At 36.7% G+C, this 72,089-nt stretch overlaps 1 long non-coding RNA gene across 1 annotated transcript; it reads left to right on the top strand.

Annotated features, from left to right (window-relative positions):
• The first annotated feature begins 38,117 nt into the window (after nt 1-38,117).
• Nucleotides 38,118-45,004, top strand: LOC145996557 (uncharacterized). The gene is made up of 4 exons (XR_014442803.1): nt 38,118-38,165; nt 38,951-39,047; nt 43,851-43,942; nt 44,883-45,004. It is a non-coding gene; the product is annotated as an uncharacterized LOC145996557 (long non-coding RNA).
• Nucleotides 45,005-72,089: the final 27,085 nt, after the last annotated feature.

Consider the following 72,089-nt stretch of genomic DNA (forward strand, 5'->3'; position numbering starts at 1 on the left):
TTGGAAGTTAAAACTTAGCTTTGTCTGTGTGTTTTCACGTGCATGTGTATGAGAAGAGTGGTGTGCACGTGTGTTCATGTTGTTCTGGGTATTATTTTCGTTCAAAGCATTAATATAATTACAAAATATGGAATTTACTGTAATGCAAGGAGTGAAAATATAAACCCAGTCTGCCAGCTTCGTTCCCAAACAACATTAAATAATGAGACGTAATGTGGAGAACACGACACATTACGATCAACAATCTTCATCTCATATTTCTCTTTGGCATCACTACTCATTTTACAAAGATGTATACCCGTGACTGGTATACAAGCTGCAGAATTTCAATGTTTATTGGGCTGTCCACTCACAAGGCGGTTGGTGGTCAGACATGAATGGCTTGCATCAGTGCTTCTTCAATAGGGTCGTTACAACCCAGAAGTGTCCGTGACTGTCCATATATATATATATTGTATGACCGATGTACCAATTACCTTTTATCATTACCATCGGTCTTTCTACGCACTTCCCGAAGATCTCATTTTTCTAGTGTCTGAGAAAAGGACAGCCATCTCAAACGAACCAGCATTCTTTCCCATGTAGCCCTGCATATATATTAGATCACCACACCTACTTCGAGAGAAAGATGCCAGTGTGTTCCCGCAATAAACTCTGATATGCATACAGTCCACATTCGGCTCATGTCACCATCAATTAACGTTCGGCTTGATGGTTGAAATTTAGAGAAGCAGGGGGCCAACGGTGACATGCAGCTAATCACGGAACTTCAGTCATTTTAAAATTTAAAACCCCCAACGAGACTCTCGCCCTCGTCCTGAACAACGATCCTCTGTTTTCGAGGCAGTAAGAAGCTGTCCAGACTCAGATTCAAAACAACAGTTCTGCACATAACAGACATAACTTCTGCGAGCGCGCCAACCAGTCTACAGTTTGAACATTTCCTTGTCAAAGTGATGGATATGAAAATTCGAACTACAACCCTGCCCAAAAATATATCTTCGCCTCAGTGAAGTTTAGACAGTGACAGAATGCATAACTTTAACGAACTGTCCGCATAAAGCAGCAAAAATTAATTAGAGCGAGATACCTTTCATCCTCCAAATCAACCGTGTTTCCGTGATACGCGATTATCCCTCTTCAGTGCAAACTTTAAGTCACTTGGGGGTGGAGCTATAGTAGACTGACCAATAACGAAGAAGGCATTCCACCCCGGTGAGAGCGTAGCCGAAGAATCAAGGGTGAAACCGCGATACATTGTTCGAACAGTTGCAATACATCGCTCCAACTCTCTGGGAGAGAAAACTTTGCTCGAACAGTTTTCGGTACATCGCTTGAACCCATAAGAAGCTTCGACACAAGACTCCAAAAGAGACTTTCCTCTTCACTTCAGTGCGAACAGTCGTGTGCTCTCTGATCTACAGTCAGTAGTGTAAAATACTATATTATAAACCCGAGAAAGTATGAGCCCCCTCAGCCAGATTTGGCTACACTTAAAACTAGCTCAAGATGTGCATATGAGCTTATTGCCCAAGTGTAGTACTCTGTCTAACCCAAGATTTTTGTAAAAATGCCCTCGGGAATTTCCCGTGAAAGTATGACCCCCCTCAGATTGATTTGCCTACACTTACAAAATCTGCATCTGTCAGATTGTTGTCCATAAGCTTGTTAAAAATATGGCCTTCTTGATATTGTTTTTGCTTTTAGTGTAATACCCTGTCAAGTGTAATCTTATTAGCTACATCTACACCCACGCACACCCACACCCACCCACACCCACACATATTTACTTCCGGTCCACTTCCGGTCCACTTGTGGCCTACTTCTTGTTTAATTCTATTGCATCATGTTGTGCAACAAATTATTAGGCAAGAGCTTTTGCTGAGAACCCTTGATGTATTAAGTGAGGCAGGTTTCAAGAATACAATTAAGGGCAGAACGGTGCACCTGAATGATGATTTCTGGGCAACAATAGGGTCTGTAAAATCAATTCTGCTTCCACACTTGAATCAAATAGAGGGATTTGTGTTCTATCACAATTCTGCCTGCCCTGTTGTATCATACTGCAAATTTCAGCAGAACATATTCAAATACAAAACCCAGTGGTACAAGAACAGGACACTGGCCGGAACACCTGTGTCAGCAACCAGGGAACATTGCAGCAGGTTTTTTGGAAAATATGACATGCATATTTTGAAGAATCCAGATGAAGATGTGAGGGATAAATTTGTGGAAGATTTACTGTTAAAATCTATAAGGGATTACATGGATGAGTACAACATAGATTCAAGCCAGGTCACAGCTTTGAAGGGCTACATGAGTACATTCTTCAAACTGCTCACTTGACCTGTAAAGAATCAGGAGAAGAGAATTCTAAAGCACTGGATTATTGCCCAGTTACAGAATCCATATATTGATTAACATATATATAACTCTGAGCACTTAGTTCCCTGAGCAGTTAATCACATATAAAACAATCAATAAATCCTAGATTTACAAAGGATTGCATGCCTTCTATAAGCAAGCAATCAAGCATTACATGCATTACAGAATCAATTAATTACATTGAAAGCATTGCCTGCCTTCTAGAATCAATTAATTACATTAAAAGCATTGCCTGCCTTCCATAAGCAATTAATTACATTGAGAGCATTGCATGTCCTTACAGAAGCAATTAATTACATTGCCTGTGTTATGTATGTATTGCATGGCCTTACAGAAGCAAAGTATGTTCTTTTCAGAGCAGTAATATTTATATGTCCATAAAATGCATTCCTTTCTGAAGCAATTACATTGTATGCCTTCTATAAGCACTTAATAAATCTATATGTTCTGAATCCTTGCATTTTCAGAGCAGTAACATTTATGTGTCCATAAGATACATTCCTTTCTAAAGCAAGTAATTATATAGAAAGCATACAATTATTTAGAGTTCTGGAACAATTGATTATATATATAATACAAGGCTGGAGCTGTGTTAGATTCACTCCTTCACAATTTTACCTACCAGGTGGCCGTGCTTTCTGAAAGCAGGTAAATATTGTATATACACCTAGCATGGAATATTACAAAGAGGAACAGCCTCCATCTGCACCTCCACCCTATAGGGAAGATAGGGTAGAGAGGGACTGCTGCTATTGCCCTGTTGATCCTGTAACAGGGGATTCTCAGTGCAGTCCTACAGTGCTGAAAATTATGCTGATATTCTTCTGTGTGCTGTCACTTATCCTGATTCTGGGCCAGTTGTATTTCTGGTGACTAGGCTTGCAGATTTGTGTATACCTATGGGTTGCCCACATGCTTTTAGACTGCTGCATGATTGTAAATATTGCTTATTTACAGCCTATTCTGTTTAAGCAGGCAGACCCTGTCAGAATGAACAGCAGTCATACCCAGAGTGAACACTATAAAATTTCACAGCCCTGTCAGGATATACAGCAGATAAACCTGTAGGGTGTAGAGCAACAGTCAAACCCTGTCATGATAGACAGCACAGAGTGAACACTATAAAATTGCACAGCCCTGTCAGGATAGATAGCAGTTAATACATACAAGTATTACATATGTTTTTTTGTAAATATTGCTTATCTACATCCTATTCTGTTTAAGCAGGCAGACCCTGTCAGGATGAAAGGCACAGAGTGAGCACTATAGAATTGCACAGCCCTGTCAGGATAGACAGCAGTAAAACAAACCATGTAATTGTACAGCACAGAGTGAATACTATATAATTGCACAGCCCTGTCAGGATAGACAGCAGTCAAACCTGTAGGGTGAGCAGATATGCATGTATTGAATTTTTACATACAAGTATTACATATGTTTTTTCTGTTTAACGGGTACATCAATCAACATATCTGGGAATATCAGCAGCTCCTGAGAACACACAGGGCATAGACATCAAGCCAGGTAATGTGAGAATTTATATGTTAGAATATATAACAATATTAACCTGTAAATATAATATGTATTGTGCTATCTATTAGGATTGCATGGCATCACCTGATTCAGGATTTTTTGAGAGAAGATGTATTTCAAAATATATAAAATCCAAGTCACTTGTTAATAATTTCAAGCTTAGATTTTCTGGCCTGTCTGAGTATGACCTGTTTGCTGTACAGAATGAAACTGAGATACAGTGGGTGCTTGTGAGTGACAGGATTTTCAAATATTTGTGCCTAAAGCTTCTCAGCAGGTATGAGAGGCTTGTTTACAACAGGTACAGAAGAATTGTTGGATTTTTTATTGGTTTTTACACAGACAGTTATTATTACTACTGCATGTTGAAATTGTTTGATAATCACTGGTTCAGCAATTGCTATGAATTGTTTGCAGAGTATAGGATGCACATAATTGCAGATCAGAGTTCAAATTGGAGACATTACAAATATTTAAATAAAATTATTCACAGGGAATCTATAGATAAGAAGATTGAATTTGTTACAACTAATGATGGGTATTTGTACAGTGGTGAAGATTTTAATCCAGATTCTGTCTGGTACTCCAAGTATACATATTTGAATGAGGTTATTATGTATTTCATAAGACAAAGATTTAGGGATTGCACTTATGATTGTATTGTTGAATCACTGGAGGAGAACAACCTGAATGACACATGCAACTGTGGGAAACAATTATCCAGCCTCTCAGTGTGATTTCATGTATTTCAGACACAAGAATCTGGCAGTGGGGGCATCAACCTGCAGCAGGCAGCCCTGATTATTTAAGCAGAAACAGCAATCAAGGTAATGTTCAAACAGAGCTCTGTAAATTTTTAAATATTAGCTGCAAACAATCCCAACCTAGGGCAGGCAAGCAGGGTGTGCACATGTATTCTGTTTTGTTCTATCTAGTGTTATATGCCTGGGTGGCAATTAGGATTGTATGGAATTACATGCTTCAGGATTTTTTGAGAGAAGATGCATTTCAAGATACATAAGATCCAAGTCCCTTGTTGATGATTTCAAGCTTAGGTTCTCTGGCCTGTCCGAGTATGACCTGTTTGCTGTGCAGAATGAGACTGAGATGCAGTGAGTGCTTATGAGTGACAGGATTTTTCAATACCTGTCCCTTAAGATGCTTAGCAAGTTTGAAAGGATTGTCTACAGGAGGTACAGGAGAATTGTTGGTATATTTGTTAATTTTTACAAAGACAAGTTTTATAATGATTATTGCATGTTGAGATTGTATGACAATTATTGGTTCAACAATTACTATGAATTTCCTACAGAATACAGGATGTACATGATTGCAGATCAGAGTTCAAACTGGAAGCATTACAAATATTTAAATAAAATTAGCAAGAAATTGATAGATGATAGTGTTGAATTTGTAACAACAGATGATGGGAACTTGTACAGTGGTGAAGATTTTAATCCAGATCTTGTCAGGTGCCCAGAGCATATACATATAAGTGAGATTATTCTGTATTTTCTGAGACAAAGATTCAGGGATTGTAATTATAGGTGTATTGTTGAATTGCTAGATGATAACAACTGCACATGCAACTGTGGGAAACAATTATACAATCTGCCTGTGTGATAATACATGCCAAATATGTTTTTTTTTTTTCAGATACATGAATCTGGGAATAGGCAGTGATCAATAGCCCTGAGTAACAGAGCTATGCATGCTAGAAACAATCTCAATTTAGGATAGACAGGGGTAGTGTTTATGGCATTACCTGATGCAGGATTTTTTGAGAGAAGATGTATTTCAAGATACATAAAATCCAAGTCTCTTGTTGATGATTTCAAGCTTAGGTTCTCTGGTTTGTCTGAATATGACCTGTTTGCTGTACAGAATGAAACAGAGTTACAGTGGGTGCTTGTTAGTGACAGGATTTTCCAATACCTGTACCTTAAGATTATTAGCAAGTTTGAAAGGATTATCTACAACAGATACAGGAGAATTGTTGGATTCTTTGTTAATTTTTATACAGACAGGTATAGGTATTATTGCATGTTGAGATTGTATGATAATCACTGGTTCAACAATTGCCATAAGTGGTGTTTTGAATACAGGATGCAATCATGTGCATCCTGTATTCAAAACACCACTTATGGCAATTGTTGAACCAGTGATTATCATACAATCTCAACATGCAATAATACCTATACCTGTCTGTATAAAAATTAACAAAGAATCCAACAATTCTCCTGTATCTGTTGTACACAAACCTCTCATACCTGCTAATCATCTTAAGGCATAGATATTGGAAAATCCTGTCACTGACAAGCACCCACTGCATTTCAGTCTCATTCTGTACAGCAAACAGGTCATACTCAGTCAGGCCAGAGAATCTAAGCTTGAAATCATCAACAAGGGACTTGGATTTTATATACTTTGAAACAGTGGCGGCCGGCGGCAACTATGATGGGTAGTGCCAACGTGATCAAGGAAATAGAAAAAAAAACTCAGCAATGCCCCCCGCCTCCTCCTTGAGGTTGCGCCACTAGCCAAGATGTTTGTCCTCGTTTGGTAATGTGGAAAACAACATGTGTTTAAGTAATAACGTACTAATCCGATTCATCTTCACTCACTAACCTATCTTTACACACTACAGGAAACTTCCCTAAAAATATAAAAATTACAAGAGGAAAGGAAAAACAAATCCTATCACCTTCTCCTCCCCATGCACGCGTATTCTAACTGGATGTCGAAAATATGTTTGTTATGAAAAGAAATTGTCGAAATGCCGAAGGAAACTCGCATCATCATAGGATATTTTTAAAAAAGTCTGGATGGCCCTCTTGGTGCATCTATCTATTATCAAAAATGTTCATTTAACTTTGGAAAAATATTAGGTTCGTTTCTCCAAAAGTAGGCAGAAATTACTTCCCCAACGGGTCTTACAAACCAGTCGTATTTAGCGACTTTTTTCTGAAGGTGGCAACTGTGTCGTGTCAACACTGCGAAAGTTCCCTCGCCAGGCCAGGCTAAGACTGGCACGGTTTCTTATGGGCTAACCCCGCCCCCTGCCACTTTGTTCTCGGCTCATGGTGGAAATGTTCCTCGCTGAGACTTCTTCAACCCTCTGCATGTGTGTCAACTTGGTTAGGTCCATGATTAGGCCAGCTCTTCCACGGCACGGACTCTTGCCTCGCGAGGGTAAGAACGAAACAGCTGGCGATGCAGTGAGGAGGTTGGGGCGGTCGTCACGTCAGCTTGAGCGATTGCAAAATTCGAATCTCCTTGTCTGTAAACTATCAATGTATTAATTTAACTTTACTTGGCGACGTACGAATTTCTTCTGAGGGTAGTGCCATGGCACGGCGGCTCTACCCCTTGAGCCGCCGCTGCTTTGAAATACATCTTCCCTCAAAAAAATCCTGCTACAGGTAATTCCATATAATCCAAAGCACAAGCACCCCTGCCTATCACAAGTTTAGATTATCTATAGATATAATTATATTTCAACAAAAATAATCTCAATTACCTTGCTTGATGTTTGTGTATCACAGGGCTGTTGCAGATTTATGTCCACTGCCTGTTGCAAGATTCTTGTATCTGAAATCACACAGGCAAAGTGGATAATTGTTTCCCACAGTTGCATGTATAATTGTTCCTATCTAGTGATTCAACAATACACTCATAATTGCAATCCCTAAATTTTTGTCTCAGAAAATACATAACAATCTCACTTATGTGTGGATACCTGACAAGATATGGATTAAAATCTTCACCACTGTACAAGTGCCCATCATCTGTTGTTACAAATTCAACACTCTTATCTATCAATGTCCTATTAATCCTATTTAAAAATTTATAATGCTTCCAGTTTAAACTCTGATCTGAAATCATGTACATACTGTGCTCTGCAGCAGGCAATTCATTGCAATTGTTGAACCATTGATTGTCAAACAATTTCAACACACAGTAATAATAAGCCTTGTCTGTATAAAAATTAACAAAGAATCCAACAATTCTCCTGTATCTGTTGTAGATAATCCTTTCAAACTTGCTAATAATCTTAAGGTACAGGTATTGGAAAATCCTGTCACTAACAAGCACCCACTGTAACTCTGTTTCATTCTGTACAGCAAACAGGTCATATTCAGACAGGCCAGAGAACCTAAGGGTCATTCCACGTCAAATCATCCAGGCCATGTCACCCACCATCTCCGATTTTGATGAAATTCGGTATACTTACAGAACTGTTGATGCTGATTACAAAAATGACAACCTTTTTTTAGATTGGTCAAGGGGTTCAGAAATTATGCGATTTTAAAAATCTCCCTGTACGCCACATGCGGCTCCACTTCGAATGACATGCATTAGGCTATAGATTATAGTATCTTCTCTCAGGTTTGCCGTAGAAACTTCAAGTTTGATTTCTTTTGCTCAGGATAGTGTAAGCTTTCATTTAAATAAGGTTTCTGATCAGTGTATCAATAATCATGTATTTTATGTATAGTTTCATGTATTTTTTTAGAAAAATAAATGACTTATTTCAAGAGCGAATTACGTGCAATGCCCCCCCTTCAATTTCACCCAAATTTTATATACAGGTAGCTGAGAGTGGGTACTAATGCTTCATGGAAAAATTGGGATGGGCGGTTCAGAGACAGGGTGATAAAAAAATAATTTGCATTAAAAGTTAATCTTATTATAAATGCTTATGTATCAGCACAAAGTCTGAAGTACAATATGTTTTGAGGTATAATATTCAACATTTCTGTTCACTATGTGTGAAGGTAAGCATAGGCGTAACCAGGTTGGGGCAAAGGGAATCATTTTCCCTATCCAAAATTTATAGGTTAATTAAAACCTACAAATAATAATTGCAGTGGAACCCCGATTTCAAGTTCCTCGATTTTACATTTCCCTGCATTTTACATTCAATATTGGTGGTCCCAACATAGCAAATTTTCCTTGGTTTTACATTTTCTCACATTCTAAGTTTTTTCAGCTTTGTCCCCTGAACAACATAAAATCGAAGTTCCACTCTATCTAAGTTAGTTTCAACTATCTTCAATTTTTAAAAAAATATTATGACCATAGTCATTAGCATTCCCAAGCTTAGCAAATTTTCTTTGAGAACATTTTTTTTTGTGCATTTTATCTCAATAAGGATTTTTTTTATAGTCTTCACGGAGATACATAATATGAAGTAAGAATTAAAAATACACATTTGTGCTGATTGAAGTTTTTCCAAATGGAGCTTTTCTTGCCACATACGAGAGAAAATCTCCTTGTGATGGGGTGGTTGGAACACTTAGAAGACTTGTATAGACATCAACAGTATCAAGTTAGAAGTTCAACAATGAAGTACCAATTCCATAGAAATAGTATTAGAGGCATAAATTTCTTATTAATCACGTAAGGTGAAATGATAACAACCTGCAGTACAATGTGTCAGCGATTGCAAAGTACTATACAACAGCACCAGGAAGATTAAGTATGCACTGTTTTGAACTTAGGCTACAGGTTATTTACAGTGTTCGGTAAGTTACTTTTTACAAGTAACCGAGTTTCAGTTACTCATTTAAAAAGTAACTCTGTTACAGTTACTGGTACATTGAAAGTAACTGAGTTACTTTACAGTTACTGTAAAAGAAACTTACAGTTAATGATCATTGATTTGTGTAAAAATTACAAATTGTGTTTCTAGTACATAATCCGTATGTCTTCATAAACCTAAATGATGAAACACAGAATCAACTTTGCTTGAACGATTTTAATTAAGAAATCATTTGAATGCTGACCACGGTATTTTGAATATGGTGTCATTGATTCCACTTGCACCTATTTCTTTCTCCTCCATTCCAAGTTCAACAAAATCCAAAGATCCACTCCTTCCACGATGACTGTTTCCTAGCTCGACAGTCCACCTAAAACACTGAAGTTTTCACATACAAGTAGATATGAATTGAAGTAAAGCGTGGATAAAGTTAGCATGCAACAAAGCATAGCTTCCTTGACAGGCCAGCAATTCCAAGAAAATCCTTTTACGTAGCATCCAGAGAAGGTACAGGTATATTTTTTTTACAGTTGGGAACAGAAAATGTGAACGGCACAATTTATAGTGCATGAAATTTTGGCAATGCATAGTATACAATCGAGTAAGTATTTTTCGGTACTATCTTCATGGGCGTAACTTGGGAACTTACTTTGGTTGAGAGAATCAAAGTTTTCAGTCCCATAAAAATAGTGTCAAAGATTATTTGCTAAATACATTTGAAAAATCACAATAATTACTCTTTTTTTGTTTGTTCCTAAAGTGGCAGAAGGTTCACAAAATATATTTAACTTGTAGGTTTTAATTAATCTATAAATTTTGGATAGGGAAAATGATTCCCTTTGCCCCAACCAGGTTACGACTATGCTTACCTTCACACATAGTGAACAGAAATGTTGAATATTATACCTCAAAACATATTGTACTTCAGACTTTGTGCTGATACATAAGCATTTATAATAAGATTAACTTTTAATGCAAATTATTTTTTTATCACCCTGTCTCTGAACCGCTCATCCCAATTTTTCCATGAAGCATTAGTACCCACTCTCAGCTACCTGTATATAAAATTTGGGTGAAATTGAAGGGGGGGCATTGCACGAAATTCGCTCTTGAAGTTAGTCATTTATTTTTCTAAAAAAAATACATGAAACTATACATAAAATACATGATTATTGATAAACTGATCAGAAACCTTATTTAAATGAAAGCTTACACTATCCTGAGCAAAAGAAATCAAACTTGAAGTTTCTACGGCAAACCTGAGGGAATATACTATAATTTATAGCCTAATGCGTGTCATTCAAAGTGGAGCCGCATGTGGCGTACAGGGCGATTTTTAAAATCGCATAATTTCTGAACCCCTTGACCAATCTGAAAAAAGTTATAATTTTTGTAATCAGCATGAAAAGTTCTATAAGTATACCGAATTTCATCAAAATCGGAGATGGTGGGTGACATTTTCGCAAAATTCTGGATGATTTGACATGGAATGACCCCTAAGCTTGAAATCATCAACAAGAGACTTGGATTTTATGTATCTTGAAATACATCTTCTCTCAAAAAATCCTGCATCAGGTAATGCCATAAACACTACCCCTGTCTATCCTAAATTGAGATTGTTTCTAGCATGCATAGCTCTGTTACTCAGGGCTATTGATCACTGCCTATTCCCAGATTCATGTATCTGAAAAAAAAAAAACATATTTGGCATGTATTATCACACAGGCAGATTGTATAATTGTTTCCCACAGTTGCATGTGCAGTTGTTATCATCTAGGAATTCAACAATACACCTATAATTACAATCCCTGAATCTTTGTCTCAGAAAATACAGAATAATCTCACTTATATGTATATGCTCTGGGCACCTGACAAGATCTGGATTAAAATCTTCACCACTGTACAAGTTCCCATCATCTGTTGTTACAAATTCAACACTATCATCTATCAATTTCTTGCTAATTTTATTTAAATATTTGTAATGCTTCCAGTTTGAACTCTGATCTGCAATCATGTACATCCTGTATTCTGTAGGAAATTCATAGTAATTGTTGAACCAATAATTGTCATACAATCTCAACATGCAATAATCATTATAAAACTTGTCTTTGTAAAAATTAACAAATATACCAACAATTCTCCTGTACCTGCTGTGGACAATCCTTTCAAACTTGCTAAGCATCTTAAGGGACAGGTATTGAAAAATCCTGTCACTCATAAGCACCCACTGCTTCTCAGTCTCATTCTGCACAGCAAACAGGTCATACTCGGACAGGCCAGAGAACCTAAGCTTGAAATCATCAACAAGGGACTTGGATCTTATGTATCTTGAAATGCATCTTCTCTCAAAAAATCCTGAAGCATGTAATTCCATACAATCCTAATTGCCACCCAGGCATATAACACTAGATAGAACAAAACAGAATACATGTGCACACCCTGCTTGCCTGCCCTAGGTTGGGATTGTTTGCAGCTAATATTTAATAATTTACAGAGCTCTGTTTGAACATTACCTTGATTGCTGTTTCTGCTTAAATAATCAGGGCTGCCTGCTGCAGGTTGATGCCCCCACTGCCAGATTCTTGTGTCTGAAATACATGAAATCACACTGAGAGGCTGGATAATTGTTTCCCACAGTTGCATGTGTCATTCAGGTTGTTCTCCTCCAGTGATTCAACAATACAATCATAAGTGCAATCCCTAAATCTTTGTCTTATGAAATACATAATAACCTCATTCAAATATGTATACTTGGAGTACCAGACAGAATCTGGATTAAAATCTTCACCACTGTACAAATACCCATCATTAGTTGTAACAAATTCAATCTTCTTATCTATAGATTCCCTGTGAATAATTTTATTTAAATATTTGTAATGTCTCCAATTTGAACTCTGATCTGCAATTATGTGCATCCTATACTCTGCAAACAATTCATAGCAATTGCTGAACCAGTGATTATCAAACAATTTCAACATGCAGTAGTAATAATAACTGTCTGTGTAAAAACCAATAAAAAATCCAACAATTCTTCTGTACCTGTTGTAAACAAGCCTCTCATACCTGCTGAGAAGCTTTAGGCACAAATATTTGAAAATCCTGTCACTCACAAGCACCCACTGTATCTCAGTTTCATTCTGTACAGCAAACAGGTCATACTCAGACAGGCCAGAAAATCTAAGCTTGAAATTATTAACAAGTGACTTGGATTTTATATATTTTGAAATACATCTTCTCTCAAAAAATCCTGAATCAGGTGATGCCATGCAATCCTAATAGATAGCACAATACATATTATATTTACAGGTTAATATTGTTATATATTCTAACATATAAATTCTCACATTACCTGGCTTGATGTCTATGCCCTGTGTGTTCTCAGGAGCTGCTGATATTCCCAGATATGTTGATTGATGTACCTGTTAAACAGAAAAAACATATGTAATACTTGTATGTAAAAATTCAATACATGCATATCTGCTCACCCTACATGTTTGACTGCTGTCTATCCTGACAGGGCTGTGCAATTTTATAGTATTCACTCTGTGCTGTACAATTACATGGTTTGTTTTACTGCTGTCTATCCTGACAGGGCTGTGCAATTCTATAGTGCTCACTCTGTGCCTTTCATCCTGACAGGGTCTGCCTGCTTAAACAGAATAGGATGTAGATAAGCAATATTTACAAAAAACATATGTAATACTTGTATGTATTAACTGCTATCTATCCTGACAGGGCTGTGCAATTTTATAGTGTTCTCTCTGTGCTGTCTATCATGACAGGGTTTGACTGTTGCTCTACATCCTACAGGTTTAACTGCTGTATATCCTGACAGGGCTGTGAAATTTTATATTGTTCACTCTGTGTATGACTGCTGTTCATTCTGACAGGGTCTGCCTGCTTAAACAGAATAGGCTGTAAATAAGCAATATTTACAATCATGCAGCAGTCTAAAAGCATGTGGGCAACCCATAGGTATACACAAATCTGCAAGCCTAGTCACCAGAAATACAACTGGCCCAGAATCAGGATAAGTGACAGCACACAGAAGAATATCAGCATAATTTTCAGCACTGTAGGACTGCACTGAGAATCCCCTGTTACAGGATCAACAGGGCAATAGCAGCAGTCCCTCTCTACCCTATCTTCCCTATAGGGTGGAGGTGCAGATGGAGGCTGTTCCTCTTTGTAATATTCCATGCTAGGTGTATATACAATATTTACCTGCTTTCAGAAAGCACGGCCACCTGGTAGGTAAAATTGTGAAGGAGTGAATCTAACACAGCTCCAGCCTTGTATTATATATATAATCAATTGTTCCAGAACTCTAAATAATTGTATGCTTTCTATATAATTACTTGCTTTAGAAAGGAATGTATTTTATGGACACATAAATGTTACTGCTCTGAAAATGCAAGGATTCAGAACATATAGATTTATTAAGTGCTTATAGAAGGCATACAATGTAATTGCTTTAGAAAGGAATGCATTTTATGGACATATAAATATTACTGCTCTGAAAAGAACATACTTTGCTTCTGTAAGGACATGCAATGCTTTCAATGTAATTAATTGCTTATGGAAGGCAGGCAATGCTTTTAATGTAATTAATTGATTCTAGAAGGCAGGCAATGCTTTCAATGTAATTAATTGATTCTGTAATGCATGTAATGCTTGATTGCTTGCTTATAGAAGGCATGCAATCCTTTGTAAATCTAGGATTTATTGATTGTTTTATATGTGATTAACTGCTCAGGGAACTAAGTGCTCAGAGTTATATATATGTTAATCAATATATGGATTCTGTAACTGGGCAATAATCCAGTGCTTTAGAATTCTCTTCTCCTGATTCTTTACAGGCCAAGTGAGCAGTTTGAAGAATGTACTCATGTAGTCCTTCAAAGCTGTGACCTGGCTTGAATCTATGTTGTACTCATCCATGTAATCCCTTATAGATTTTAACAGTAAATCTTCCACAAATTTATCCCTCACATCTTCATCTGGATTCTTCAAAATATGCATGTCATATTTTCCAAAAAACCTGCTGCAATGTTCCCTGGTTGCTGACACAGCAACACATATAATTTGTTGCACAACATGATGCAATAGAAATAAACAAGAAGTAGGCCACAAGTGGACTGGAAGTGACCGGAAGTGGACTGGAAGTGGACCGGAAGTGACCTGAAGTGGACCGGAAGTAAATATGTGTGGGTGTGGGTGGGTGTGGATGTGCGTGGGTGTAGATGTAGCTAATAAGATTACACTTGACAGGGTATTACACTAAAAGCAAAAACAATATCAAGAAGGCCATATTTTTAACAAGCTTATGGACAACAATCTGACAGATGCAGATTTTGTAAGTGTAGGCAAATCAATCTGAGGGGGGTCATACTTTCACGGGAAATTCCCGAGGGCATTTTTACAAAAATCTTGGGTTAGACAGAGTACTACACTTGGGCAATAAGCTCATATGCACATCTTGAGCTAGTTTTAAGTGTAGCCAAATCTGGCTGAGGGGGGCTCATACTTTCTCGGGTTTATAATATAGTATTTTACACTACTACAGTCAAACTTTATTGTTTATTAAGAAGTGCATCAGTATTAGTGTTTATGTGTACAGAACGTCGCAAGCATGACTCGCGACCGTCTCTTGTCTTCGCACAGTGCATGATGGGACTGTCGACTCACTGCGAAAGTCAGCTGTGATGGTAACGTATGTAGTGTGATGAGATGATGTAAGTATTTGGACAGCTCATTAAAGAATTTCTTTTGATATGTCTCAGTGTCCTAATTTCTTGTAACTCATAACAATAATTGTGATTGCTGAACTTGGCTCGTGAATAAAGACCAGCGAATAAGGACTTGAATGGCCTTCTCCGCTGGCCGAATTACTGGCCGTTAACAAAACATAAAACACATGTCAAGTGTTGTGTTTATTTTTCAGATTCAACTTTTAATCAAAGCAAACATCTGTGCCAGACAAAGATTCGAACTTACTTGCCATTTTCTTGTTGATAATATATATATGTATATATATATATATATATATATATATATATATATATATAGAGAGAGAGAGAGAGAGAGAGAGAGAGAGAGAGAGAGAGAGAGAGAGCGATAGATATACACCACCGTTTCTCAACCTATGGACTGCTGGGTCACGAAGTCGGGATCGAAAATTTATTATTATTTATTTAAAAAACTATTACATTTAAATTACTAAGGTGGTATTAACAACTACGTGTTGTACGTAGTCTAAACTCTACATTTCTGTTATTCGCCGGGAGGCATTGGGTGCTAAAACTAAGCCGAGTGCTTTCAAAACTGTGTTCAACCTTGCAGTTAAGATCGTAAACATTATAAAAGCTTATCCATTAAATTCAATACATTTTTCTGTGCTGTGCGATGAAATGGGCAGTGGACATAAGCAGCTTCTGCTTCTGAGACTTGACGCGTATCTACTCTGATTTACGGAAAAGGCAGCCCCAGTCATAACATTAGTTCGGTGAGTAAAAAAGAAAAAAATCAATTTCAGCATATGTGTTTAGTTAAATGTTAGACTAGAGTAGATTAGTATTTTAAATTACATATTTATTTCTCTAGACCTATCTCCATGATCGAATAATTAGAAAATATTTTTGAAAACCTAATTAATAAGAATATAATTTTTCAAACAAAAATGTCATTAATGTTAAACAAACAAAATAGGATTCTCAAGAATGGGCATACTATTACAATTTTTTGTGAAATAATCGATTATATATCTGTCACTGTCTTGCAAAAGACAAGTTGATGTACTTTATTTCGTTATAGGTAAAACTTTTTATTCTGTACACCACGAAATACTCTTGTGTAAGTTAGGTAGAATTGGATTTACACATAAATATTGTAATTGGTTTTCTCTGTAATTTAACTGATAGGCAATTAACAGAAAAAATAAACAGCAGACGTTCTGGACATGCATGCATGCAAAGTATTCTCGTTAGGTCCTCATTTGTTTCTGCATCATGCGAATAATGTTATCCACTCAGTGAAAATTTTAAATCTGCTGTTATATGCTGCTGATTTGAAACTTTATAAAGAAATAAACATCACTGAAGATTGTATACTACTACAAGAAGACCTTGACCCTTTTGAGAAATGGATGTAATAAAAGAAACTTCAAATGAATGCTAATGGAACTAAAATTATGAGATATACTAGACGTACAAAATACATAGTTTATAGTTATAAATTATAGGACATAAATGTTATCAAAATAGATGTGATTAAGGAATTCGTAACGAACTGTTGTTCGTTGGGATCTTACCATAATCCTAACCATTATGTTTGGGTGATGTAGCTTGCTTAATCATTCATCCTCACTGGTGAGCACTCGCCCTTTGGCAGATAACTCGATGGTAATAGGCGAGAGGTTACTTTCACACTTGAAATGGCACAACACTAAGAATCTGGGTTTATGTCTTCCAGTTCAGATCAACATGGTTAAAGAGAAGGATATTATCTGTCTATTCTTTGCTGAAGAAATCCTCGGAGAAGACTCCTAGAAATGCTCTATCCTGACTCGCTCAAGCTCCCCGATCTTTCTCCTTCCTCGTACCAATGCAAAAGACCCCAAGTCGCCCTTTACACTCTAACTTATTCTTTCTTCCACCACCTGGTTATTGCTCTCCGATACCTGTTGATCAGCAACTTCCTTTCAATCAACCAGGAAGATAGATTTGATACTGACTTAGCATTCTTTGAATGCTTCAAAGAGTAACGGCCGACGAGGGAGGTTATTGCTTTTGGCTTGCTACTTTTCTCTAATCAGGGGAACCTGTTACAAATTGGAGTTACCTTTAATTGTGAGTTGAATTTTAACCAACATATAAATTAAATCACCAAAACTCTCAATTTGAAATATACATAACCTAAACATGCTTGCCTTTCTTTTTGCAACACTTACTCGTCGATGTAAAAAATAAGCTTGCCAAATTTGGTTCTCACTCTCCACAAACGAAATTCCTACGTAATTGAAAGCTTGTTAAGAATTGTTTAAAGATATTTATATTACGTTTTAAAATGTTTCAGGTTTGTTATGACTATAACAACATGAGAAACACTTTAAAATTTTAAAATCCAGAACAAATAATACAAATATGTTCTACTTTTATAGAGAAGACTTTACTTTTCTTTTAACAAAACAATGTTATCTTATGTAGCATATAAAGTTCCAAAACACAATCGCAGAAACCAAACTTGTGTCAGTGTAAGTTCTAGTAGACATTTCATCCACTCAGAAGGTCCATGTACTATGTTCAATTTTTTGTTTCTTTCAGGAGATATCTTTAGAATTTGACATGATATATTTATTGGACTTTTGTAATTAATTTATTGAAATTTCAGAGGGAAGAATTGCACACAACACTAACTTTCAGATGAGAGTTCCAATGCTCTATCTACCAGATAGATCACTGCATCTTAGGTTTTTAGAAATTAAATTAATATTCTGCAATGGATATGAAACATGTTCATTATAAACGAGTTTACATTCTCGTGGCTGTTTCCAAATTTTGTAGATGAACCAAAACCACTCTCATGAAGTCAATGTTGGTTCAATGTAGACATGATACAATAGTAGAGGTGTAACAACTGCATCATAAATAGACCACAAACAAAACATCTCAATTTCTTTACTATTTGGAGATATAATATTTACATTCTCGCCGGATAATTTCTCATCTCTAATCAGCAAGTTGCTACAAAACAGTAATCTTAATATGTTTAATTAAGAACTGTAAAGGGTAAATCACCAACCCTGAGACCTTCTGTAAACAAACGGTCTCACCGATTTGATGAATCACTCCGCGTCAGCTGATTCATGACTGCAATCATCTGCTGTTACACTCATAGTTCGCCTCACCTATTCATTTTATATAAGAGCCTCTGAATGTGAGAACCCGCTCTCAAAACGTCAGACGAATATGCAGCCGCATACATTGTTACTCTCCCGGTCATTCTCTCTTTCATAACCCTTAAAACTGCAGACACTGACACACCACTGCACTGGGATACGAACTTAACCACTTCATTTACTGGTTTCTCAGGATACCGCTGACAGAACGTTACATAAATATTGAGTAGAATCTGTTTCTCACCCCTTTTCAAAGGCTGTCCTTGCTGGTGTTTTGAAAACAAGCTTTGAGAACACGGAGACTTTCCCGCACGCATAGAACCCGGCATGTTATTTTTCTAAGGATAAGTCAGGCAATATTAGTAAGTTCCACTACTTCCTTGCTGTTCACATGATTATTTTTTAGAAAATAACCAATGTTGGGTCATTCCATGTAAAATCATCCAGAATTTTTTAAAAATGTCACCCACCATCCCCGATTTTGATGAAATTCGGTATACTTATAGAACTTTTGATGCTGATTACAAATATGACAACTTTTTAAAAATCGGTCAAGGGGTTCAGAAGTTAAGCACTTTTTAAGATCTCAGTGTACGCCACATGTGGCTCTACTTTGAATGACACGCATTAGGTTATAAACGATCGTATCTTCCCTCGGGTTTGCCGTAGAAACTTCAAGTTTGTTTTCTTTTGTTCAGAATAGTATAAGCTTTCATTTAAATAACGTTTCAGATGAATGCATCAATAAACATGTATTTTTATATATAGTTTTATGTATTTTTTTAGAAAAATAAATGACTAACTTCAAGAGCAAATTTCATGCAATGCCCCCCCCTTCAATTTCCCCCCAATTTTATATGTAGGTAGCTCAGAGTGTGTACTAATGCCTGATGGAAAAATTGGGATGGGCGGTTCAGAGACAGGGTGATAAAAAAATAATTTGCATACAATGACATTAAAAGTAAATCTTATTAAAAATGCTTATGTATTTAGCACAAAGCCTGAAGTACAATATGTTTCAAGCTACAATATTCAAAATTTATGTTCACTATGTGTGAATGTAAACATAGGCGTAAGCTGGTAGGGGCAAAGGGAAGCACTAGCCCCCTCCCAAATTTATAGATTAATTAAAATTTACAAGTTAAATATATTTTGTGATCCTCCTGGCACTTGAGGAAGAAATGAATAAAGAGTAATAATTGTGATTTTTCAAATTTATTTATCAAATAATCCTGGACATTATTTTTATGCGATGGAAAACTTCGTGATTATCTCAACCAAAAGATAGTTTCCAAGTTACACCCATTAATACAGTACCTAAAAATTGTACTCTATGCAATGCCAAAATTTCATGTACTATAAATTGTGCCGTTCAGATTTTAGATGGATATTTTGACCATTTCAAACACACTAAAGTATTTGACTTATCTTACTTACAAACCGGCGCTACAGCTCCTGTCGGGCCATGGCCTCCTCCACTATGTCCCTCCATTTCTGTCTGTCCTGGCATTTCTGTTTCCATCTTGTTGCTCCTATCTTGTTTAGGTCCATGCATACTTCTTCCTTCCATCTACTTCTAGGTCTTCCTTTCCTTTTAGTTGAATATAGCTTACTCTCTATTATTCTTCTCGGCATGGCATCTTTTGGTAGGCGATATACATGTCCTATCCAGCTGATTCTCCTAGCTTTGATAAAGCGAACTATATTTTTATATTTTATTAGTTCCTCCAGTTCGTGGTTGTATTTTATTCTCCATCCTGTTTCTTCTCTAGTTGGTCCAAATATTTTTCTTAATATTGCTCTTTCAAATACCATTAGCCTTTTTTCTGTATCTTCGGTCAACGTCCAAGTTTCGGCTCCATATGTTACTACTGGCCTGATTAATGTATTGTGTATTTTCATTTTTGTTGTTCTTGTTATTATCTTACTTTTCAGCAGATTTCTATTTGCATAATATGCTCTATTTCCTGCTCTAATCCTTCCTTCCACGCATCTTCCTATGTTATTTATTTCATTTATTTGATTTCCCAGGTATTTGAATTCATGTACTACCTCGAACTTCTTATTACCTATCTCTATTTCTTTTCTTCTTTCTGGTTTTCGTGCTATTTTCATATATTTTGTTTTATTTATGTTTACTTCTAGGTCCATTTCCTTAGTATAGTTCTCCATGTCGTTAAATACTTGTATTAGATTATTCATAGATCTTGCAATGATTGCTATATCATCTGCATAAGCGCAGATTTGTGAGCTTTTATTAAAGATGGTACCTCTTTGGTCAATCTGTTTTATAGCATCATTCAATGCTATATTAAATAGTGTAGTCGACAATTCGTTCCCTTGTTTTACACCTTTATCAAATGTAAACTCTTCACTGAGTTGTCCTTTTACTTTTACTCTTGCTGAAGTGTCCATCAGAGTCATCTGTACAAGTTGTCTTAATTTTTTGGGTATACCAATTCTTTCCATTGCTTTAATTAGTTCTTCTCTTTGTACACTATCAAAGGCCTGTTTAAAATCTCCAAATAGCATATGTAGTTCGCTCCCATGTTCATAATGTTTCTCTAATATTTTTTTATTATTTATTTATTGAAATTTCCAGTACAGCAGAAGCCATTTTAAACCAGAAAGAAACAACAGTAAAACAATAGACTAAGATTAAAAACACAAAAGAAAGGATAACATACACAAAAGGTCTAATTACAAATATTTGGTCTATAGTGCTCTTATTTTCCCGGAATCCTGCTTGATACTCTCCAAGGATGGGTTCAATTATTTCCTGTATCCTTTTATTTAATATGCTCCAGAATATTTTATATCCAACATTTAACAATGTTATTCCTCTATAATTGCTACAATTGTATTTGTCTCCTTTCTTATAAATGGCACATATAATTCCTTGTCTCCATTCGTCCGGTAGTTCCTCCTTTCTCCATATTTTACTAATCAGCTCGTGTATTTTCTGGTATAGTTGTGTGCCTCCATGTTTAATCGTTTCGGCTACCATATTATCACTTCCTGGTGCTTTGTTATTTTTCAATCTCCTGATTGCTTTTGTTACTTCATCTAACGTTGGTGGTTCTATTGTTTCTTCTTCTTCCTCTTCTTCTGTTTCCCGTTCTGTATTTCCGGCTTCTATTCCATTTTCTCTTCTTGACAGTTTTTCTTTGAAATTTTCTGCCCACCGTTTTCTGATCTGACTTTCTTCATACAGAATTTCTCCATTTTTATCTTTACATCCTTCAATTTCTGGTTTATATTCTTTTGTAAGACTGAACATGGCTTGATAGAATTTTCTTCTCTCATTTTTTTTATCTAGTTCCTCTACTTCCACTAATCTTTGTTTTAAATATTGTCTTTTCTTTTGAGTACATATTCTTTTAGCGGCTCTTCTTAATTCTGTGTATCTTGCACAGTTGCTTCTAGTTTCTCTCTGTAACTTCTTATTTCTTGCTTCATTCTTCTTCTGGATGGCCTCTTCGCATTCTTCATCAAACCATGGTTTTCCATATTCTCTTTTCTTTTCTCCTATTTTCTCTTTAGCTGTTTTTAGTATTATTGATTTTATATTTTTCCATTCTTCATTACTATTCCTCTCTTCTATCTCTTCTGTTTGCTCAGTATTTTTTTCATTAATGGTGGCTCTAAAGGTTTCACACACCTCTCTATCTTTAAATGTCTCTGTGTCCCATCTTTTTCCTAACATTCTTTGTTTTCTTCTGTCCACTTTAACAATTTTTAAACTTATTTTTGCTCGCACCAAGTAGTGATCCGAATCGATGTTAGGTCCTCTCAGGCTCCTGACATCCATTATCGATTACCTATATCTTTTATTGGTGAGAATATGGTCAATTTGGTTTACTTCTTGTGTTCCTGGAATCTTCCAAGTTCCTAAATGAATGTTTTTATGAGGGAAAGTGGTACTACTTATTATCAAATTGTTTCTTAAAGCAAATTGTATTAGATATGCTCCGTTTTCATTACTTATGTTGTGGAGAGTACGTTCTCCGCTACCCTTATATGTGGCTTCCTCCTTCCCAATTTTAGCATTAAAATCACCAATAATTAAAATCTGGTCATTTTTGGATATTTGTAATAAATATGTCCTTCTATTTGTGTTGTTGGTGACCACTGGATACAGCATACTTTTTGACCAGTAGTAGGAAGTTGATGGACCAAGTGGATGCAAGAATTTAATAGCTGCATCTCCATTTTCATGTCGACTTTTGAAGCAATACTACAAACAAGTTTGAGTCACGCACACACATGCTACTACATAACTGTTTACAGTTGGAATTTGGAATGCCACTTCTTCACAATAGTCAAACCATACAGTTATACAAAACATATTAAATCAGAACTTACTATTTTTGCTCTGACTGTTAAACAACTAGTGTTTCGAAGTAACTAGTTACAAAGTTATAAGTAACAGTTACTTTTTACTTAGAAATTCTAACTGTAACTAGCTACTTTTAAAAGTAAGTACCTGTAACGTTAACAACGGTAACAGAGTTATTTTTTTTGGTAGGGAAATAGCAAAATTGGACAATTCTGTTCCAGACTATAAAAATAAAATATGTACCTTCACCGGATGCTACGTGAAAGGTTTTTCTTGGAATTGCTGGCAAGGAAGCTATGCTTTGTTGCTTGCTAAATTTAGAACATCCATGCTTTACTGTAATTCATTTCTAATTGTATGTGAAAACTATTGTTTTTGGTAGACTGCTGTGTTCGTTTGGAATGTGGTTGTCCAGCTAGGAAAAAGTCATTGTCGAGGGAGTGGATCTTTGGATCTTGTTGAACTTGGAATGGAGGAGAGAGAAATAGGTGGAAGGGGAATTAATCAATGACACCATATTCAAAATAATGTGGTCAGCATACAAATGATTTTTTAAAAAAAATTATAATCGTTCAAGCAAAGCTGGCTGTGTTTTCCATAATTTATTAGCAGTAATAATGTAAATATATGTATACATATTATGTACTAGAAACATAATTAAAACACGGAAGTCTTCATGGTCATTGATTGTGTGTAACTTGTACACAAATCAATGATCATTAACAGTATTTTACTGTTACAGTAACTGTAAAAGAAACTCAGTTACTTTCAAAGTACCAGTAAAAATAACTGAGTAACTTTTTAAATGAGTGACTGTAACTCAGTTACTTGTAAAAAGTAACTTACGGAACCTGTAAGTTCAAAATAGTGCATACTTCCTGGTACTGTTGTAGTACTTTGCAATCGCTGACACATTGTACTGTGGGCTGTTGTCATTTCGCCTTAGATCATTACTAAGAAATTTATGCCTTGAATACTATTTCTACGGAATTGGTACATAATTGCCGTACTTGTTGCTTTATACTATAGAAGTATTTTTACTGTTCCAACCATCCCGTCACAAGGATATTTTCTGTGGTATGTGGCGAAAAAGCTCCATTTAAAAAAACTTCAATGAGCACAAATGTGTAGTATTAATGCATACTTGATATTACGTATCCCCATGAAGAGTAGCCAAAAAAGAACTTCCATATTGAGATAAAATGCACAAAAGAATGTTCCCGAAGATAAATTTGCTAAACTTGCGAATGTTAATAATGATTATATATATAATTTTAAAAAAATTGAAGACAGTTGAAACTAACTTAGATACAGTGGAACCTCGATTTTACGTTATCCAGGAGATCAAGCTGAAAAACTAAATACGCGGGAAAATGTAAGATCTTGGAGAATTGCTAAACAATTTGCTATGTTGGGACCACCAAGATTGAATGCAAAATGAAGGAAAATGTAAAATCAAAGAACTTAAATTGGGGTTCCACTGTAATTATTACTTGCAAATTTAAAATTAATTATAAATTTGGGAGAGGGCAAGTGCTTCCCTTTGCCCCTACCAGGTTAACCCTACGCTTACATTCACACATAGTGAACATAAATTTTGAATATTGTAGCTTGAAACATATTGTACTTCAGGCTTTGTGCTAAATACATAAGCATTTTTAATAAGATTTACTTTTAATGTCATTTTATGCAAATTATTTTTTTATCGCCCTGTCTCTGAACCGCCCATCCCAATTTTTCCATCAGGCATTAGTACACACTCTGAGCTACCTACATATAAAATTGGGGGGAAATTGAAGGGGGGGCATTGCATGAAATTTGCTCTTGAAGTTAGTCATTTATTTTTCTAAAAAAATACATAAAACTATATATAAAATACATGTTTATTGATGCATTCATCTGAAACGTTATTTAAATGAAAGCTTATACTATTCTGAACAAAAGAAAACAAACTTGAAGTTTCTACGGCAAACCCGAGGGAAGATACGATCGTTTATAACCTAATGCGTGTCATTCAAAGTAGAGCCACATGTGGCGTACACTGAGATCTTAAAAAGCGCTTAACTTCTGAACCCCTTGACCAATTTTTAAAAAGTTGTCATATTTGTAATCAGCATCAAAAGTTCTATAAGTATACCGAATTTCATCAAAATCGGGGATGGTGGGTGACATGGCCTGGATGATTTGACGTGGAATGACCCTGTTATAAAATATCATTATGTACACAAATCTCTAAGCTCGTTGAAAGTTACAATGCATATTACTACAAAATGTTCACACTTATCTTGCCTTGCCATGTCACCAAGTTATTTTACGAAGTGCACTATATTTGGCGGAACAAAAATCGTTATTAGGATGCCTGTCAAAGTTTCCAACCGCAATAAATTTACGAACTTTCTTTGTCTTGTTTTGATCATCATCATCAATATATTTATTGGACTTACAGCAATGCATATGGCTGTTTATGCCCATTATATATTTTATTTACATAAGATGCAATTTACATAAAATCTATTTAATACAAACAGATTTCAAATACATCATCCTTAGAATATACATTACCATGTTATATCATAATGTATATATATACATATATATACATTTTGTCTAAAAAAATGCAAGTAAAATATATTCAATTCACATGCAAGAAAGAAGCTAAATTTATGGGAAATGATTACTGGTGCAAAGAGTTAACCATAAAGGTGAAGTAATAAGTAAAAAAAAGGAAAGAGCATTGGGTTTAAAGTGAGACGTAATTTGTGGCAGCGTATCCCATACTACAAATTGGCCGTTGTTTTACCTTACGTAATGAATCCTGTAACAACGCTGGATTTTCGTGTGGATTATTTTACTTCTATGAGTTTGCAATGTTTTCTGCATGCAGGTGGTTTTGTTTACAGAAGGTCTCAGGGTTTGTGATTTGAAATTTAGCATTTTCTATTAACTTTGTGTTTATTATTCTAAATTATAACATAAAATGCTACCGTATCGTACCCAAGGTAAAATTATGGTATTTTACTTGAACTCTTTATGAGAATCAGGATAACTCAAGGATTATTTTATGGACAAATGTTAGTGCTGTGATTTTATCTATCGAACACTATTATATTCTTATCTTCAAATACATAAATTCATGTACATATATTATTACTCAAGGACAGTTACTGATACAGCCCAGTCAACAAGGTAATGTTGCCACAACGTTGTGGCAACGTTAGCCCCTAACATACCTAACGTTGTTACAACGTTGAATGTATGTTGATACAACGTTATGAAAACGCTGTGTCAACGTTTAAGGGTCATTTTTTTCAACGTTGCTGCAACGTTGGTTGACAACGTTATCACAACATATACTGAACATTATGTAGCAACGTTAGGTATGTCAGGGGTTAACGTTGCCACAACGTTTTTGCAACATTACCTTGCTGCCTGTGTAATTTACGAATATAACAATGCATATTTAAAATATGGTTATTTCGCATGGTAAGCTATTAGCAATCTTGCCAAGCCATTTTTGTATATAATACATATGCGTAACAGGAAAAACTCATGTTTGTAATGTCACAGTTTCTCTTTACATATTATAAAAACTTTTCCTGCTCCACCAAAATAGGCAATTGTTAGTCTGGAGATTTTGATGAATTAACCAATCTCTAACTACACCTGGTAATCAGTTTCTTTTTGCAGTACTTAGCTCCTGATTATATAGTCTGGAATAGAAATATTTATCATGGGAGTTTCACTTGTATTCAACACATTTCATTTTCTGATCTTCCTTACAACTTCAATATTCACACATCTTTCGAAGGATAATAAAACACATTTTTTCACTAATTACAATCGAAAGTATCCTTATTTGTGTTACTAAAAGTTATGTTTGTTTTTCATTTGAGTCGCACTGCCATCTAGTGTATGCTGTAGGAAATATAAGGTTTGGTGGTCAGTGGACACACAAATTCAGATTAAACAAAACACTCCGATCTGACGCTTGTGGCGCTCATGGTGGTGATCATCCAAACTAAAGCGTATTCAGTGGAATGTTTTTTGTAACGTTGATGCAACGTTATCACAACGTTGTTCCCCTACATACAACATTCATCATAAATACAACATTCATACAACGTTGTGGCAACGTTAGTGTGTTGACTGGGAGTGTATATATTTTGATTAACTTCAAGTTTTTTTAATTAAATATTTACTGTGATAATTGACATATATTATAAATAAAAACGACAGCGATATTTACATGATACACTAAAGTAAGAGACGGTGAAATTTACATCGATAATATGACATATGTGTGCAAGTGTAACTCGGATGAGTATCACAAACTTTGCCGATTTTGTAAATAATTAACTTCAAAATATTTAATAGTGTTGTGCAGTGTCAGTGTTTACAGGATTGATGACATATTACCTCATTAGTGTGTTACTGTGCCACACACCTTTTAACTAGGTCAATACGGATGGAACAATAACCTTATAATTGTGTTACGTGTTGTGTGTTTACATATTTTATGCATAGACAATCATAACGTCAACGTGTGTGACGTAAAACTCTCAATCATTGCATACATGAGTCAGCATAACAAACTCACATGTCAGTGTTCACCTTTCATACGCTGACAAGTATTGTTTATTTATTTTGTTTATTTATTGTTTATTTTTCTCCATTCCTTTTCCTTTTTTCAAGAACAATATTACTCAAATTTCACATTTTCAGTTATGGTATGTTAATTCAATAATTTTGGGACTATATTTTGTAATAAAAAAAAATCTCTCCATAGAAAGGATCGATATGGAATACAGCTTTAAATTTTTCATCTTTAGGTGAAAATCAAAAGATTTTCATTAGGGGGTAGAGGAGCGTATCGTACCCAAGGTATTGGGTAAGAAGTATAAAGTCTTAGGATAGCAGGAAGCAGAGAAAGGAATGCAGAATAAGCAATTAGGCAAACGTGAGGTGAGTGTTGGGATTGTCAGGTAGTGTGGGCAGTTGGCGAGAATAGGAGAGAGTGTAAGGACTACGGATTGTGAGAGAGGAGCAAAGTGGGGAACGACTATTGGACGATGGTGTGTGACAAGAGACAAGTGATAGTTGAGAGGACAAACTAGGAACAATCTCCATATATTTGTAAGGCAAGTAATATCCTTTCCTTAACCAATCCATATCGGTTCAGTCACGGAGAGTATAAAACTCATATCTAATCTAAGTTAATTTCTATCGCCATTCCTTTAAAAGGTAACCTCTTGCATTTGTCACATTTAGGCCAAGCGAGTGATAACCATCTGAGAGATGAATAACAAATAACTACATCACCCAATTAAATCTAGAGGTTCTAGGTTCGATCCCAAACGCAGCATGGGAGTTGCGTTACGCTACAATCTCAACACCTACGTGTTGATACGGCTGTCCGCTCTAAGTGCGCAAACTATTTACTGATTAGTTATGTGGATTCGCACTAGAGGGCAGTTCATACTTCGCTACCTTTTCCGTGGCTTAATCACGCCACCTGGTATGTGACGCGGTGCAATAGGTTTCATCGGAATTTCAGCAAAAACAGACAGACAATCTCGACTCAGCTATTCAACATGAAACAGTACGTCCCTAGCATCAACGAGTGGTAACGTGGGTTATACCCGTAAGACTCTGTTGCTTGCAAGCATGTGGTGATTGCGAAGGAGTTGCCTTTTTCGGGCTCGCAATACAATTCATTTTTGAACATGCATAACCTGCTCGTGCCTTGTAAGTTAAAAGAAACACGAAGTTTTTGACTGAGGAGGAAGTAACGGTGTATTACTGTCATGTCTTGTCAACGTTAGTGCTCTAAAAAGTGATAAATATAGAATTATGAGTCGAAGCAACTGTACTTATGCCAACGCAGAAATCGCGAAGTTGTGATGCAAGAATAGTCTTGCCTGTTATCACACCCACGAATTCCTTCCTTGCACGAGCAACTATTGTGTCTTGATAAAGATTAAGAAATTAAGGTAAAAGATATCAGAAGCACGTGTAGAATGTTATTGTAAGAAAGAACAAACTTAACGAAGATTCCAAAATGAATCGCAGCTTCCCATAAAATTGACCACGGGACGTACGTATTATTATTATTATTGTAAATTTTGCTGGCCAAAAAAACTACATTCAAGTTTTATTAAATGTTATTATTACTATTCCTACATAAAAGATAGAGTAAACGGCATGTTGACACGTCTTGAAACATATTAATATATGCATGTATTTATACAAATGTTGAAGTTTCACATGGTCCTAAATGAACGCTGGATAGCATAAATTGAAATCGAAGACTTCTTGTTGTTAATATATTTTTATATATAATAATGTGGCACTAGATAAATTAAGCATACACCATGCTTTGTCTAAGCACATGTTGTTTCAACTAGGTCGTTATAAATTGTTACACACCAAAAAAAATGCATAAATATTGAGATGTGTTAGAAACATCGAAGTGAATAAAATTGTTAAAGTACTAATGAAGATATACAGTCATGGACATAAGTATTCATACAAAGGCATTATCTGAATAAAACATGTTATTATACAAAGAAGACCGTAAAGGCAAGTCAAGTCTGTAGCACATATGCTCCATTGGAATGGCAAGAATAGAAACGCAAAGCAATTGTGTGCATACAATTGAAATTGTCATGAGAAATGTAGGTAATCCTTAGATAAACTGCTTTCTGGATGGTCATAAGTATTCATACGCCAAGTTATAAACCCAAAAAAAAGTTCGTGAAACAACCGTTGCCATCATTCAGTGCCAGATATTTGTTTACTGCACTTGCACCTGTGTAAGGAAGTGGTTGGTTTGATGTTGGCGTGCTGCAGGAAGTCAAATGGGCCGCAAAGGGAAGGAAACCAAGATTGAAGAGATCATTATACCTCATTATCATTGATATCATTATACCTCAATAAGAAATCATATTCTGAAATCGCACACATAGTTGGGAGAAGTCGTGCGACTGTGCAAAGTGTCATCAAACGATATAATGACACAAAAGTGCTGATAAATAGGGAAAGGGTTGGGTGTCCTCAAAAACTTACTTCGAGAGAGAAACAAGGACTGTTGAGAATGATTAAGAAAAACCCAAAATTAACGTCGTCAGCAGTGTCGGTACATGTTCACGAACACCTGGGAAAACAAGTGTCCTCGAGATGTATTAGAAGGCTTTTCAACCGAGCAGGGTACAGAGCTAGGGTACCTAGAAGGAAGCCGTACATCAGTAAGAAGAACAAGAAGGCCAGATTAACATTTGCAAAGGAGTATGTGAGTAAAAGTTTGGACTTCTGAGATAAAGTGTTGTTTACGGACGAGAGTAAATTTAATATTATCCATAGTGATGGTAGAATTTTTTTGTGGAGAAAGCCCAATACTGAGTTTGAATTTGAATTTGAATTTGAATTTAAAATTTTGGGAGCGTCAGCACTTAGGCTATTTTGCTCCCGTCACATTATACGGGGACCAGCCCCTTATCGTTACAAATAGCAACTCTATCGTTGCAGAACTAAAATCATAAAATATTAAAATGTTCTGACTTTCGTTAAAAGCTGAGGCTGTAAAGGGGCACTCAGCACACATAAGGACAAAAGAACAGGACAATACAAACAAAATTATACTGGCCATGGGGCCAGTCGCCAGAGCCTCGTTAGTCATTAGTCCAGGGTGTACTACGTGGAAGTGAGGTTGACTTTTGGGCGCCTATGTGGAAGGTACCCCTTACACCCCCCCCCCAATACTGAGCTTAAACCTCGAAATCTCTTGGGCACAGTTAAACATGGAGGTGGTGGCGTTATGGTCTGGGGCTGTATGTCAGCCTCAGGTGTTGGAGAACTCGTCTTTATTGAGGGAACTATTGATAGGTTTGTCTATTTGGATATTCTGAAGAACAATTCCCAGCAGAGTATCAATCATTTGGGTATTGGGAATGATTTTTACTTCTAGCAGGACAACGACCCTAAACATACAGCTGAGATTGTCCGCCTTTTGTTGTTATATAATACTCCTCACACACTCAAAACTCCACCTCAGTCCCCAGACCTTAACCCGATTGAACATCTTTGGAGCCATTTGGAAACCAGACTCCGAAAATATGACATAACAAGCAAGAATAGACTGAAAGAGGTCATTTTGCATGAGTGGCACAATATTACATCTGAAATAACCACGCCTCTTGTTCATTCTATGCAAAAGAGACTGACAGCTGTTCTCCATAACAGAGGAATGCATACTAAATTCTTTTGACATGGTATTTGTTCCTTTCTTGTCTTCAAAGTGAACTTTTATGTTGGTGTATGAATACTTTTGTCCAGCCAAAGAAGCGGGTATTGAGAATGTATTGTATTTTATTTTTTTTTACAAGCAGCATCTGATATTTATTGTTGTTGTCAATATATCGTTTGGTGCATACATGGTCAAGCATTAACAGTTTTGACTTCCTTTTTGTTTTCCTAGCTGATGCAATTGAATTTGAATTTGAATTTTATTTTTCTTCCGTTGACCCTTGTTTAAAAGGGCATGGAAAACGTCAAGATACATAATGAAATAATAATTAGATAAGTACATCATAACAAAAAAGAAGAAACATTGCGTAGTACATTACATCACTACACCAAAGTAAAAATGAAAAAAATACACTTCATTGCACTACAATAAAAATAAAAAAAACACATTATCATTGTTGCATGATTGAAATAAGAATACAATTAAAATACACCTTTTTTAGTACATTGGCCTTGTATTGTCTTGTTCCATGAATTCTCCGATACTGTAGAGAGCTCTATCTGTCAAATATTTTTTTATTGTTTGTATTTGATTATCTTTTGGAGATATCAGTTTTATGTCATGAGGCAGCTGGTTGTAGAATATTTTTCCGGCATTCATTGGTGATTGTTTTGAAATATTGAGTCTATGTTGGTTCTGGTAATAATTATCTTTCCCCCTTGTATTGTGGTTGTGTAATTGGTTATTTTTAGTCATGCTTCCAGTATTTAGAACAAACATTATAGCCTTATAGATGTATAGGGAGTATATTGTCATTATTTGTTTTTCCCTGAATAATTCTTTGCAAGATTCCCTACAGCCTAGTTTGTACATTATTCTAAGTGCTCTCTTTTGAAGTCTCAGTATTCTGACAGTATTATTATAAAATGATCCACCCCAAGCTATTATGCCATATTCAACATAGGGGTAAATTAGTCCATAATATATGCATTTGTTAATTTCTGTTAAATTATATTCAGCCATTTGTTCATCCTTTCTTCCTTTCAGTTCCACTGTATGATTACTTTTGTCCATCACTGTATGTGTACATCATTTGACTTTTGTAATAAACTCCCCTCCCAACTATAAGTTAAGAGTAGTAAGTTGGAGCAGTTTTGTGATAGATGTAAATTACGCATTTCTTGCGTACGTATGTGCATACTTGTTGTTGTTGCGTTTTACGCAAGTTGAAAAGCGTACTTTATTTAAACATATCTTTTACAGGTAATGAAACAATAACTAATCTTTGACGTGCTTGTACGAGCAGCGTTGCATTTGTTGGTCACCAAAAATTGAAGAAGAGGGGTGGGTGACACTTGGGTCATGCACACGATTTCCCACTACTTCCTTGTTAAACCTTGAGGTATCGTGCAAGGAATATAGAGATTAGGTAAAGCCATCCGAAGATTGCCGATCTTGCACGAACGCGTGACGTCACCGGAGAAGCAGTGAGCTCGGCTGAAGCAGACGGCCCCTAGCATTTATATGGGAGATTCAGAGAGCGAAAGTATATTATTACTTTTAGGAGGGCGAAAATAATAATTGTCATCATCCAAGATGGTATTGAGGCATCCTTTTAATGATTAGTAACATAATTGAAAACGCGCTACTTTTAAAAGGGGGCAAAGTACATGTGAAAAAATGTATTTTGAAAATCCATATTCCTGAAACTTTCTGACCGATGCGCTACAAAGAAAGTTGCGTGTTCTCCTTTAGAATTTCGTCATTTTACAAATCGTAATATAATTTTAACAAAAACGTGGCATGCTAAAGAAGAATTAGAGAGTTTAAAAAAATAATTGATTAATAGACTTAGTTTATTTTACTTCGCTTATCTGTCACATATGGCTAATCGCAAAGATGAGGATGCGTGATGATATGATGAAATTGAAGAAAGGAAAGTAGACCCATGCCCGGGCGGTGATTCGAACCTGGGGGCCCTTGGCATCGTAAAGCGTTGTGCTAACCACTTCGCCACGGAGGTCAGCATTACAAGGAAATAAACAGAAGTTGGCATCTAAGTTTTAATATGCGAGAAATATTTGCGAAGAGGTTATTGAAGTAACAAATAATTATTACAAGACGTTGTGATGAAAATTATTAATATATCTGAAATATCGAGAGTTGACCTCTCTAAATGTACTTCTAAGGTTACGCAAAACCTTTACTCAAAATTGATAGTGTAAATTTATAAGCTATCAAAATTTAAAACTTATTCCTGTTCGAAAAGAGAAGCTGCCAAGTCAAATTAATATTTTGTAGAAATACATATATTTTTCTTTCATGAGGCCAAGAGAGTATTTGGAGGGGACGCTGGCTTGGGAAGGCTATAGCCCCGGATCTCGATCTGCAAAGGGGCTTCCAGTGGGAAAACATTCCTATGAAATAGTCCAGAAGAAGGGGCGAAATGATTTTTTTTTAAATGGCTCAAGAATACAAAGATATAAGTGGATATTTGACAAGCTTAGTCTAAAACTTACAACTGAAGTCGTACGTGTGTGTGGGGGGGGGAGTGGCTACGTGAGGTAACACAGTGGAATATGATTCACAATACTAAAATTAAAATAAATATGTGGGAACAATAGAAATCAAAATATGTTGTAGCTAGTGACAGCACAATAGTAAAGATGGAGGGGTAAATCATATTTTCCCGGGGAAATCATTTTTATTATTCCGTTACATACGACACAAAAATGCATATTTTGGCTAAAAGAGCATTGATTCATTTATTTATTTTGTCGTTTTACTGGGGGCAGATAAGAGAGAGAGAGAAATTGTCGAACGAGAATTGGGGGGCGTTCCCGCTATTAAATAAAACAGATACTTTTAAAACTTTTAATCAAATTATTTGTGAACTATGATTTAAATTTAGAGAGAGCACATACCTGTTTAATTTAATTTGGATGAGTTAACTTCTGAAGCCTGCCATTTCCGAGCCTTCTTCCGGTGTAACTGCACTGCCCTTTGAGCCCTAGCTGCTGCGTTCAGAATACTAATTAAAACAAATATGTGACAAATATATATAAAAAACAACGTGTTGAAGCTATTGACGGTGCCAAAGAAGAGACAGAAGAGAAACGTGGAGAGTGCAGTGATATTTTACGGGAAGCAGCAGGCACGTATCCAGGAATTCCTTTCGGGGCGGCGGCTGAACACCATTTTTTAAAGGGGTATCACAATTGTATGTTTAAGGCCAGTGGTGGCAATTGGGTTCCAAAATGTGGGGGGGGGGGGGTGGACAAGGAGACAAGCATTAAGAGGCCATAGTGTGATAGTGTGGAGGCAAAAGAATGAGGAGCAACTATCTCCTAAATCGTCGCCACTGTTTAAGGCTGTCATTTTAATCAGAACGTGAAATCGGGACATTTTCTACCACTCAACTCCTCTGTTTCCATGCATTAATATTGTGTGCCGGAACCATCTCAGTATGTATGTTTGTCCATTTCTTCTCATCAGGCATCAAAACATCTATGTACCAGAAGTGTTTTTACGAAGGTGTTACACAAGCACGGAATGCACAATCCACTCGACAACGCAAGATTCAAACTGTGTGCTGGGAACTGGAATCAGACAGTTCACGAATATTTCTCTCTCATTCGAGCCTGAACACCACTAATGTGTCTTGTCCTCTCATGTTTGCAGCTCTTATAAAAGCCGAAACCTACCAAATTGTTCTTATTCATGCCTAAGCACTCGCAAGTGTCCAAAATTGTCTGTTGAGTGTGTGTCGAACCCAGTAGCCTTAAAAGTATTTTTTTATGCCATGAAATTCTGGGACTGCATACACAAAATTTGGTCCTGGCACAACCAAATCATCACTCAAAACTTTGATTTTCAGTTGATCTGTGCAGCTTATTTCTTTTTTAATAAATCGCTCCAATGCCCAGCCCGATACTGCCGAAATATGCACTTTAGAGAGAGAGACCTTCGATCTCTTCGTCTTGCGACCCGAACTACTCGTAGCACTACTCGAAGTTCCGCTGTCGTCAATGTCTTTAGCTTTGGGACAGAACTGGAACTAGTGGTAGACTTCGTTACCTTACGGTATTTAGTCCATTTCATTTTCGAATCACTAGATCTTATAAAGCAACCAATGGACACTGACTGATCACTAATCGACTGTATGAATTGTCACACTTACCTCTGAAGTCTCCACCTATTCTGTTGTACAGATCAACCGGGAAATTGAAGCCGCGTATTAATATCCTCATTATATTCTAGAACGTTTCGCAGATATCACGATCCGTAAATATTGGCAGTAGTTCGACTCCTTCTCTTTTTTAAGAACGTTCCCTCTCGTGCTTTCCAGAGATTAAAAAATTACAATGAATCCGAATCGCCCTACCTGCGGCGCTACCTTTGTTGTGCAGCTTCCAAATGCTGACAAGTCTCTTCTGCATAGTGTTTAAGTTCGCTACGACAACACCGAAAGCGTAAAAAAAGTTTACGTGCAATATTATCAACAACAGGGTTATAGAACATTCTCCGTCTTGCCTTGATAAGTATTTCTCTCCTAAAATTATCGTTACATTATTCAAGAAGACAAAAACCTAATTTTATCTAGTGTAAAATGAAAACTTTCCTGGTGGGCGGGGGGGCACGAGTTACGATCCCCACCTTGGATACGCGCTATAAACAATAACAGGGTCCGTAGAACATTCTCCGTCTTGCCTCGATAATTATTTATCTCATTAAATTATCGTCATATTATTGAAGAAGACAAAAAACTAATTTTATCTCGTGTAAACTGAAAAATTTCCTGGGGGAGGGGGCTCGAGACACCTGATGCCCACCTTGGATACGCACTATTAACAATAACAGGGTTATAGAACATTCTCCGTCTTGTCTCGATAATTATTCCTCTCCTTAAATTATCGTCACATTATTCAAGAAGTCAAAAACCTAATTTTATCAGTGTAAACTGAAAAATTTTCTTGGGGAGCGGGGGGGGGGGGCTCGAACCACCTGATCCCTACCTTGGATACGCGCTATTAACAATAACAGGCTTATAGAACATTCTCCGTCTTGCCTAGATAATGATCTCTCTCTCAAATTATCACCATATTATTCAAGAAGCCAAAAACCTAATTTTATCTAGCGTAAACTGAAAATTTTCTGAAGGGGGGCTTGAGCCCCCTGATTCCCACCTTGGATACGAGCTGTTACCAATAACAGGGTTATAGAATATTCTCCGTCTTGCCTCGATAATTATTTCTCTCCTTAAATTAACGTCACATGATTTTATTTGACACCCCAAGAAACAAAAAATCTCATTTTATCTAGTGTAAACTGAAAACTTTCGGGGAGGGCTTGAGCCCCCAGAGCCCCCCCTTGGATACGTGCCTGGGAAGCAGTCACGTTTATTACACCTTTACATTTACATACAATATTATAAAGTTCTGCTTTTAGATCTCGCACAATGCCTTTTTCACAAAAATGGGCAATCTCGCATTTTTTTATATCAATCAAGCTGTGATATTTTAGATTTCTTCCGTTAGTTTTCTGATAATAGTTTTTACAGCTTTCCATAGCATTTAGGCATGATTTCAGTTGACAAGAACAAAATAATCTTATTTTAAAACATAGAGCAAAAAGAAATCCAAGGCGCTTAAGTTAAAACTCCCTTACATTGGAAGCCTGGAGAGAACAAAACAGGGGTTCCTTCGTAACACGATTTCTTGAAAACCATTTTACACATTTGAATCAACTTTGTGATAAATTGATTAGAAAGGATGAATCTTAACAGTAAAAGTTGTAACTTTTCCCTTGCTACTATATTTTAGAAGATATTCGTTGTCAAATTTCTCAATATTTGCATAAGGAACCAGCCTTTTCCGTGCCGAGTGTTTCGATGGTGACGTCATGCATCCACGGACAACTGCGCATACGATCTGCGCCGCCGAACGAGCACCCCCTGGGTATCGTGAACCACACTGTTAAAGCCTCCAACCAGCTGTTTTGTGTGTTTCTGTTGCCGAAGTTTTGAGATCCCGGACCTCACTAAATTTATATTTTGGTAGCTTACTTCGTACATTTATTAGTCCCGGCAAACAGAACGTTACAGAACTTATATTGTATATTATTCAATGCATTTAGGGAATTGAAGCTTTCTTTTTAACTCTATGTCTGTTATTGGAATTAATATAAATATTAACTGATGTCAAATTTATTTTTGGCCTGGTTTACATTTTATACTACTTAGTTATTATATACTTGTAGTATTTGAGGCCACGGTGGCTCAGTCGGTAACGCATCTGACTACCATGCTCAAGGTCCCGGGTTCGATCCCCGGCCGGTTCAAATCCGGGAACTTTTCTAACGGTGGAAGTGGCCCCGGCGCCCACCCAGCGTCGAATAACATGGGTACCTGGGGGAAACCCTGGGGGTAAAGGCAGTCAGGGGCATGATGTTGATCACATCACCCCCACTCACGACCGGATCAAGAAAGTGTGGGGCCCACACTGCCTATACGCCTTCATGGCGTGGTGCTATGCACAGGGGAACACTTTACCTTTTACCTTTTTTTTACTTGTAATATTTACTTTATTTTCTATGAAGTATTTACAGTATTGTAATAAGGATAATCTGTTAACAATACTAAAATAACCTTGTTTCTATTTCTATGTGAGGGTGGGAATGTCCTTCTCTCGAGTAAAACGGAGAAACATAAACAGTTATAAATTGTGTATACATTTATTTTTGCCACAATATTTGAATCAGCATAAAAAAAGACTCAATCGTTCAAAAACAGATTATAACCTCACAATCATGTAACATTCTAAAATTTAATTTCTTGGAGCCTTCATTACTTCATAGTAAGATGCTTGGTAGAATAAAAGTACGATAATGTATATTGCCAGGACTATAGGCCGTGAAGGAATGTTGTCTTGGACAACAAAGGAAAGTTAGAAACACATAAACATCATTTTACCATTAGCACCAGTATTCTGTGTGCAGGAGAAAGAAAGAAGTCGTTAACTACATATTTATGAGCATTCCATTTATATCTGGCATGCTGTTTTCAAAAGTGTGAAATCAAAATTGCATGCTTTATGAAACAATAATTAATTGTTATAACTGGTAACACAAACAAATATATATAATAATATTATAATGATTATTTTATTTTCAGAAGAAGATGTTTGCGATAATATATCAGAACTAAAGTGCCTTCTTGAAAATAAAGGTAAGATATAAGATAATAATATGTATTATGATATTCTTGTCTTAACATCAAATTCCTGCAACTACGAGTAAAATTAACACATACGGGCTCTGTGGCATGAAACTTTGACGCGTGGAGTATGTTTGAGGCATAAAAAGTTCTTTGTTCTTCCATGTTCGTTGTTGAGCCGACTAACGACGATTCACGTTACTTGCTGGTGTGCGAAAGAGTTCATGTGGAGCTATATAATCATGTAGATTGTGTTCATAGAACTCAAGATAATTGTATTGTTTCTGATTTCATTTCTTTCTGCAGATACGTCATGGTTGGGTTTGAAGCGAACACGTTTGCTGACAACCGTAATACATGGATAAGAAACGTGACTGAAGTGCTCCTTTTAACTTATGCTGAGACCTGGCTTAGGCAAAGTCACTGTCGGCACATGCCTTTAGGCCAATAATTCAGTGATTTGAGCCATTTTGCCTGCTAGTACCTGAAGCAACTGCACTAAAACCACTGCTATGACATTGCAAATTTCAGTATGTCAGCTCACGTATTGCACGTATATCCATAGCGATCAGTCTTTGGTAATATGGTACCATCTGACCCCTTACCATCACATGTAGTTCATGTAACATAATGTTATTCCCAAGACATGACTTTACAGGTAGTTCAGAAATAATTGAATTTAATTATTATACTTTGCGCGGGCTTGTGTATGTGTACAATATAATAAAGTGTATCATATTCTAATATAAATTAAGGTCCAACATATGACGTCGTGTATTGTATATTTTATCTTACAGAAACTTTTACAAATGCAATGAAAATGGCGCGTCGCTGTTCATGCTATACAGAATGTGAATGGAACCAATACATTATGACAACTAGCACAGAGGAGTAGTAAGTATATTGACTCTGACTTGGCTTATTTGCTCTTACTCCTAGATGGAGCATACTCTCTCCAGGAAACTTCTTCATCAATCTTCATTTCGGACCAGAGCTTTCACTCTCCCAGGTGTTCCTCTCTCTGTGCACTCTCTGGTCACAGGCCTTTTGGAGGTTATCCTCCGTAATATTCTTTCTCTCTTGACTTTAGGTTCAGTTTCAATTTTACTTTGGAGAAGATGATGTCTGTCGAAAAGTATGACCAACCCCTATTTATTTTCTATTTCTACATTCTTCGTTTCAATCTTCTTATGTTTCCCACTTTTCACAAAGTTTCGTTATGTATTGCTTCTCAAACATTACTTCATAATGATTTGCATTCCATTTCCATTTTTCTGTTTTATCCTTCATATGAGATAAACAGTTCAAACCAAAGTGTTCATATTACTATTATGGTATAAATTTAAGTATGTGAAATTACCCACGTTTGCAAAAATAAAGAGAAGACTATATAAAAGCGAATTATATGAAATTAAAGAGAAAAAACAATCTGTAATAAATTTAATAAAATACGAAAGTTATTGTTTTTAACCAAGGTGGGTTGATTTAAATAGAGATTTAAATCAGGTGATATTTTTTTCAAATCACTGATTTAATTCACTGAAATAAACAATTTATATAATAATGTGCATAAGGATTTCATAGATATCTGAATCTCTTTTGGTGAAAGTACATTAATCTCGTAATCAATGAATGGTGTTTATTAGCCTCTAAGAAAGGAAAATAAAGGAAACAAAATATATATACTGATTGGGTGTAGCAAACATCTTGTGTAGGATATTATAAAAAAATACTAATCATGTTAAACCGTATATATTGCCATTATCATTGAACTCTAAATAAACATGGCAGCTCATATCTTGCAAACTATCATTAAAACAAATTGCCAAAATTCAACTAAAAAGACTAAAAAAATATATAACTTATTATTTGCTTTAGTCAAATTTAGTTCCAAAACATATCACTGATGTACTTAAATATACTATTAAAAGTCAATAACAAAGCACCTAATGTTAGTTTAATGGCAGAAAAATAATTGAATATAAGGGAAATATTTAGTCTTTTACATATCTTGAATATAGTTTTAATTTGTTTAATATGGTATCAAGCTGAAAGTCTTCAGCAATGGAAAGATTTGATTTGATTTGATTTGATTTTAAAATTTTGGGCGCGTCAGCACTAAGGCTATTTTGCACCCGTCACAATATACGGGGTCCAGCCCTTTATCTTTACACATAACAACTCTAACGTTGCTTAATTAAAATCATAAAATATTAAAATGTTCTGACTTTTGTTAAAAGCTGAGGCTGCAAAGAACACTCAGCACACATAAGGACAAAAGAACAGGACCATACAAACAAAATTATACTGGCCATGGGGCCAGTCGCCAGAGCCTCGTTAGTCTTCAGTCCAGGGTGTACTAACGTGGAAGTGAGGTTGACATTTGGGTGTACTACGTGGAAGATCACCCCTTACACCCCAGCAATGGAAAGATTCTGTTATTGTTCACTTGATTAGAAATGGTGATGAAACTAATTGTAATAACTAACATTGATTGACTTTCCTTCATTCCAATATCACATAAAATTATTATTCAACATTGTTTTAACAAGGCTAATCCAACATGAAATTATTGTGATTTCACTGGTCAACAGCTAAAATGTTGCGGAAACCAAAGTACATGAATCTTAATATTTCGAGTGTGCTGAATACGAATCTGACAATGCAAATGGTCAATTAACTTTAGTTTTGAAGATTTTGAGGAAATTATTAAAAATAGGTTCACGATCCTACTATTTTAATTGTCAGTACAATATGTCATTAAAAATGCAAAAACGTTCCTGTTATTTGCTTATGCATAAGATATTAGATATGCTGTCTTTCTGTTGAAATGTGATAGTGACAAAGTGCACCGGAAAACACCTACTAATTTGCGCTGTGGGCGGTATCTGGCACTTATTAATTCCAAACACAAATTGAATCATACTTTAGTTGACACATCAGTTTCTTATCGCAAAAGCGAAATATTACTCCATTCGTACCCAGGACGCATGGTATTAGGAAAACGACCCAGTTCGAGCGACACGTGCAGCTTGTCGTGTCGCTTTGGATCGTCAACTGATGACTGAGGGTTCGCTATCAAGCGACACATCGCCTGTCGCTTCGGTGTGAAATATCCCTAAGTGCATCTCTCATGGACCCCAATTTGATAATATAGTCACAGAAGAACATACAAATTACTACTAAATAAAAAATTCGTCAAAGTCAATGGCCATAACTGATCAATATTTCGTTACTTCCCATATGTAAGTGATGCCTAAGTTAAAGTGGGCATATTTGTGGGGCCACAGATGTGCAAGCTGTTTGAGGATATATACTTCGATAAAGTTATTCGTGGTGTTGAAAGAAGAAGCTGAGACTGCTTTCAAGATGGTACCAAACATATTTTGAAACCACAAAGTCGAGATTTACAAAGAACCAGTAGAAAGTATGCTGTCACATTATAAAAGAATACGAAGCAACCAGTCTTTGAAAATTCATTTTTGCACTTCCAGCCTGGCCTTTTCCTCGACAACTATGGTTCTGTCAGTGACGAGTATGGAGACCATTTTCATCAGGATGGTGTGGTATGAAGAGCCATTACGAGAGATAATGGAGTCCATCAGTGGCGGCTAATAAGGGGCAGTTGCCCCTCACACTTTTTGTCACTCTTGCTCCTGTACTGTAACCAGTGTCGCAACAGCCCAGCTTACCTGCTGACAATCTCACTCCCACCTGATCCTACTTACTCATTCCCCCACAGTGGGAGATCATCCACACAGTTACGGGGTGACATGTTGCCAGCACGACGAACCCCAGTCGTTATTATAGGTTTCCGTGACCAGGTTACGCTACTCATTCATAGCTCCCCAATTTCATCCCGATGGTGGGTGGCCACCGGATCCATCCCCGGTTTTGGCACCTTGCCCACCCCCGGCCCTCAGTTTTGGAATCCAATTGCCGATACTGGATCTCATAAATTCTATAGCTCTTGTTCAGTCTTACGGCGAGCACCCTACATGCTGGCAAGGGTAATGGGGAGCGGGGAAGCGACCAATCCAGCATGATAAGAAACACAGCAGACAGTAGAGAGAGGTGTGCTCAGCACCTCCTCCCACGACGTCGTAACCCTAGGCGCCACCACTGTTGTATGGTTGGTCTGCTCCGTATTCCTTGCTCCCCACTTCCCTTGCCTGCATGTAGGCTGCCCGTCATAAGACCACAGACAAGGTAAAAGGCCCACATTGATCTCAGGCAGTAAACTGCTGAGTTTTAAAAAGAGAGCCTGGAAGAAGTTTGCGTATCCTCCGCTTGGAGGTGCCCACTTTCACTTCTGGATCAAACTATCAATGAGGAGGTGGCGCTGGTAAATTTCAAGCAACTGGCGAACTTAACGTCATTTGTCTGTGGTAAGACTAGACAAGAGCAGACTTTAGTTGGAATGCCACCCGAGAATCACCTGATGATTCATTTATTTTATTTATTTACGACTTTGTTTACATGGCGAAGTTAAGGCATTAATGCCTTCTCTTCCACTTAACCAATAACTATAGTGTTACATTTTTCGTTAAAATTAATTGTATTCAATTAAAAAATGAAAAATATAAATGAAAAATAAAGTGACAATAGAAAAATAAGTAATAAATGTAAAATTAAAATAAAATAAAAGTAATACAGTTTGCATACGAGGAGTCAAAAACTGGATTAACCATTAATCACAGTAGATCATTTTTTACTAACACAATGAAACATATATCGTGTGCGCAAAGAAGCGTCGTACTGTGATGTAATGTGTTCATTCTGTGTTCCAATTTTACATTAAAATTGAAATGACTAGAAAATTTAGTTATATTGAGACTGTGTTGCAAGTGGCCTTTACTTCATTGTATGTATCACATTAAAATCATTAAAAAAATGTTTATTTCATTTGCGAAATAACCGAAAGGTTGGAATTTGTAGACCAGTGTTATCAAATGCAACTGCTAAACTACTGATCAAATATTTCATTAGGAAGGCACTTGAAAATGTGGGAATACATTCATAAGGTCCGACATCCGTAATCTATGTGTACATCTATTCACTGATTAGGATGGTACTACACCCCTGACATTTATGATTGCATAGCTGCGATTAGTAAAATCGTCACCTTATATTTTATGACTTGAAACAGGGTAGGAAAAATTCAAACTGGTTCAGCCGCAAACCTCTTTTTCTCAGGAGCCAGTTTTTTCTTTCAAATATTGGTTAAGAAAGCCATGAACCAAATAATATAAAATTGATAAAAATTATAAATGAATGGCTCAGACTGGCAGTCCTAAAGAAGTCTCAACTGGTAACAACTATTGTAATATGTGGCTGACATTACCATATCACAGCAGATTTTATAATTCGGCTGAAAACAGTAAACAAAATTATAATAGAATGTTTATTATTCTGTTTTAATGATACACGTAATACACAAAACACTCAAACATTAAGAAAAGACATACTGTATTCGTTATTTTTTAAAAAAAGTAATGGAAATTTGTATAAGCAAACTGGAAATGTTAAAAAAGTGTATTTCTTATTACTGAATTTGAAAATTAAGGCGCCATGGCAATCGTGCGCCCTGTAATTTTTAACCCTTGACTTGAACAATTGTTAGAACATAATGGCAACAGGAAACCTTATCACTTGAATGAAAGTCAAATCAAAGAAGGAACTTCTTGTTTTTTGCAGTATCGAAAAAGGGCATATCCTTCACCTCAAATTTTATCAGTCTGAAGATGGAGTAAAGCTGAAAGTTATTCGCGGACCATTAGATATTTTTAGTAAGTAATCACAGCTAATTTTAACTGAGGTAATTATATCTGTAATTCACTAGCCAATAAATTAACACAGAAATTTCAGTGTTGTCGCATACTATGATAACATCGAAGTCTTAACTTCGTGCTGAGTAAAAGAGCTTAATTCATAATGAATGTTCATATTTGGAAAGCAATATGTTTAACATAACTTACATATAATATAATATACAAGGTATACATAAAGTCCGGTAACACTTTCAAAAATTTATATTTCACGAACTAAAAAAATAATCACTGTCATAAATAAGATATGTTTTAAGTAATACGTTCAGGTTTCTTTCGGCACACACCTTACAAACATTCAATGTGGGAGACACGACAAATGTTTACACGATAATCCAACTCTTGCCACACACGGCCCAAAATGTCTTCTGTGACTGTGGCTGCCGTTTGCTCGGTTCTCAACCTCAGTTAAATAACATTACTTGGAAAAGGAGGGAAAAATTCAAATTTTTGCGATTCGAAATGAGTGATGACATGATGAAATTGATGAATGGAAATTCGCAAACATTTATGCCCAGACCAGGCCAGTTACAAAGCAATGTGAGAAATTTTCAAATGGCACTTTCACCAGATAAGCGCCATTTGAAAATTTCTCGCATTGCTTTGTAACTGGAAATGTAAGTACATCAAGTGATATAATACGTGACTTTCAAAGTGTGGATTTTACTTGTATTAACTGCGTGACTATTAAATGACATCGTATGTCTGTACATATCTCTCAACTCATGATTTGAATTTCTAAAGCAAACACCAAAAAAATAATAAAAAAAATTGCTATTGACTGCATCACATAAATAATGATTTTTTATATATATATTTATTGTGTGTATATTTTGACCTTCCTTATTCAATATTTGCATTCAACTCATGTGACTCTACATTTAGAACTTTTTCTCTTTAGTTTCTCTTACAGGCATCATCGGCCTATTTCTCGGAGTAAGTGTGATGAGCGTAGTTGAATTTGTATACTTCGTTCTGTGCAAGACTGTGGTGTATTTGTTGAAAGCTACTGTAAACAATTAGCATTATAATTTATCATGTTAGATATTTGTGAAATGTGTTAATTAAAGAGTATGAACACATTGTCTTAGAGTAGTAGGCCTAAGTGTTACACTCGTGCAACATGATTTAGAAGCATTAATTACACGTAGCTCAGACAGCTTTCTTATGGATTGTGTCACAATTCAAATAATGTATTTCAAAGAATAAAGCAAATTGGTAAAGGAAATCTTGTTAGAGGCGCAACATCAATATTTCGGTCCCCATTTTGAAGCACGTATTGCCTGACTGAAGCAGACCCGTACCCAGGATTTTTTTAGGGGGGCAGACCCATAGGCGAATTTTAAATACATTTTATATCATATTATACACTGTGTGTGGGGGGTATAGGAGGGGGTGGATAGAGAAATTTGCTCATTTGTTACAAAATGTTAAAGAACAGCATTTTCTAACCTACATGTATGCAACCACATGACAAACATTTTCAGTTGACACTGACATTTGTTTCTGTCAGAGAGCGAAAAAAAAATTGTATGATAGGGGTAAACTACATGTGTGCACAATGCGAACAATTCAAATAGCCTACGAAAAGCACCATATGTGTGTGGGGTTGGTGAGGGTTCACACCCATTTTGCAAAGTCCCTGACTTTTCCAGGTATTTTACATAAGTGTGTAAATGATTTAACATGCTAAAAAAAATAAGAGTTACACTTCAACTTTGTAAGTTAATCAAATGAATCATGTTTGTTAAACATTTTTGAAAATAAATTAAAACTAAAACGAAAGAACCTCTTTATAAGCAATATTACCCAAAATGGAAGATTGTTGGGAAGATAAAACGAAACATGTTTCCAATTACAAATTCTGCCAAGCAAAAAATCATTTAATTCTTCTGACCTTTCAAGGTTTTGAAAGCTTTTTAAAAAATCATTTGTTTTCAATGACCTCAATCCTAGTCTTGCTTTCCTGACTCCTCCAGCTGTCCAGGACTTTGGAGTCAGTGCGAACCCTGCATATAAATTATCTGAAGGGAACGGCTAAGTGATTTTACCCTGGCAGTGTGTCTGCTGGCATAATATTGTTTCTATGCTGTATTTTCGCTTTTAGAATCTTATTCCACAGTAAGAATAAATACCAGTGGCAACCAAGAAGCTATTAAATGGGGATGCATACATGTGGGATAGAAAATGCCATTATCAACGGCTTTTTTAGAATTGATGTCTTCTGCACACTGTGAAAGTTGTCTGTTGTATGGTCACACCACGGTGTATTTATGTTCAAGACAATTACAAGTAGAAAAGAAGAAAAGTTGCAGTAAAACAAATTCCGATTGGCAGAATTTCGTAAATAATAATGTACATAATTTCTTGAGTGTTTTGGACAGATAACAATATATGTTAAAATTACGTCAGACAATTTTTTGCCCAAAAATTCTATCAACGATTCTGCTGTGAAGTGGATTCTCCTATACACATAATATTAATTAACCCTAAGACATTGAGTGGCAGAATGGACATCAGTTGCAGAAAAGTCCTGATGTCGGAGAAAGAAAACAAAAAGTTTTTTATCCTTCTGCTCAGTGGTGGCGAAAAGGGATCACAGACCTTCCGGTGTGAGTGGAGACCCAAATGCCCCTTATATGGTTGATTTTGTATTGCAGTCATTGAGGAACCTTTCTTCCATAATGTAAAGAGTATACCTAGATAGAAAATTCTCCTCTATTCTAATTATGTGAAACATTTGTGACCGAGCCGAGGCAAAAAGGTCGGGACATGGATTAAAACGAATGGACTGTCCCGACTAAATCGAAACGTCTGATAGCCTTGCATCAATGGTTATAGAACTAAAATAGCCCAATATTGCAGACTGCAGACTTCTAGAGCCTGTCTCTGTCCAAAAAACAATCTATTAATTTGTGCAAGAACAAAATCGAAATTCATGCAAAATTTGAAAAACCATCAACGTAATTTTTGTAGGTTTTTATATGTTCAAAATAGAATTTTCCACGGCTTGAGGGGGAGGGCATGACCCCCTGCCCCCCTCTTGGGTACGGGCCTGGACTGAAGCACAAGAGGCAGAAAATGTACTTCTGATACTTGGTATCTTCGTCGTTGATTAAGTTATTTGCATTTTTGTTACTTTAAATGGCTTTTCTTCCACTTGTGGATAATCGCGACAATGAACACACACAATGAATAGATGACATTGATGAAGGGACATTCAGAAAGTCGTCCACGTCCTATCTAGTTCTAGAACCAGGGATCCTCATGGGCAAGATCGAAAACAGACTCCTTAACGCGGTCACAGAGCAGGCGCTGACTAACTTGAAATTTCAAAATTTCGGTCATGAGTGGCACCCATCGAGTTATTCAATTGAGGTTCCATTTAGTAAGGCAGTAATATTTGGTATGACATGACCACTGATTAAGAATGTGCATCAGCACCATCCTTCGGAGAAGCAAGTTGAGCAGATTCAATTAAGAAAATGAGAATTCCTATCTGGTACTAGATTTGTGTGCTTTCGTCAATAGATTATAAATCTTACATATGACACTGCAATGAAAACTTAATGTGGAGTGTAAGTTTTAATGACACATGAATAAGTGAATTTGTTTATTTTGTTAGTGTGAATAAAGTTGTAATACAAGCACTGAAGTATTATTTAATAATATCATTGTATTTGAATAATTAATGTGATAGATGTGACTATGATTTATTCAAATCTATTTCAATCGAGGTGGTATAGTTAGTATAGCATCTGACACTGCAGGATAACCGGGTTCGATTTGTAAAGTCGTTCTGAAGATCACCCAGTCTCAAATAAATGGGCACCTGGCTGCAGAGGTGGCCAGAGCATGCCGTTGATCTTAATATTTATGACGTAATTGCATATGCAGCTGGTTTCATAATAATTGTTAGTCTACCCGGGCACTGCTTGTAACGACAGGGATGATACCAATAGATAAAATAGTAATAAGAAGAGCTGCAAATTATTGGTTTGGAAAGGGTGAGTAAGACGAGATACAGGAGCTTCTGGAAGTATATGTTGGAACAAGAACAGATATACACACTGAAATTATACAGCAATGGCAAGAAGAATGGGACAAAGCTGAACAAGGAAGGAGAGTGTATGGATTTCTCCCCTGCATACAGAAAGATTACGTATGACACACTTACAACCTACCCAAGGTGTGGTACGTGCATTCCTAACGGGGCACAGCCCGTATGGTACACACCTGCACAATATGAACCTAAGAAAACAGAGTACGTGGCGTGCATGTCATCAGATATAGAATATGCCTGAGCATAAATTATTTACCTGTCCGTACCAAAACGAAAAGATTAATAAATTGGGACAAGAGTTACCAAACCAAACCAAACAAAACCAAAATTATCTAAGCACGTCAGAATTTTTCAGAACAATCAAAAAATTAGCCGATTTTATATTAAAAGAACAACAACACGGGTATGAAACAGAAAGACATTCACAAAGACCGCTCACAAAAACAAACACAGGAGTTACGGGAAACACCAAGAAGATCGACAAGATTGTGAACAAGGGTGCAACATAGAGACTTTGGTAAGAAATGAGAATAAAGGGAGTCAAGAGGAAGAACTACCAGAGGGCGCCTTCAGGATCAAACGCTATTTTGCTTTCAAGGTGCAGCCAACGGATGAAGAACAAGACCAATACAAATGCTCAGAGAGCAACATACATATCGCATATGTCAAATGCAAACCCAGAATCTTTAAATAATTTCCAAATAATTTCCCAATTATTTTTAACATGTAACTAACAAAAATTGAACAATAAATTTAAAATAGTCACAGTGAAACTTATAAATCAAATAACATGGACAAAACTCGACTCTTTTGTTCGAGATTCAACTTGCATGCTGTCCATCTAAGCTCCTCCTACTATTCCATCTCACCCCACTTTACCTCTGCATCTGCAATAACTAGAAAATTCTTTGGGCTGAACTTTGTGCTGAAGTTAACACATTCTTTAATGTTTCCTGTCTGTTACATAGCTAAGCGTAACTCGAAAATGAAAATGAGGGATACGCTACAAATACAAGCTGATTGAATAAAACAAATGAAAATATAGGAAACACAACACTTCACTTTTTATCCTTTTGGTTCGGATCGTCAGAGAAGGAGACACACACCATTTCCAAAATTCTACATATTGAACATATCTTACCACTATAGAGCCAGCCCTATACTATGTATAAGTCGTTCAAAATTGAGGTTAAAGATTTTGTGTTTGACAAGATTAATAAATTACACTGATATCCAGTTACGAACAAATAATTTTAAAAGTCTCAGATTTACTGTGAACACACCAAACTACTAGCCAAGTTTTAGTAACTTGTTTTTTTTTTTTTACTTTAGTACAAATACCAAAGAAATAACATGTACCATGCTTTCTGACTTCCATTTGAGAAAATAAGAATGGAACAAAATTATCTATAAGTTTTACATTAGCCCCGGATATTCTTCACCATTGCTTTGTTTGACAATATCAAATTTTATATAGAGATATGATCTATGTGGATGAATGAACCCATCCCCCACCGTGATGTCATACTGTATCTCTTTATTGGGCCGATTCAAATTTGCAAATGTTCTTCTGTTTGGAGGGAAGGACTGTAATTCATAACTCTCAATATTTTCCATCTTGGTATTTATTTATATATTTTGAATATTAATTTCTATTATCACAGTGCTATTAGCACCAGCAAAATCGATGATTTCATTTTTTTCATTCGTAATTGTTATTTCTATGTAATTAACTTTATCAATAGTAACAGAGAAATAGACTGGTGGGATTGGGGAATAGAATATAGGTTCCATAAATTCCGAATTCGGTTTAAATGTAGCATTAATACCTGTCAATAGCGAAGAATTTTGGTATAAATTTACCTATGTGCCTAACACCTGGTTCTAAATTTGCTATTGTTCTCAAATCCTAAAAGTTCTCCCATGGTAGAGAAGTCCACTGTTTTATTGGTAGTTACTATCTCTACTCCGTGTGTTACACAATTTTGAGAGGGGTGACCTTCCACATAGTAAACCCAAATTTCAATCTCACCTACACCCTGGACTGAAGACTAACGAGGCTCTGGCGACTGGCCCCATGGCCAGTATAATTTTGTTTGTATTGTCGTGTTCTTTTGTCCTTATGTGTGCTGAGTGCCCCTTTACAGCCTCAGCTTTTAACAGAAGTCAGAACATTTTATTTTTTTTAGTTATGCAACGTTAGAGTTGTTATTTGTAGTGATAAGGGGTTGGCCAGCGTATAATGTGACGGGAGCAAAATAGCCTAAGTGCTGACGCTCCCAAAATTTTAAAATCAAATCAAATCAAATCAAAGAATTTTGAGAAAGCAAGACAGTGGTTGGATGTAGATAAGTTAAACTGTCCAGGAGGAATAATTATTTTTTCATTACCTACTAATATAGTAACGAGCCACGGCCAAATTCCGGTACCTGGGATTTCCTATCATGATTTAATTCACGTATCATATAACATCCGCTTTCCAAAATTTAAGCCTAAACAAGTATCTTACAGGGACATAAACAACGTTGACGAAACCCGCTTGAACGAAGACGCTGCACTCGTTCCGTGGCACGTAATTAGCACGTTACCGACAGTGGACGAGCAAGTTCACCTGTTAAATACATTTATTCTTGAGCTGTTCAATAAACATGCTCCCGTCAGAAAGAAACGGGTCTCACGTCCCCCCGCCCCCTGGCTGACGGACGACGTACGTCGACTTATGGTCATGAGAGACAGAGCTTACACCAAATACAGAAATGACGTAAAAAAAGGTGACTCTAGCACATGCAGCTTCGAAAATTATAGAACCCTGAGGAACCGCTGCAATCAGGAGGTAAGAAAAGCCAAGCGCCGATTCGCATACGAATTGCTCAACCACCAAAATAAACCGGACGTTCTATGGAAAAAGTTGAAGATTCTAGGTGTTGGGAAGCAGAAAAAGGACGACTACATTCCTAAGTTTGCACCAGATGTACTGAATAATCATTTTTGTGACCTCCCGACTATTGAAAATAATGTTAAAATTGAAACTATTCGGAACATCGCAACGCACTCCACAAATGCTTCAAAATTTTGCTTTTCCAGGATTTCACCGGAACACGTTAGAAAATCTTTACTTAAGATAAAATCGTCGGCCGTAGGAGTAGATGAAGTTTCCATTCTCATGATCAAAGAAAATCCTCCACCATGTCCTTATTCCCATCACAGACATATTCAATTTCTCCTTGCTTTCTGACACATTCCCGTCGCTTTGGAAACTCGCCCAGGTACGCCCTATACCTAAAACAAGCAACGAAATCAATTTAAACAATTTTAGACCAATCAGCATCCTCCCAGCTCTGTCTAAGGCTCTAGAACATCTTATTAGTGGTCAAACCCGTGACTTTCTAGCACGAAATAACCTAATAAACCAGTTTCAATCTGGGTTCCGTAGCAACCACAGCACATGCACGGCTCTCGTCAACGTAACCGACGACATTAGGTTAGCTATGGACAATCGACAACTTACAATCCTTGTTCTTCTCGATTTTACCAAAGCTTTCCAAACCATTGAACCCGACATTTTACTCACAAAACTATCATCCCTATTCAGCTTTTCGAACTCTACGGTTAACTGGTTCCGTTCCTACCTGCATGGACGTCAACATTGTGTCGTCGATCCATATCGAAGATCATCCTGGAAAAGCATCCCCTGTGGCGTCCCTCAAGGCACCGTACTGGGCCCCCTCCTGTTTACACTGTATATTAACGACCTCCCGTCGGTGCTTAATCACTGTAGGTATCACATCTATGCCGACGACTTTCAATTATACTTTTCTTTTCCTCCTCAAGAAATATTGAATGCAACCAAACGTGTAAACAACGACCTGAAAAAAATCAACAAGTGGTCTGTAGACCACGGCTTGCACGTCAACCCGACCAAAACCCAATGTATGCTCGTAGGCTCCCCAAAGATTCTGAACAAAATTGAAGAATTAAATCTCCCTAATCTTACGGTCATCGATAAACACTTGCCTCTCTCTACCACGGTTAAAAATCTGGGAATTACGCTAAACAATAATCTTACCTGGAGAGAACACGTAAACTCCGTGTGTAAAAGAGCTTTCGGTGCATTACACTCTCTTTACCGGCTTAAAAACTTCCTCCCCGAACGTATAAAAACCAAACTTGTCCAATCTCTTGTTTTTCCTATTATTGATTACTGTGACACTGTTTACTAGGACGTTAATTGCGAGCAAACTAAACGCCTTCAGCGAATCCAGAACGCATGTATCCGCTTCGTTTTCGACATAAAATATTCCGAACATTTGACATCGTATTATGCGAAGGTCGAGTGGCTGAAATTAAGTGATAAACGGATTTACCACAACCTTGTCCTACTGTACAAAGCCCTAGAAATAAAAGAACCAAAATACCTTTCCGGTCGGTTTCAATATCTTTCGGACTTTCACTCCCGCAACACCAGATCACGTGAAAAATCTCTGTTATCCATCCCTATCCACAGATCTAACTTCTACGCCAATTCGTTTACCGTTACCTCTGCAGGACACTGGAACAGACTGCCCCCCGAAATCCAAGCCTCCTCCTCAGTTGTAACATTCAAAAGACAATTAAAATTATACATGCTAAACAATTGGACCTAGATTAAATTCCCACAAAGAAATACGTTATACGCTTTCTATGTAGGTACTTGTGTGCGAATGTGTGTGTGTGTGTGTGTGTGTGTGTGTGTGTGTGTGTGTGGGGGGGGGGGTGTGTGTGTGTGTGTGTGTGTGTGCATGTAGAAACTGTATTGCTTTTATTTTTAATTTCTGCTAAACTACATTTTTCATTGTGTTAGTAAAAATAATGATCAATGTACGTAATTAATGGTTAATCCAGGGCTTGACTGCTCGTATTCAAACTGTATTGCTTTCATTTTTATTTTCATTTTACTTTCATTACTTTATTTTTCTTTTATTATTTTATTTTTCATTTATCTTTTTTAATTTTTTAATTGTATACAATTTACTGCAAAAAAATGATCCCTGTAATTAATGGTTAAGTGGAAGAGAAGGCATTAATGCCTTAACATCGCCATGTAAACAAAGTCATAAATAATTAAATAAATAAATAGTATTGTTGTAGGTAGTTACATTCGGAATCAGATACATACTGTAGAATGCTCTTAGAGCTATGGATTTTGGATAGATAATATCATCGTGAAGATGTAGTTTCAAAACCGAAGTCTCGCTGGAGAGATGAAAAATTCCCATATTTAATATATAATACAGCTTTTTGAAAATCTTTTAATTTGATGTTTGGTATTTTATTTAAAATTCTGAGCATCGTAATGCAAACATGGCTACATATAATTTGATCGAAATCTTGAATACGATCGTCGTTGTAATAAATTTTAACATGTTTCAAGTAACGAATTAATTCTGTAGGGGGTACTCCTCCGAAAGAATCGAAAATAAAAGCATTGTCATTTTGTTTATAATAGCATATCCAGTGCGTACCAACGTTTTCGGACTCGTCCAAATTCACCACCTTTAGGGAGAGAATCAGACATGAAAACCCCCCTGAAGTGTTTAATTTTAAATATTTTAATTAAAGATTCAATATCTTGGTTGGTAAGAGCTTCTTATTTTTTTTTTAATTTTTGAGTGCTCTAGACTTCACACCTTTGCCTATTTTTTTCTCCATGGCAAGATTATGACGCTTTTGCTCTTCTAGTTCTGCCTTATTTTTTTCAAATCAATTACAGTTCTGGCAAGAGCAGCACTGCCCCAAGCTAAGCTCCCAACTGCCCACAATGCAGCCAGGATAGCTGGAATGCTGAATATAAATCATCCACTGTGTGTTTTCTTTCTTGTATTTTGCAATCGTTTTAATTGTGGCGTACTGAGTAATAATTTCATTCCATTTCCTTTGGCTATACATTGCCTCTTTTTTCTTGTTGCTTTTAGTTAAAATCGAATTAAGATTTAAATTTTTAAACATCATGATATGGTATTTGGTATACAACTCCTTTTGGTTTCATGTTGTTTTATTATTATTATTATTATTTTTCTGGGTATATATATTACAAACCCCACCCTAATTTTTGTTTTGTATTCATAGCAATGGTTGTACCCAACGCTGTTATTTTTTCACACAATGAAGCATCTCTGCTTGTTAATCTTCCAAAAGCTGTCTCTTCCAGTTTTTGATCAGCCACATGACGATCATCCAGATCTTTGTGTGTGTTGAATGCAATATCGTGTTCTTTACAACCTGCATCCAGAGGATTAATACCCCTGTCCCCTCTTTCTATTCGTTTCTCAAGTTTTGTACCAGGACTACAATATTGGTAACCAGGTACGTGTAACTCGAACGGAAGTTTATTAATAATATCATTCACTAAACCTCGACCCTCTGATATACTGTATTCCAGAATTTAGGAGGTAAAATATTGATAATTTTAATTAAGTATCCTATACCTTTAGGATCGTTTACAATAGCATTAGCTAATTTGTCACTAATAATGTTTACAATACCCATTTTCTCATTATGGAAATTATTGTTCCCAACATTTTCCTCCCCTGCTATAACCAGCAACCTATCTATACGATTTCTCACATCGTTTACCCATACAAATTCCTTAGGTAAAGTATTGTATTCTTTTATACCACTACCAGTTTTTAGTTGATTCCAGATAGGTTTAATCAGATTTTTGTATTTATCCCCGCTGCTCGATTTCACACGATTTTGACTGGCATCGTTATTTTGGTACAGAGCATCAGAGAGTGTCAAAATTTCAGAGTAACTTTGATAATCATCTTCTGTAATTTTTTTTGGTTGTTTTTTGGTATTAAGCTCCCCTAGCCCTATGGTACCAGGATATCTGAAATGAATGAACATTGCAAATTTGGCATATTTTTTTTAAATTTCTGTATGCAATATCATGAAAATTAGTGTAAACTTTCCCCCACAACCTCGCTTTTCTTTTGACGAAAGGTAATGATGGAAAAGTATGAAAATAGAAATCAATAATAGCAGCAACCCCTTTAACATCAGGAAATTAATTTCTTATTAAAAATTTCACTAATTAGCCTAGTGTTTCGTTTTTACATAGGTTTGTTGGGCCTCCCGATGGCGCATTGTAATTGTCGCCTTGTAATCAAGGGGACAAGTCTCAGTTAGCCTTACTGTGCACAAATTGATTTAAAACACCAAATCAATCAATGAACCAACCTAGGTTTGTTAATTAAATCCTAGTACATTTTGTCAATTTATAAATAAAATATACTTATTTCTTTGGTATTTGTACTAAAGTAAAAAGAAAACAAGTTACTAAAACTAGGCTAGTAGTTTAGTGTGTCCACAGTAAATCTGAGACTTTTAACATTATTTGTTCGTAACTGGATATCAGTGTAATTTATTAATCTTGTCAAACACAAAATCTTTAACCTCAATTTTGAACGACTTATACATAGAATAGGGCTGGCTCTATAGTGGTATAACAGGTTCAATATGTCTAATTTTGGAAATGGTGTGTGTCTCCTTCTCCGTCGATCCGAACCAAAAGGAAAAAAAGTGAAGTGTTGTGTTTCCTATATTTTCATTCGTTTTATTCAATCACCTTGTATTTGTAGTGTATCCCTCATTTTACGCTTAGCTATGTAACAAACAGGAAACATTAAAGAATGTGTTAACTTCAGCACAAAGTTCAGCACAAATAATTTTCCAGTTATTGCAGATGCAGAGGTAAAGTGAGGTGAGATGGAATAGTAGGAGGAGCTTAGATGGACAGCATGCAAGTTGAATCTCGAACAAGAGAGTCGAAGTTTAGCTTGAAAAGGAGTTAGTCGAGAGTTGGTTTTGGATTTGGAGAGACCGCAGTGGGTTTGGTATTGAAAGACAGTCAACCTTTGTTATGGAAGGTGAACGTCGGTTCTACAGTTTGTTCGGGAGAAAAGTTAAGAGACAAATTTAAGAGATTAACAACAGTGCGTGTTTGAGGGTTAACTTTGAAACTCTTACTCACCATGTCTTCAAGAACGATTTGATTTGATTTGAATTTTAAATTTTTGGGTGCCTCAGCACTAAGGCTATTTTGCACCAGTCACATTATACGGGATCCAGACCCTTATCGTTATATATAAAAATTCTAACGTTGCAGAACTAAAATCATAAAATATTAAAATCTTCTGACTTTCGTTAAAAGCTGAGGCTGTAAAGGAGCACTCAGCACATTAAGGACAAAACACAGGACAACACAAACAAAATTATACTGGCCAAGGGGAGAGTCGCCAGAGCCTCGTTAGTCTGCAGTCCAGGGTGTACTACGTGGAAGTGAGGTTGACTATTGGGTGCACTGAGTGAAAGGAGCACCCCTTACACCCTTCTTCAAGAACGAGACAGGTAATATGTTTTTCTCGTAAGCCAACATTGCCAATGCAGTCTTTACGTCATTTTAACCTGAAAATGTGAGAGTTGCCATTCATTTCAAAGGTTGTGTAGGTTAAGTTTATTTAGGTACCTCCCCTGATGAAGGATGCAGCTAAGCGAGTGCTTACGAGCTACAGCTTGCCCCAAATGGTAAGATCCCAAAACCTGTAAGGTCCTTTACAAACTGTACAGGTTATATACGACAGTAAGATTCTTTACTTGGTAGAGTACGTTTTGGCTTCTTATCCACTTTTTCGGAAATTCGATCAGACACGATTGGTCTTGTATGCACATGATGATGAAAGATCTCATTTATTTCATCTCGGAATGAATGAACATTGCAAAGTTTGGCATATTTCTTAAATTTCTGTATGCAATGTCATGAAAATTAGTGTTTCGTTTTACCTAGGTTTGTTGGGCCTCCCGATGGCGCAGTGTAATTGTCACCTTGTAATCAAGGGGTCCCGGGTTCGATACCCGGTGGAGGCACAATTGGTTCGAATCCCACTTTAAACTGTAGGACCAGTCTCAGTTAGCCTTACTATGCACAAATTGATTTAAAACACCAAATCAATCAATGAACCAACCTAGGTTTGTTAAAATAATCCTAGTACATTTTGTCAATTTATAAATAAAATATACCCATTTCTTTGGTATTTGTACTAAAGTAAAAAAAAAAAAACAAGTTACTAAAACTTGGCTAGTAGTTTGGTGTGTTTACAGTAAATCTGAGACTTTTAAAATTATTTGTTCGTAACTGGATATCAGTGTAACTTATTAATCTTGTCAAACACAAAATCTTTAACCTCAATTTTGAACGACTTATACATAGTATAGGGCTGGCTCTATAGTGGTAAGATAGGTTCCATATGTAGAATTTTGGAAATGGTGTGAGTCTCCTTCTCGGACGATCCGAACCAAAAGGAATAAAAGTGAAGTGTTGTGTTTGCTATATTTTCATTCGTTTTATTCAATCAGCTTGTATTTGTAGCGTATCCCTCATTTTCATTTTCGAGTTACGCTTAGCTATGTAACAGACAGGAAACATTAAAGAATGTGTTAACTTCAGCACAAAGTTCAGCACAAAGAATTTTCCAGTTAATGCAGATGCAGATGTAAAGTGGGGTGAGATGGAAAAGTAGGAGGGGCTTAGATGGGCAGCATGCAAGTTGAATCTCGAACAAGAGAGTCGTAGTTTAGCTTGAAAAGGAGTTAGTCGAGAGTTGGTTTTGGATTTGGAGAGACCGCAGTGGGTTTGGTATTGAAAGACAGTCGATCTTTGTTATGGAAGGTGAACGTCGGCTCTACAGTTTGTTCGGGAGAGAAGTTAAGAGACAGATTTAAGAGATTAACAACAGTGTGTGTTTCAGAGTTAACTTTGAAACTCTTACTTACCATGTCTTCAAGAACGATTTGATTTGATTTGAATTTAAAATTTTTGGGTGCGTCAGCACTAAGGCTATTTTGCACCAGTCACACTATACGGGGTCCAGCCCCTAACCGTTACATATAACAACTATAACGTTGCAGAACTAAAATCATAAAATATTAAAATCTTCTGACTTTCGTTAAAAGCTGAGGCTGTAAAGGAGCACTCAGCACAAATAAGGATAAAACACAGGACAACACAAACAAAATTATACTGGCCATAAGGCCAGTCGCCAGAGCCTCGTTAGTCTGCAGTCCAGGGTGTACTACGTGGAAGTGAGGTTGACTATTGGGTGCACTGCGTGGAAGGAGCACCCCTTACACCCCTCTTCAAGAACGAGACAGGTAATATGTTTTTCTCGTAAGCCAACATTGCCAATGCAGTCTTTACGTCATTTTAACCTGAAAATGTGTGAGTATCCCTTCATTTAAAAGGCTGTGTAGGTTAAGTTTATTTAGGTACCTCCCCTGATGAAGGAAGCAACTAAGCGAGTTCTTACAAGCTACCGCTTGCCCCAAATGGTAAGATCCCAAAACCTGTAAGGTCCTTTACAAACTGTACAGGTTATATACGACAGTAAGATTCTTTACTTGGTAGAGTACGTTTTGGCTTCTTATCCACTTTTTCGGAAATTCGATCAGACACAATTGGTCTTGTACGCACATGATGATAAAAGATCTCATTTATTTCATCTCGAAATGAATGAACATTGCAAAGTTTGGCATATTTCTTAAATTTCTGTATGCAATGTCATGAAAATTAGTGTAAACTTTAACCCACAACCTCGCTTTTCTTTTGACAAAAGGTAATGATGAAAAATTATGAAAATAGAAATCAATAATAGCAGCAACCCCTTTAACATCACAAAATTAATTTCTTTTTAAAAATTTCACTAATTAGTGTTTCCTTTTTAGATAGGTTTGTTGGGCCTCCCGATGGCGCATTGTAATTGTCGCCTTGTAATCAAGGGGTCCCGGGTTCGATACCCGGTGGAGGCACAATTGGTTCGGATCCCACTTTAAACTGTAGGTCCAATCTCAGTTAACCTTACTATGCACAAATTGATTTAAAACACCAAATCAATCAATGAACCAACCTAGGTTTGTTAAAATAATCCTAGTACATTTTGTCAATTTATAAATAAAATATACTTATTTCTTTGGTATTCGTACTAAAGCAAAAAAAAAAAAAACAAGTTAGTAAAACTTGGCTAGTAGTTTGGTGTGTTTACAGTAAATCTGAGACTTTTAAAATTATTTGTTCGTAACTGGATATCAGTGTAACTTATTAATCTTGTCAAACACAAAATCTTTAACCTCAATTTTGAACGACTTATACATAGTATAGGGCTGGCTCTATAGTGGTAAGATAGGTTCAATATGTCGAATTTTGGAAATAGTGTGTGTCCCCTTCTCTGTCGATCCGAACCAAAAGGAAAAAAGTGAAGTTCTGTGTTTGCTATATTTTCATTCGTTTTATTCAATCAGCTTGTATTTGTAGCGTATCCCACATTTTCATTTTCGAGTTACGCTTAGCTATGTAACAAACAGGAAACATTAAAGAATGTGTTAACTTCAGCACAAAGTTCAGCACAAAGAATTTTCCAGTTATTGCAGATGCAGAGGTAAAGTGGGGTGAGATGGAATAGTAGGTGGAGCTTAGATGGACAGCATGCAAGTTGAATCTCGAACAAGAGAGTCGAAGTTTAGCTTGAAAAGGAGTTAGTTGAGAGTTGGTTTTGGACTTGGAGAGACCGCAGTGGGTTTGGTATTGAAAGACAGTCGATCTTTGTTATGGAAGGTGAACGTCGGTTCTACAGTTTGTTCGGGAGAGAAGTTAAGTGACAGTTTTAAGATATTAACAACAGTGTGTGTTTGAGAGTTAACTTTGAAACTCTTATTTACGATGTCTTCAAGAACGATTTGATTTGATTTGAATAAATTTTCCATGATTATCTCGAAATCCTATAAATTCGATAACTGCTCTCATATTGTGATCCGACTTTGTGGCTGACACTCACTCAACTGAAGGGATATTTGCTATAATCAAAATATACGTCACGATAAAACCCCCGTGAAATCAGTTTCAATGGATGGTGAAAGAATAAATATATACAGAACAGATTGTGCTCAATACATAGAAAAAGTTGGTATTTTAGAGTTTCTTTGTTATTTAGAAACCGATAAAGTTTTTACTCTATTTTCCCATTTTATTGAGGCTTGGTGGGTCCTGGAGCTACTTTATGCATGAGCTGAAAATTTTTAAGTCAGATAAATCACAACCTTCTGTCAAAGTATAATATTTCAGTGTTTGAAGTATGTACATCCCGTACGGTAAGGATACATGGTTCTCCAATTTTCGGGGTTTCGTGTGAACTGCCTGGTGAGTTTTTTGTTCCTTTTCCGAGACTACCTCGAAATTAGCTTTACGTTTAATTTTTCGAGGGTTTTCAACCACTCCCTTTTCAATTTCTCCTTCAACAAATTGCTTGAAATAGTTAAAATTAATTTGCAATTGCGTCCTGTAGTTCATGGTAATTCCGCGCACTTTAATGACATGTTTCTCATCGTTTGCATCATATTTTTTTCCATTTTATATGCATAATTCTTGGATCCACCACCAAGAAAACATGAGATTTCATACGGCTCTTTAATCTCATCGGTCAGTTCACCGAGAAAGGAACCTGTAGGTAACAGCGTTTCACCCTGCTTTTCAACATAGAATACAAAGTCAGTGTCCACATAATGGATAGATTCTTTTACTTGATCCATGAATGAATATAAATGCATTCTTCCATAAGCAGTGATAAATGCTGAGACAAGGACATTGGAGAGTACTAGCGGCGAGTTGGCCGTTTCCAGGTCGACAAAGTTTACTAGCAAGCATTTCTCAGAAATAGGGACTACATTTTTAATCTCAAATTGTGGATTGAATACAATACCATGGAATTTACCGAAAATAGAATTAAGGAGTATTTTGGATATGTAACGCAGCCCAGCCTTGTATCCAATTTCTTCCTTGACAAGCTGAATACCCTCATGTTCGATATAATCTCGAATATACTTGTCTTTGTCATGTTCTGTACTGCAAGTGGAAGGATATCCTGAGGACTGTTGTTTCAGTCTAAGGAAAGTATCTACGTATTCTCTGAACACATTATCTGATTCTTGTGCTGAAGGAAAATCCCATACTTGGTGAATTTTTAGTATTTTGTACCCTTTCTCTACAGCCAACTTGAGTTCTTCAGATACCCAGGTGCCATGTAAGTATCTTTGTTTTTCGGTGTGTGGGCACTCTTCCTGATTCTCACTTTGTGCACATGCACGGCAGAGAGCAAATATTAACTTGCTATTGCACGACATGCCAAGCACAGGTAAGTATAAATCTTTAGGTGGGAGAACATCGCACTTTACTACCCCGAATATGTTCTCCAGTGGGCGAAACTCGGAAGTGTAAATCACAGGCTTGCCCGTAGGCATCTTTCGCTGTTTCATCATGGCTGGATACAGAGAAACAACATCTAAAAGTTTCATACATGAATTCTCGCCATCTTGGCGTTCGTATAGGGCCCTGAAAAGTTCTGTACGACCGCCATTGAAAGCTTGTTTGGGGATAAGCGGGGAGTCAAGTGAGTAGCAGTTCTCACCAATAAATTTGCGTAGTTCCGGATTGGTTTTGATTTCGTTCTGGAACTCACATTCCCATTTTTCAATTACCGTGTACCCCATTTGCTCCAACAACGCTTTTCTTGTTACTGTGCGTTCGTACGTCTGATTTAATGTTTCTCCTGTTTCATTAAGGGGTTGATTCCTATTTTCAGGGGAACATAATCTGCAAGCCTGAAAATAACAACCAAGAAAAGTGGACACAGTTTTAGTCTCTTCATGGAGCCCGTCCAGCTTATAACGGCCTACTTTCGCTTCCCCGAGATTGCCTCAATGTGATATTGTTGGTATATTCTAACCATTTCAACCATTTCAACGAAATTAATGAATAAGTATCCTGGTCCCGGAATCCCATCGGTGGTATCTTGATAAGCGTGTTTTCTTTTAGAAATTTAGCCCTGAATATCAATGAGACTAAAGATGCAAGTGTGGCACATCTCAGAAAGCACTGAATTCCCGACAATTGTTCAATTAAATTTGAAAATTTAATACACGCAGCTGCAAGGATTTCAACATCACTAATACAATACTGTCGCAACTCTTGTTGGAAATCAAATATTTTCCCAGCCTGAACAGTTTCTTCATGCCACTTGCGAATTTCCTCCCGTTCTTTAGTGAACTTGGCGTCCACATCATAAAAAGAAATATCAGGGTATAGCCCTACATAATGTTGGTTCTCAGGTGTAGAGAAAAGATAGGGAAAGTCGCCTTTACACAGTTCATCTCCGAGACCCAGACTTGTAGGCAAGTCTTTTAATTTCATTAACATGAAATTTAATGAATCACGGAAAATGATTTTCTTGCCCACGCTCATTTCAATAATATTGCGGCCTCTCATAATTACTGAATTACTGAGTAATTGAATTCAACTTGCATGCTGGCCATCTAAGCTCCACCCACCTACTATTCCATCTCACCCCACTTTACCTCTGCATCTGCAATAACTGGAAAATTCGTCTCGTTTCTGCCTTAAACTGGACGCAGAGAAACGCGAGAACTTGCAGGGGTCATTTTTCCAGGGTGTAGTTTTTAAAATTGTTGTAAAAAAAATTGAGTGGAAAAGTCCATTCAAGAACAGTGTTTCTAACTGAAAGAAAAATTTACTGCAAAAGTATTTTGCAATATTTGTCATAAAAGTAAAATTTTCAGCCAGTACCCCCCCAGTCCCCCCTAACAACGTCCCTGCTCCTACGTCATAGATTTGAAAACGTCCTCTACACAGACTAGGCAAGACCTGACGTCATCCTTTAGAAATGCGTACAGCCAGGTCTTCTGCTCGTCCATGGGCCGTGCAAGCGACAGTCATTTCTTACTGCGTAAAACTTCCATTGCAAAAATTATGTTTGCTCCATTTCTTGGGATATGAATTATACCCTAACAGTATAGCAGTATTTACTATAATTCAGCCACTCGGTAGAGGGTTTTCATTAGGCTGACAAGGCAATACTCGTAAGGTAACAGTCAATGGCTGAACACGTGTACAGCCTTGTTCATTGCCAATACATAGGTTCTGACTGGCAAGCAATTATTGTTAGATAAATGTATTTTCTGGAATTGCAATTATTTTCGTCATATTCTCTTCGCAATTTGTTAAATAACAATACATTTAGACAGTGTGCGAAATCACTGCAGATTGGTGGGGGAAGCCCATATATATATATATATATATATATATATATATATATATATATATATATATACAGGGTGTCATTTTAATGGCGCCCACGGAAACGTATAGAGGACATCAAAACAAACAACATTTCTCAGTAACATTTTTCTCGTTGGTGCATCATTTCGGTGCTACAGCCGTTCAAAAAAGATCGTTTTGCCGCCTGGATGCTGGCAACCACACACAACATTTGATTGCATTTGTGACGTCATATCCCGTCCTGAAGCGATGCGTTCCAGGGTTGCCAGGAACACTCATATTCTGTGAAAAATGACATAGCCACAATCAGCCACATTATGTACCGTAAAAGAAAACGAGAAAACACGTTCTTTAACCTAAAAGGAAGTAAACAAACGACACGAAAACTAGTATAAAGAAAATAGAATTCAAGAGGAAGTGGTAATATCGAATTTTGTCTCAGCTTACATGTCAAATATTTGCAAATCTACTTACCAAGTTGGCATCTACAATTTAGTCTATCCACTTCGTCCTTCTGATACTAGTTGTCTGTGACGCATTGAACAGATGACAAAATAGAAATGAAAGAACTCAAAATTCCAAAGGTAAGCAACACATAATATAATGTATATTCAGAGCATTATGAGGCAAGTGACAAAAATGGTTGAAAAAAACAGGGATATAAGTAGTAGTAATACAAGCTCTCCGACGACTGCGTTTATCTAAGCACCGGATACACATGTAATGTAATACTTTGCAACTCTGAACAGGGCAGTATATTCGCTACTGATTCATAATTAGATTGTTACTGTGGTTGTACGTGTTTTAGTCCTAATGTAACAACGTGAACCTCGGATACTTCCGTTATCAGCATAAAGTACCACAATGCATCTGGACACAATCTTGTAGATATCAACCTTGCAACGAGATTTGCAAATATTTGATATGTAACTGGGCGTAAATAGCCACATGTAAGCTGTAAGTCCAATAAAATGTATTGTTGTTGATATTTGACATGTAGGCTGAGACAAAATCCGATATTGGCACTTCATTTTAAATACGTTTTTACCATTTCTCATATCGTTGGTTCACTTCCCTCTTCCTTTGAGATGACTGCTGACCTTCTGGCTGGTAGGCTATGATGTTCGGTCTACTGGACGCGTTTCTCGCTTCGTTTTACACTTAATCATGTGGTTGGTAGTTTGTCAATTTTCACAAAACTTGTGTGTTCCTTGCAACCCTGCCGTGCGCTGTTTCTCCGCTGGAAATGACATCACAGATACGATCAAATGTTGTGTTGGGTTGCCAGCATCCAGGCGGCAAAACGGTCTTTTTTGAACGGCTGTAGCGCAGAAATGATGCACCAACGAGAAAAATGTTACTGAGAAAAGTTGTTTATTTTGATGTCCTCTATACGAATCTGTGGTCCGTGGGCGCCATTAATACTTTACCTTTTTTTACCTTTGTGGGCGCCATTAAAATGACACCCTGTATATATATATATATATATATATATATATATATATATATATATATATATATATATATATATATAAAGTGTTCCCCTGTGCATAGCACCACGCCATGAAGGCGTATAGGGTGTGGGTGTAACGCCCCACACTATCTTGATCCAGTCGTGAGTGGGGTGATGTGATCAGCATCACGCCTCTGACCGCCTTTACCCTCCAGGGTTTCCCCCAGGTACTCATGTTATTCGACGCTGGGTGGGCGCCGGGGCCGCTTCCAACATTAGAAAAGTTCCCGGATTTGAACCGGCCGGGGGTCAAACCCGGGACCTTTAGCATGGTAGTCAGACGCGTTACCGACTGAGCCACCGCGGCCACTATATATATATATCAACACACACGCGCGCACCCCCCACACGTATATATAATGTCATTAAATATGTGTCAATTATTTAATAATGAAATCAAATTATAAAATATACAATATATTATATCGACAGTCCTTCATTCAAAATGTAATTGCGAATTGAAGATTTTAATGTACGTAGCTGCTACTGATGCTATGAACAATGATTTTTGCCTAAGGAGGGAGGGACAAGGGACATTAAGAGAAGATAATTGTTTCTTGTATAATATCCACATATAAATGCTAATACGTGTTTTATTAATATATTTATATACTTCGCGGTTGCTAACGAAAGCCGATGAGAAATGGAGAAGAAATAACAAGTCGGTCTTATTTCTGTGTTCTGGGGATAGCTGTGTTCAGTGTCCTTAGAGATGACATAAGGCTCTTTGTTGTCAGTTCTTTTTGTACGTTTTCGATATTATTCCAGTCAAATATATTCGAATCCCAAATTAATTGTATATGTTTCTTGTTAAAACAAAAACTCACCTTCCCGGAAGAGATTGGTGGGGGAAATTTCAGGACAAGATCATTGGTGGGGGGAAATTCCCCGTCTCCCCTGGCTTTCGCACCCTGCGTTTAGAACACTCGGGTTTACACGCCAATTTCTTCAATATAAGAGGCGATATGGTAAATATAGATATATATATAAAAGTACGCGGAGTTTTTAAATTTCCTGCAGTAAACGACAGTTTTATTCAGTTAATATACAGGGTGATTGGTAATTCGACCTATTCCTGGAAAGGGGTAATACTAGAGCACATTTGCAACAAATTTGACCCTACGCGCAGGTGATCGGAAATCAATGGGATTCGAGTTATTGCAGTTTGTAGATTTTTGTGAAATATTCCGACTTGCGACCAAAAAATTACTAATTGTGAAAAAGCTACTACATCCTGTACACTTAATCGACACGTTGCTAACAGCTGACGAATGAGTGACTACTGGGGAAAAAATTCATGCCCATAATTACCATACCCACAGAAAGAAACAGTCATTGGTGCACACGTTATGAAGGAATTTGGAAATTATCGTTTAAATCGAAGAGGATTACTCAAAAGAATGGTAACACACTTTGGGTAAAAATTACAGAAAAAACTTCCTCGTTTCATAAGCTCTCCAAAAAGAACAAATGTTGTCACCTGGCACACGGGTTTGGGGAAAAATCTGAATAAAAAGCAGAGAAGGTGCGTTGTAGAGCTCTTTGTAAAGTGAAAAGAAGTTGTGGGATGTGAGAAATAAGGGAACGAAAATGAGTGAAATAATAATGTTATTTACCATTCTCATGATTCCAGGTTGTCAGAATTAACTGTTACAAAAACTACAAATCCTGCTAAAATTGACTCCCCCGGTTACGTATGCAAGCACACAGCCTGCAGCGTACTTAAGACACAGTCACTCGCGTTGACACTCTGTCTCTTATGTCTCTATCTCGGGGAGAGAGATGAGCCAGCTTTTTGCGCAGTACACAATTCAAAATATATTTCAGTACGTGATATAATGTTATATACATTATTTCCTTGTAATATTTACACATAAACTTAGCTTTTAAATGTACTGTGCAACTGATGTAATCTTCTCCGTGTATTTTCTCTTGTCTGTACAAAAATATTTTGTCATAATTTGCGTAACAGAAATGAAACAGACTGAAATTGCTTTATGGAAAATAAAATAAAAATAGGCATTAAAAGTAAAGTGAAGAATGTGAAAATTCTTATTTTGCACTACATGGTTTATGGTAAATTGCGATAAATATAAGTTTAAAATATATTTTTTGAAAATTTGGTCACTAACCAATTTTACAAGCAATAGTTTCTCGTGACTTGATGGAAACACGCACGCAGCAAAACTCTTTTATGTTTCACGTAGCAGCAGGGATATTTAATTGAAGAATGACCATTATAAAGCATAGCTTTCCCTTCCATTATCGTTCCTTCTTCCATTATTTAACTCTACACAGATTTGCAAAACTGCTGTACACATTGGCTCTCCGTGGGCTACCCCCAGTAAACTGCAGGGGGTGTTCGTTTGGCGGCGCAGATCGTATGCGCAGTTGTCCGTGGATGCATTACGTCATCGTAGAGAAGCTCGGCACGGAAAAGGCTGGTTCCTTATGCAAAATGTTTTTCAAGAATTCTTGTTATGAAGGAACCCCTGTTTTGTTCTCTCCAGGCTTCCAATGTAAGGGAGTTTTAACTTAAGAGCGTTGGATTTATTTTGCTGTATGTTTTAAAATAAGATTAATTTGTTCTAGTCAAATGAATTCATGCCTAAATGCTATGGAATGCGGTGAAAACTATTATCAGAAAACTAACGGAAGAAATCTAAAATATGACAGCTTTCCAGTCGGTAATTGCATAAGTAAAGAGTAGTGCTTATTAGTTGTTTCTAAGTCATACTTGGTACGAGCCCTTTTTTTCCCTCTTTTTTATGAATTGAATATCAGTTTTTGACATATTTTGACAATTTTTTGTCGATGTTTTAGCGTTTAGCGATGTTTTAGTGAAATTTCCCTTTTTTCCCACCTCACACTTGTAGGTATATCACGATCTTACATGATATAACTTAACCTATCTTACGATTTTTTTTATTTGCGCACCGAACTAACTTACATTGAACTCCGTTTGTTTCAGTATTTTAAAGGTTTTTTTTCACATATTTTATATAACGTTGTTGATTTTTTTTTTTACGAATTTTTAAAACTGTTTCGTCACCCTCTCGTTCTTCACGTCGTACGCGAAGGACTTCTCTGCGACCAGGATGACGCTGCACACGGTATCCTCGGGCAGCGCGTCGTGGAACTCGCAGACGACCTTGATGTTGGTGCGATCGTTGACCACGACCTGCTTCCTCTTCGTGGTGTTGATGACGAACATCGGCCTGTGGGTTTTGAATTCGCTGGGTGTGTAGTACATGTCGACGTTTCCCTCTGTTACCCTCTTGTAAGCGGTGTAAGCTTCGTAAAGTTTGAGGTAATCATCTTTGGTCATGTCGAGGTTGTAATTCTCGCGCGGGAACACTTCGTTCCTACCATTCTTGAGATAAACGTTCTTGATCTTGCAGTCGTCGAATTCGCAAACAGATTTTTCCTAAGTCTTACCGTTTCCAAGATAACCCCACTTCCGGTCGCCATTTTGGATTTCCGAGCATAGGTTCTATTCATATTTTACTTACACATAGGCGTACGTGATGAATCCGCAAACAGATTTTTCCTAAGTCTTACCGTTTCCAAGATAACCCCACTTCCGGTCGCCATTTTGGATTTCCGAGCATAGGTCCTATTCATACTTTTTCTCACATATAGGTGTACATGATGAATCACCAAACAGATTTTTCCTAAGTCTTACAGTTTCCAAGATAACCCCACTTCCGGTCGCCATTTTGGATTTTCGAGCATAGGTTCTATTCATATTTTACTTACATATAGGCGTACGTGATGAATCCACAAACAGATTTTTCCTAAGTCTTACCGTTTCCAAGATAACCCCACTTCCGGTCACCATTTTGGATTTCCGAGCATAGGTTCTATTCATACTTTTTCTCACATATAGGTGTACATGATGAATCACCAAACAGATTTTTCCCAAGTCTTACCGTTTCCATGATAACCCCACTTCCGGTCGCCATTTTGGATTTCCGATCATAGGTTCTATTCATACTTTTTCTCACATATAGGTGTACATGAAGAATCACCAAACAGATTTTTCCTAAGTCTTACCGTTTCCAAGATAACCCCACTTCCGGTCGCCATTTTGGATTTCCGAGCATAGGTTCTATTCATACTTTTTCTCACATATAGGTGTACATGATGAATCACCAAACAGATTTTTCCCAAGTCTTACCGTTTCCATGATAACCCCACTTCCGGTCGCCATTTTGGATTTCCGATCATAGGTTCTATTCATACTTTTTCTCACATATAGGTGTACATGAAGAATCACCAAACAGATTTTTCCTAAGTCTTACCGTTTCCAAGATAACCCCACTTCCGGTCGCCATTTTGGATTTCCGAGCATAGATTCTATTCATACTTTTTCTCACATATAGGTGTACATGATGAATCACCAAACAGATTTTTCCTAAGTCATGAATTGGAGGGTTCTATGACAACTTATATTAATTCTCGTAAGAGAACAGAAAACAAAAAAAAACAAAAAAAAACAATACTGTGGTCACTACAACAAATAGTCTTCTTCAACCCCAATCCAACAACCCAAAAATCATCATCCTAACTAGAACCATGTAACTATCTGCCATCTGTTAGAGGTTTTGTGAACTAAGTGGTGCTTTGTTTGTGTGTAAAAAAAAAATGCAATGCTTTTTGCACTTGGTTATCATCACCTAACATGTTATTAATTGTTTTTTAAAATTAATTACAACTGAAAACTGATAATTAATATTATCTAAAGTTACTAATTAATATTATACATCTAATTGATATATTTTTTTGTTCTTGTTGCTAGTGTTGGGTAATTATAGTTGTTGCAAAATATAGCTCTCGCGTATGACAGTTTCTGAGTTTTTGTTGGGTATATAAGATCAATTTTACACAACCTTTTTCGGTTCTCCTCCGTAGCCGTGCGTGTTAAGGCGTTCACTCGTTCTTGTCATTGTTCGTTCTACGTGTGGCCTATAGGTTCGAACCCGGTCGTGGTCGAAAGTTTTTCAGCGTGTCTAGGAGTCTTTAACAGTGTGTATATTTACTTCTCTGTGTTGAGTCTACGGATTCTGAACGGGGTTGTTTAATGTATATGTTGTTCTTGATATATATATATATATATGGTGTTCATGTATGTATCCAAAGCACATTGGAAACAATATTCGATCATTAGCTGCGTTCAACCACTGCTGCGGTGGAGTGACCACCCCCTGTCCCCGGGGGTCCCCCCCTGTCCCTGGACCCCTGTCCCCGGGGTCCTATTCCTGTCCCTGGGCTCGTGTTCCCGGGAGTCCCTTTCCCATTGTCCCTGGACCGCTGTCCCCGGGGTCCTATCCCTGTCCCCGGGCTCGTGTTCCCGGTTAAGTTGTCTAATGTCTATGTCTATGTGTAATGTCTATGTCTATATGTAATGTCTATGTCCATGTCTCTGTCTTTGTAGGTTTTTTTTTTGTCCTAAGATTTTTTTAACGCAGGACTTGGAAAAAATTTTCGATTGATGAAAAAAAAATGGTTCCATGATGACCTATGTTTATTTTGGTATGGGTGGACAGAGGACACCGAGACTCGACCGACGCACTAAACCCGACCTCTCTACGACTATTCGTTCAAAAGTTACGAGTGATCACTATCGTTTAGAAATTACTAAAAATTTCTCACAACGTTGCAACGTTTAGAAAGTCGTTGATTTTGTTTCTGTATTTTCCGTCGTTGGGTTTCCTCGTCATGTCGATCGTCGCGAATCCGAAATCGTCACTGTTCCAGCAAGAAGAGCAACGTTCCGAAAATTGATTGATCAACAGGCCGTTGAGTTTAGATAACATGGAAGGTAGAAATTCATGATCTGCCGTGCGGTGTACAGCCTCCATTGTTTGCTTTCGGAAACCAAAGAGATTCATTGTCCTTGCTAGTTATTTATTGTGTATGTGATAATTTGAGACAGTTAAAGTTTTTTTTATTTTAGTTATAGTTATTTAAGTTGTTTTTTTTTTCAATTGCATTGCCTACAATTTTTACTAATTTCTAAACGATAGTGCCCCCAAGGCAACGTGTGGATTCCACAAGACAAAATACATCTTTTATCGTCATGCGGATCTAATGCTACTTTCTTAACTTTGTTTGTGGTAAGCACGTGGTCTACGCTTTGTATCCTTGTCTCCAAACGTAGAATCCTCGACTGTGAATAGAGGCAATTGATGTAATCCTCGAACACAAGCTTGTTTTTCACGGTATTTTTACCAACACCTTTGGCTTTTTTGATGATGCTGGTTTCTGTTTTCACCACATACATTTTGGAACGTAAGCCGGCGAACTCCAGAATGATTTCTCCGTTGCATTCATCCTTCATTTTACCAAGCACTTTTTTATTGCGAGAAGGGAGATCAAATCTCTTTGGTTGAGGGAAGGAAGATGTGTCGAAATGATCAATCATTTTCGGTTGTTTCAAATTGTTGTAGATGTCAGATGTCTGTACGGAATAAATAAAACTGTCCGTGTCCGTATACAAAAGTGTTATATTTTCATTATAGAAGGGTTTCATGACATTATAATGAAATTCAAACATATGCAGTTTAGATAAATCCAAAACCGTCGCCCCCACGTAGATTGGTTTGTTGAACTTGATTATTTTTTTATCCATCACAAACAGGGCCAGGTTTTCATCATATATATTTCGTGATTTGAATGTCGGCGATGCTATCAATTTTCTACATTTATTTGAATCGGGAACTAATCTCACGTCCACGTGCTTCCTGACATTCTCCATTGTTTTTCCGTAAACAGCATTATTCATGAGTTTAAAAAAATCTTTATCTAAATCTGACGTGGCGCGTGTTCTATGATACGTATTTTTTTCAATGTAAGGTTTTAACCACTCGGAATGTTTGAATTTCATTATTCTTCTCACATTTATTACTTGAACTCCCTTCTCAATTAAGAATTGAAGATTTTTGTAATGGAGAACGTATCTCTCTTTCCTATCCAATGTTAACAGAAGCTTACGTTGATTTGAATCCGGCAAACATTTTAGTTCGGGTGCAGGAGGTAGATCTTTGAAGTAATCGTGTAGATGGTCGGGGAATTCGAGGTCCACCTCTATAAACAAGCCAAATTCACAGTCGTTGAAGTTATTAATGTTAATGGAAGTGGTATCCACCCATTCGAACCCGCCGTAAGGAAGTTTTTGTATCATAGCATGTCCGTATAAATTATTTGCATCCACATAAAATATGTATTTCGATTGTTCGTTAGGATCGTATTCTTCTGTCATGTGAACGTTATTTGCTTTTGCACGTCTCTGTACGCATTGCACCATTCCACCTCGTATCCCCCTCTCGATAAAATATAACATGTCCACGTCCGGTATCAATTCGAGTTTTAT

This window comes from Lepisma saccharinum, chromosome 12, assembly GCF_977018435.1.
Source record: "Lepisma saccharinum chromosome 12, izLepSacc3.1, whole genome shotgun sequence".
Classification (NCBI taxonomy): Eukaryota; Metazoa; Arthropoda; class Insecta; order Zygentoma; family Lepismatidae; genus Lepisma; species Lepisma saccharinum.